This window comes from Alosa pseudoharengus, unplaced genomic scaffold (genome assembly GCF_046254945.1).
Source record: "Alosa pseudoharengus isolate Yale_2024_CS ecotype anadromous, Long Island Sound unplaced genomic scaffold, YU_APseudo_1.1 YU_APseudo_1.1_scf_24, whole genome shotgun sequence".
Classification (NCBI taxonomy): domain Eukaryota; kingdom Metazoa; phylum Chordata; class Actinopteri; order Clupeiformes; family Clupeidae; genus Alosa; species Alosa pseudoharengus.
Window position 1 is genome coordinate 26,788,435 of NW_027468689.1, and position 72,089 is coordinate 26,860,523.

Here is a 72,089-nt window from a genome sequence, read left to right on the forward strand (position 1 = left end):
ACAGTATTCTCTATATTGTATTTACTTGATTTATTTACTCAATTATCCTAATGGAAACTACTAAATTAAGCACTATTTTCCAGTTCTATTCACCAATTGAAATTTAAATGATTTATGGTGAAAGAAACTTACATGTAACCTCAGTCACACTGCACACCTTAATACATCATAAACGTATTTTGGAGATACAGCTTATCAGCTTGAGTGCATTTTCACAAATATCTGATTATTAAGCCTTACCTTTTCATCTGCCTGACATGTTGATGTCACTTCAATTTATTTGGCTTCTGCTTTGAAAAGAAAAACACTCGCATGGGTTAAGAAGCTCATTATTTTGTTGACGATGCCTTTTTTCACCACACTGCAGCCCTCCAGCTTTTCTCCTTCAATTAGTGGATTCGTTAAAGCTATTTTAATGGCCGCCATGTCTGTCATGAGTTTCAACCTCGCGAGTCGCTGGAAACTGAATACAAAGTGGAGTACTCCTCTTACGCTTCTTTATTTCGGCCATCGCTTATACCAAAGCGGCAGCGAAAGTGGTCACGGCCCAGCCACCGTTGACCAGATCAGCGAACACAAGTCCTGCAGCTGGCTCTTGATATTCAGAAAAGCATGTGTGAAGTTGGGGGGATGGTGTGTGTGTGTGTGTGGGGGGGGGGGGGTTGGGGCTTCAAAGCAGTAGCCTGAGTATCACTGGGGTGCTATTATGAGCCAATAAGGCTTGTTCTGAAATTGAAATTTTTTTTTTAAATCAAGAGCGCTCTAATGGTGAGTTTATTATTAGCAGAGTTCAGAGTCTGCTTTCTGTTGGAGTGTGTGTTTACGGGGCTGCCATTTGTTAATTCATGCAGGTCCTGTGATGATTCCCATTGCAAATGTTATCCCCTTTTTGCTCTGGCTACGCTTCTTACTGTTGAGGCTCATCTCTCTCTCTCTCTCTCTCTCTCTCTACTATCTCTCTCTCTCTTTCCCTCTCTCGCTTCCCCCTTCAGAACACAGCGGTTCTAAGCAGATTTCCGATGCAGGGGGAAAATTAAGCGCAAGCAGATTAGGTTGTGGAATATCACTGTGGCCCAGGCCCCTCTGTTCTCATTTGTTCCAAAGCACGCCCCCCATGAAGCCATTGAGAGGTAAATACTAGATGTGGTGGTGATGGGGGTATTTGGTGGTGGGGTGGGGGGTAGTTGAGGGAGAAAGACACCTGAGACAGTCCATTTCCCCTCAGCTACACAGACGTTCAGGAATGAGTCAAAATTCCTCTGAAAAAGACAGTGTAGGGGGGTGGGGTGGGTACGGGAGCTGGTGTCTTTGAGGCTGAGATATCCCACTGAGTTTTCTGACTTTGTTGTCACAAACAAGCTCAGTCGATGATAAAACAGCCATCTAAGAGCTCTGATGCTTTTGTTAGCACAAGACAGCCGAAAAACGTGAGAAGTTTATTATAACCATTCATTGGCATCTCGCCGTCTCCACCGAGATTCGGGGATTTTTTGGGGCGACTCTGACTCTTTGTCCAATTACGCTCTGTGCTTTCGTCTAAACAATTAAATAGACATGAAAAGACACCTCAAGAATGTTTTTTTCACTCTGTTTCACCAGGTAGGTCAGGAGTAGAAGCTTTTCCCACTGAACAATGCGCTTTCATAAAATATGCATATATTCAGTTTGGCATGTGAGTGTGGTATAAAGAGAAACCAGTTCACAAGTGCTACAAGCTGCCAACTCTCCCATCTTGCCATGCATGCATATGTAAACCCCAGTGTTGAAATATGATCTCAACAGAGACAGCTGAGCTGCCTTCTGCTAATTGTTTGACCCACGGCTGGAAGGCGGCGTCATTGTTGCGTTTGTCGCGCGTGTTTACCTCGCACACGGCCATTAGTCCCGCAATGCAACGTCTCACCCTTAACAACACAGGGCCCGTCAGGAGTAACCTCCAGTGTCAACTTGTCAGCGCTTGCAGTGAACCCTCAACTGCCGCTGGGTTGGCAAAGCTTCACTCACTCGTGCCTCTCAGTGCTGCTGTGTGTGCTGCTGGTTGGATTCCAGCAAGGCGTCTGAAATGGAATGCTGACCCACTTAGCTTTTGTTGTGTAGCAGGGAGAAGATGAGGGATCGGGGCTAAGGGTGGTGGTGGAGGGGGGGGGGGGTGGTGGTGGTGATGGGGGTGGCAGGGAAGAGGATGTGATGCCTCTGCACTGCGATGCCACCTCCCCACCCTGGTGTGAAACGATTTCACAAAAGTTTTCAAGACCCAACGGCGTCAAACGCATTGCACCAGTTTCTGCTTGTGCACATTCTCTTCTAATAGGTGGGTTTAGCTGAGATGGAAAGCATTTTGACATTTTTGGCATCCGTGTTGCTCTCTGTTATGTGTGTGTGTGTGTGTGTGTGTGTGTGTTTCTCGACCATCTCCTCCTGCCCTCTGAATGACTCCACTGTGGGAGCCGATTAACAATCTGCTGGCCACGCACGCTGGGACGTACGTGATCTTGCCCAACCCACTCCCCGCTGACCCTAACCATGTTGCTAAGATTAATTCAAGATAGCGGTCTATTCGATACTCCCTCGATAGCCACTATGTGAAAGCCACTCCAGGGCAGTGTGGCCAGACCAAGAGCAGGCCAGTGTGAAAGTGTTTCACATCCAATGAATCCAATTCATTTCCATTATACAAGAAAGATTGGGTGGAAATATGACACTGACATTAAGAAGGTGCAGCATGAATGAAAGTATTTTTGTCGGCGTGTCTGTGTGTGTGTGTGTGTGTGTGTGTATGGGTGAAAGTGGAGGGGGTGTGGGCACAGATTAAACTTTTGGAGGCTTTTCAATCTAGGTTAATCTCCCGTGCCACTCTTCGGCGCTTTGCATCTTTTATTTCTCTCGCTCCTCTGGCTTATTTGTGCGGAGGGAAGGGCTCTGATCCTTAAACGGTGAACACAACAGAGGCAGATTGAGAGAGGAAGAGGACGCAAAGGCCGTGGATTACAAAGCAAGACAGATGGCCAAGATAACAAGATGTGCTGACCATATCCCTCAGCAACTGACACACAAAGCAAGTGGAGTCAAAGAGCAGCAAAACTCTCATTATTAAATGATTATGCTCATTTCCATGGAAAAGGCGTAGGCGACTCCAAAAATGGCATAATTTCCACATTTTTATTTCACAATATGCTTGGCATAATTTTCTTTTCCACTGTCATTTCTACCTCTTTCTTCCTCTTTGTTATCTGTGCCCCCCCCTCTCTGCCTGGCTTTCTAGATTTACTTTCGTACTTTTAAAGAGTTGAAATGTAATCTTTGCATTATTAAGGGAAATTACAAGTCGTGTAATTGTATCATTGAATTAACTACTTCATTTCACACAAGGCATTTTCATCCTTTGTAAAATCACATTGCATTAGAAATGTTCAAGCATTGTGGATGATTATGGGTATGCACGATAACCTACATTGAATAATGATTTGAACTGACAAATTTATACACATATTCACATACACACACACATGCACGCACACACACACACACACACTGACACACACACACCCTGAAAAACGGATGTGCACAGTCTTGTAGGAAACAGGTCATAATGTGTGTGCTCTTTCCAGATCTTGGGGATTTCATTATTAGTGTGAAATGAGAGGGTTCATTCTCCATGGCTTTATTACCTTGATGATTTTTGATTTGGTTAACCCTTCGTTAAATCTAATCCCCCTCTGACTAGTTTGACAAAGAACACTGGCATTTTGCTCACGTCATTGCAGGTTGTAAGTATTGGGTTCCTATGCAATTACAGCCATTATGCAACTTCACAAAGGTGCTGTAATGCCAGACAGCTGGCCTCTGGCAGGTTGCACACAAAAACAAACTCCAGAACAATGTTCAGTAATGAGAAGCAGTGTCTGCCCCAATCTGTCCACCTGGGAGGATCCAAGCTACACTAAACTTTGACCTTTGAGGTCAAGAGGAAGTTACCAGCTACCTGAGAAATACCTGAGTTTTGAAGAGTCTCCCTTTATCACTCTGTTTTCTGCTCCTGTAGAAGTCTTTCCATCTGACTGAGCGCGCAGGCTGCCTTACAGGCAACAAGACAAAAGCTTGTCTCAGTGTTCCACTGACTCTTGGCTACATAACAGCAGCATTTGACTTGAAGCAGATGGACCTCGTGGGGGGAAACCCTCTCGTGGTCTTTCACTGCTTTCACTGGAGAACACGATCCTCACTGGTCGCATCAGTACGATGCTTTATTCCACTCCACTGGGCCTGTTGGTGGAAGGGAGTGATCCATTTATATTCATCCCATGCTGCGCACTAGTTTTGCGAGTTCTCCATGTGGCAGGGAGGGTGCGGGCTTAGGAAATGCAACTGATTTAAGCCAAGATTAATTTGGAGATCACCCTCCCACACACACACATACACACACACACTCCAGTCCCTAAGGCAAGGGGAGAAATAAAGCTGTGCTAGCCGTAAAATGGATTTCTGATTTGGGTGGCTTTGGTCTGATCTGTTGGCTTTGTGTCTAAACAATTTCGATGCCAGGCACACACTCAAAAAAATAATATTTGATTTTCTTTGTTGCTCTCTGAAATTAATCAGATGCAAACTGCCTTTTTTAATGGAGCTGTTGACACACATATTCATACTCACACAAAAACACACACACACAGACACCCACACAAACACACACACACACACACACACATTTAAACAGGTAGATATGCCTACATATACACACAGACACACACACGCACACACAGAGACACACAAACACTCATAAATACACACACATTAAGAAAATGAAATGACAAATCCATGCCTGGTTAGAAATGTCAATTTTCTCAGTAGCACTAAACGGTTCTTTGGCTGCCACAATTCACTCTGAGAAAAAAAAATAGGCCTTTGTTTTTCTAAAAAAATGGATGGAATCTATTCTATCAGAACACATCAAAACCCTCCATTCATTAAATTAATTGGCCGCAAAAAGATAGTGCCACTGTTGTGCGACTCCATGAATCGGCATACTTCAGGATGGGAATGAGATATGACTGGCTGGCCTTTTGTCACCGAAACAGAGGAGTGGGAGAGCTCTTATCACCTTCTGTGATCTGGAGCCTTTCCCTCCCTCTGTGTGTTTTTCGCTCTCTCGCTCTTTTTTTTCAGGAAGTTTCGAATTTGACTCAAGTCCGTGGGAGGGTTGACTCTATTGGCCTCTGTCTGGGTTTGACGGACGTAACTGTGGACAGGCGGTAGTGTGTGTGTGTGTGTGTGTGTAAGTGTGTGTGTGCACATGGGGGGGGGGGGGGTTGGGGTTACGGAGGGAGTGGGAGCCACACTGGGCATCTTCGTGTCTGCGTGCCTACTACCTTCTCATGCACAAAAGCCCCCAGTGTTGCAGCCGGAGGAGAGTGGGGAGTCCCGGCTCACTTTACCCCTGACAAACGGGGGACCATCAGCAGCCTCGTCCAGACTGTGCCTCTCTCTCTTCTTCTTCTCTCTCTCTCTTTCTCTCTCTCTCTCTCTCTCATACACACACACACTCTTTCTCTTTGGGCCAGACAATGTTGCTGTCAGATCAAAGGGCAGGAAAGGGTTGACACTCACATTCAAGTTCATGTGTTATGCCAAGAGATCGGTGGGAAGGGGGGTGGCGGAGGGAGGAATGAGAAAGAGAGAATGAGGGGGGGGGAGAAGGAATGAAAGGAAGGAAGAGAGCGAGAGTGACAGACAGAGAAAAGAGAGAGGGGAGCGAGAAAGTGAGGACAAATAGAGAGATGCAGAGAAAATGACACAAAGTGAACAAAAAAGCACCAGAGAGACACAAAGAAGTGTACAGAGAGAAGAGAGATAGATAGAGAGAGAGAGGCGAGAGAGATAGAGAGAAGAGAGAGAAGAGAGAGAGGAGTAAACTGGGAAAGGATGGAGACACATGAATACGAACAAACACATTTCACATACAGCGCATGTAAAGAGACACTTGTCCCTTTCTAGGACAGACAGGCATCCCTTGATGTGAGATAAGCCCAGCGGATCTGCCCCTCATGACCCCTTTCCTCTCTATCCTCCCACGTCTTTACACACACACACACTCTCCGTCCTTATTGGGGTTTTAAAGGAGTACCCTCCGCCTCACGCCCACCACCCCCATCAGCCTGTAGTGAAAAGGTATACTCTTCTTTCTGGGGGTATTGTCCAGTCAGACCTGGTCCCTCTCTTCTCTCTCCCGTACGGTGGGAGAACAAAAGGGATCAAATGTTTAACAGGCGCCGCTCGGGGACTTGGGGCGATCACATGACCATCGCTGCCGGGCAGTGATGAATGGGGCTTAAAACCACCAAACTGGCCAAGCATATGGCTCGCATCATCCAAAAAAAAAGAAGAAGAGGAAGGGACCACTGACTTAGTTTCCCAACCAGATTGTGTGCATGCAACCAAACACTTTGTTTCCCCCTCAGAAACACTGTCTAAACTCTATACCCCCACCATTGTTTATTAGGTATGGATTGCTTTAGCTAAATTTGGCCATGGAATGCTGTTCCTTAATGGGATTTCGTTAGAAACTACGAGGTAAACACTTACATCATCTGGCTGATAGAGTAAATCAAAGCGTCTTGTGTTTATACAGCGCAGAACAAGCAAATAAAGAACCAGGAGAATGAAGTACATCCTTCCTCTTGTTACATTGTAAGAGCCAGGCAGGGAAGAGCTATTAGCGTCGCAACATATGCCTAAGTCCTCCGACTGCAGGATCATTAAGAGGTTTTATTCCAGGAGGGGTGCAAAAGGTAACTGTAATTTAATACAGCCCACCTGGCCTGAATCTGCGCCAGTCTTCTATTACGCCTACAGTGCATGCAGTGTTTGATGTCTTTTCATGTACTTTACCATTCTAAAGACCCAGGATTTATTATCCCGACTCATTGTAGGGGCAACAACAGAGGAATCTTGCCAAGAGACGTATCCCTCTCGCACAAAAAATATGAACAAGCGAAACTGCTGTTTTGTTTTGCTTGCCCCCTTTTGTTCTTTGTTTGAAGCTTTTTGGGTGATTTTGGGTGCTGCAGACACGCACTCCACACACAAAAAGGAGGAGGCGGAGGAAGAAGCAGCAGGGAGCAATCTGTGTGGCAAATGAACCCGGGACAATCGGACAGGCACCCCGGAGCAATGCGCACTCATTCCAGCCGTGGCCTCAGTGATAGAGAGAGTAGGGGAAAGAAAGAGAGATACAGAGTACATAGAGAGAGAGAGAGAAAGAGAGAGAGAAAGAGTAACTGAGGGACTGTGAGGCTTGTGTACAGATGTTCTCCAGATCTCGGACAGCGGAAGCTGCAGGGGCCTGAGCCTCGACAGCTGGGCTGCACTCAGGAGGAGAGAAGATGAGAGAAGAGGAGAAGAGAGAGGGAAGAGGGAAGGCAAAGAGGTCTCTCTCCTTTATCATGAACTCACCCCCCACTCCCTGTTTCTTATCCTTCTCTCTTCTCCCCCTGTGTGTTCCCCCTCTTCTGTTCTCGTGACATGAATTTGGAGTAGTGAAACAGAAACCTGCTGATACCCCACAGTAGAAGATGGCATTACTAAAACATGTATCATTGCAAACAAGAGTGTTGTCACTTAGAAAGCACATTTTGGAGGCACAGGGGAGTGTGTGTGTGAGTGTGTGTGTAGGGGGGGTGCGTGTGTGTGTGTGTAGGTCTGGCATAGCAGCGAATATAATGGAGCACTCCGCCATCACATGAATCTCGTCAGGGGTGAAACTATTCCGTGTTCACCACGCAAGAGATTTTTCAGAGTCTTCTTATGTGCCCCCCCACCCCACCCACACACACACACACACACACACACCCCAACCATCACAATCATACCATCACACCCCCATAGCTGTGTTCAAAACAGCCTTTTTTCTTTTTTATTCTGTATCTTTTTTTGGTGTGATTTCCTCTGTGCTGTGGCACAAGATGCTGACGCAGGAGTAGCAGCACGGCGTCATAAGTCTGCCGCAGCCACGCTGCCGCCTTTTCTCCCCAATTAAGGTGGTCTTCACTCAGCCTGGGAGAGAGACTCGTTAAGCCTCCCCTGCCCCCGGCATATGCCAGCAGCTTGGAGCCAAACACCTCCAGCACACACACACACACACACACAAAAACACATAGATACACACATTCACACTCTCACTGTGCCTGTCTCTCTCTGCCATTTGAACCCACATGATCAGTGCTTCTAGCATTGCTTGCATACATGCGTGAAGACACAAGCGTTGGTGCTGGCGTTCCCAGCAAGGCTCCCAGACATGCACTCCGGATCAAATGGACGTTGAAAAGCCATCAGGAGCCTTTCGTCGTACTACAGAGAGCGATATCGTGCGTGGACAACTTGTGATCTCTTCGCCGAACTCTATCGTATGCAAATGTATTTTGGGATATAGCTTCCACAGATACGTGATGCGACGAGAGAGCATGCAGAGACATAAGAAATAAATTAAATAAAAATGAGAAAGAGCAGATCTCTTACTGTCAAACCTTTTCAGTTTTTTATGTCAATGACAGAAGGGGGACTGCTGAAATATGTGTATGTCTCCAAGTACCGAGCAAGATGGAAATGTTTAATCAATGATTCATGTGCAAATTATGTGCAGGGGGATTAATGGGTGTCCTATTTTATAGAAACAAAAAAAATCTAAGCTTGTTAGACAGAGAGAGAGAAAAAAGAGTGAGGGAAAGAGAGAGAGGGAGGAGTGTGTGTGTGTGTGTGTGTGAGAGAGAGGGGGGGTTAGTTTGTGCTGTCTTCGGGGTAAAATAATCTCTGCATGCTAAAGCTTTAATTCCAGCAGTGTGTCATGCAAATATTACCTGCAAATCTGAGGGCTGTTTTTCCCTCACATAATTGGTGCTCCACATACGAGTGTGCTTATGACTGCAGAGACCTTGTCAATTGTATTGCCGGTGTCACATAAAAGTATAAACAAGGCTTCAAAATGAAATTGAAGGGGAAAAATAATAAATAAAGCCACCTAAGAATTACATGAGGAAGACGCATAAATTACTATGCATGCTGCTCTCTACTCTTAAGTTGAAAGAGTAAGTTGAGAGGCTGAAGTATTGAATCACATTTTTTAAACAGAGAAATAGACGTGTGTGTGTGTGTGTGTGTTTGTGTGTGTATGTGTGTGTGTGTATGTGTGTGTGTGTGCTTGTGTGTGTGTGTGTGTGTGTGTGTTTGTGTGTCTGAGAGAGAGAAAGCAGTTTGTGGGTTTGTGTTATGCATGTGTGTTGTTGCCTCACAAGATACATTCATGAGAGACTCTCTTTTTTCCTCCTTCTTTGTACTTAGCCTGAAGGAAGTGCTGCTGCTAAATGCATTCAGACAGTTTGGAGTCCAACTAGCACAAAAACTGCTAACTTTGAGCTGAATCTGAATTGGCCAAACACAATGGAATTAAAAGTCTGTCAGGATGGCCAATTGCATCACTAAGTTTAGTATTCAACTTCAAATAAAGACATGAAACCATGAGCTTCCATTTAGGCTAGGAAGCACTTATCAGTGGGACTGTTAGGGACAGGAAATTACTAGGTCTGTACATGGTAGCTGTTAAGGGCATTTCAGAAATCGGTCATTATATACACACATACCAGGTCCAAAGCCCCTATGTCGCTTTATTTTCACTCTTTTCCCTTTGCCTTTCTTCGCCTGCAAGAATAATAATAAGAACAACAACAAAAAAACACCTGCTCAGCTCATCTCAGCTGTGAGTGTTCTCCCTTAAGTTCCGACGTATAAATAGTTTGGGATAATGAGGAGGGTGACATTTCCACCTCTGCAAGATTAAAGGGAGCTTTGTTGTCGTTGTGTATTGCCATGCCTGAATACGCTAATTATGTGCCATTTACCAGCGTTGCACACATTCAGGAGTGTTTGGTTGTGGTAACAATTTAGATGAAGGTGTTTATACCGTGGACTGGGCCGAGGCGAGTGGGGGTAAAATGCACTTTGTGGTGACACAGAGACTGTCTTAAACCTAATGGATTTTACTGGGTGTCAATGTGAAGCAATGGCAATGAAGTAAAGGCAATATAAAAATGGACAGCACCACTGCAGGATTGTACGAATACCTGGAAAATAGACATATATATCTATGTTATTTTTAATCCCCCAAAACATTTTGTATCCCAAGTTGGAGGAAACTAAAACGAAAAAAAAAATGTTTAGTAGAACTTCACTAAGTCTAAGATTACTTTTCAGGTGTGCAAGGTCTTTGGTTCTTTGATAGAGTTATTTCTGAACACCAATTGAATACAAAAGCATACTACTGATAAATGTATTCCAGTTGAACATGGATGAAAATGTTGAATATTTTCAGGAGGTTTGCATCACACTTTCCAAACATTTGCCATTTGGCCTTCACTCTGCATAGTCTATTACCTTGACAGCATTTTACCTGTTCTGCCAAAAAGAAACAAGCAACCTTGGCATCAGTTCAAGCATTTCAGAAATACATAATGTATCCCTCAACCATGGTGTTCTATATATTGCAAAGCCATAAGTGATAACTTGCGCTATGTTATATATTGGGTGGCCCTTCTGCATACATTCCAGAATTTGTATTTATTTGACATAGCCATGCCATCTGATCTATTGAATGTGATGCTTGAGCTTGTCCCATAAATAAATGATGTGGCACACAGTCTAGATGTGTACAAAGAGCTCATTTCATTTTGACCATTACATTGTGGTTGGCTGGTCGCTTGGCTTTCTGTTCAACCTGAAAGTGTGGCTGCCATGAGTCTATAACTAATCAACGGTAGTCATGGAGACTCTTGTGACTTTCAGTAGATGTTTCACCTTGACTGTACTGTAGCTTGAAAAGTCTGTTTCTATACTCTATTAAAATGTCAACCTTCCATCTCAAAGGTATATTTATGTACAGTAAAACCTATGTCAGTTTATTTACAGGCATTCTCAATTGCATCATTTTTATTTCTAGTATTTTTCACTAAATACTAAATAGTTTGATTTACAAACGGCAAAACAGATATTCATAGCTTTTGAAAGTTAGGTCAATTTGCTCAGTTTCCCGAGCTCATAAGCTCACAGTGTGTCATTTGCACAAAATAGCAGCAGAGTTAGGGGACCAGACATCGTAGTGGCAGTGACTAAGAACAAGACAAAAAAGAGCGTTGAAGAAAAAGGAAAGCGGCCACCCATGCAGAGTTCAGCAGAGTGCCGGAGGACCTATTCATGTTGTGAAGGACATCCATGTGTACGCTACACAATTTCAATACCTTTTCCATACTGATGGGAATGTTTACATTGCCTCAGAAGTCTGTAAGCATTCCATTCTCATCCTGTGATTTGGCTGCCAGTCTAGATACAAATCCGAACATTATTATGAGGGTAACAATCTTTCAGTCTAGATGCAAATTTGAACAGTGTTGTAATGGTAACAATCTTTCGAGTGTCTACACTGCCTGGAGCCTCCTACCTAACCAACAGCCAAGGGGATACACTCCTTATGAAGAGATATCATCTGGTTGTTTTCATGTCAATACAGGTTTGCATCTTGTGACAAGTGGACCAGTAAAACTACTTACTAAATGGTTAATAGTGTTATCAAATCATAGGTACATGTACATCTCTATTATCCATATCCATTACTGAATAAATATGTCTTCAAATTTATTAATATATGTTGTCTTTGCATAGTGACTGTGAGTGAAATCTACATACATGCATATTAATTAAAAGTAAAAACAGGGCCTAGGAATCAGTGTAGCCTGTGTGATACAGGGTGACCTGAATTGGTTATTGTTTACATCTCTGCCAAGCTGAGCCTTTGTCATCTTAAGCTTGTGTAAGTTTACAAGAGCCATTTTTAGTGCTGGAGATGGTATCTAGCAGGACAGAAAGAAGACTCTCTTACCCTTAGAACAGCACTGTTTGATTCTTTTGAATACATTTTGGTATTGTTTCCCTGTATTTCTGAAAGCATTTCAAGTGCAATAAAGGACTAACAGTCTAGTGCAGTCTGAGAATGTTGTATAGTAGTTTTAGACTGATATAAATTGAGCTATTCATTACAGAGCCTTCCACATTTATTGGCAACCCTTGTAAAGATGAGTAAAGGGAAGTCTCACGATGAAGACAATGACAATAAATTTAATCTTGAAGCACAATTATTCCAGAAAGTAAGGAATAATTGCCCTCCTTCATAAGGAAATAAATATTTTTAGGATGGAACCACATGAATTTTTTAATAATTAAAATTATCTGTAAAAGCTCACTTTTCCAATAAAAGAGCTATCAGTCTTCTCCTATAACACCTAATGAAGTTAAAGTACAAATACAAAGTAGGGGATTTGAAAGCATTGCTCAGCATCGTCCAGTTTCTCAGCATCATCCAGATGTCTAGGTCCTCTCTTGTGCATTCTTCTCTTAAGCTCACCCCACTGGTTTTCTATGGAGTTCAGATCAGGGAACTGAGGTAACCATGGCAGAAGCATGATTTCGTGCTCAGTAAACTATTTTGGTGTTGATCTGGACTCACTTTTAGTGTCTTGGTAGAAGCATTGATTTTGATTTTAAACGGAGTGTCTATTTACACCCCTGGTATGAATAGCTTTGGCCACACAGCTTAGCTATGCACCCTGTGACATAACAACAAAAAGACGTTGCTCACATGCACTAAAAACATGGCTGACATTTGTTTTTTCGTCACCAGAAAGTGAAGAATTCTGAAAGGTTTCGGCACTACTATCTGTTCAGATTAAGTTTTAGATTGAAAAGTTATATTTTAACTTTTTGTTATTTATAACACATACAACCGTCAGTTTGTTAGTTAACAGAAATTTCTTGAATATGACGTTCAGGCCTATAAACTATAAGTTTACCTGCAAATGACATTTGCTTGTGGAAGAAGATAGTGCAGTGGTTATAGACATGGATTGGCATGTGGGAGACCGGGGTTTGATTCCCGTGTGATGCATTTTGGCAGAGTGAGTGTGCATGTGTACCAATTTGGAGAGAAGGCGAGCAATTTGAACAAGAAATCGGTTCTCAAACGGAAGTAGTTAGTTAGTTAGTAATTAGTTAGTTCATGCACCAGGGTGTAAATAGCATATAGTACTATATACACCAGGGTACAAATAGCATCCACTTCTAACTATACATTGATGCAAACAGTATGAGACCTTGAGTGTCTATTACACAGCTGAGCAATTCACACCCTGTTAGGTAACAACAAAAAAACATGTTGCTTGTTTTTTTTTATTATTATTACATTGTGTGATCAATATGCCAGAATAAATGCACAGGGGTGCAAATAGCATACACTGATATTTGTACCAGACGGGGTATTAATAGAACACATTGCTGTGTGCACCGGGGCACAAATAGCATACATTGATATTTGTACCAGATGGGGTACTCATAGGACACATTGCTGTGTGTACCGGGGTACGAATAGCATACATTGATATTTTTACCAGACGGGGTACTAATAGGACACATTGCTGTGTACACCGGGGTACGAATAGAATTCACTTCTAATTGCACCAGGGTACGAATAGCATACACTGCTAATTGTACCAAGGGTGCAAATAGCCTTACCCGATTTTAAATGCCCAGGTACAGTATTTCATGGATTTCAAGCTCATAAGCTCAATAATAGTTTTAACACGTATGTCTTTGTTCAAATGTATTTTTCTCAGAATAAAATTGCTTTCCTTCAAGGTTGGATATGTCCTCATTGTTTTCATTGTGAAACAACAATAAACCACCATAAGATCATTTTTCTATCTTTTTTGAGACATATGAGTAATCTTTACCGGGAGTTCCAAAAAATGTGGAGGGCGCTGTCTTTGCTGTGGTCCTCTAAAATATATGAAAAACTGCATAGGGATGGATTCCAGTTTTGTAACCGCAAATTAAATATTTGCTTGGCTAGAGAGTTCTATCTATAAACAAAGTGGCAATAGATAATTACCAATGACAAAGCAGTTTTGATAGTTCAAGTCACATACTGATACAATTTTCATGTTAAAAAAAGTTGTGGTCTGGAATCAGACAAAAAAAAGAACTAACAATCATGCCTGAGGAACTGTCTAATTCACAGCAGGCTGGTTGACATTAGCCTGAGAAGCAACCTCCCTTTAACACATTGCCTCTGGTTTCTATCCCATGTGATTTACGGCATAGTGGTGAAATACAGGTTAGCACTGCTTATGTTGCCTGTGAATTGACACCATGACCTTGGTTTTCTCTGTATTGCGGCTCAGCATCTGAGCTTTTGAATCACGGCCTATTGAGAAGTCTGACAGTTGTCACAGGTGACCCACTGGCAATGCCAGCATTATAATGGCTGATGGCTGACTGAGAAAATGAAAAGCTAAAGAACATGGAAGGAATCAAGGCCTCGCTGCAATGCATCGCTGCTTTTTCCTTATCCTTTCTCTTGGTGTTACTTCAAGGGAGGGGGTTTTGTCTTAACTGTGAAATATGACATGTGATACATGTCGCTTATATATCTACTTTTGTGATAGTGTTTTGTGTTAACAGCTGGTTGCAGCTCCAGCTTATGTCTCAATAACAGGAGGATAGCCGCTCACTTTCTATACCCTTAATCACATTGGAGGTCACAAGCGGTAAATCGGGGGTTAGGTCATAAGCCTTCTGCAAATCACCACCATATGATGAAAAATTACTGCATTTAATATATGGACAGTGTCTAATCAAGCACAGCTAGAGATGGCAGAAATTGACTATTCAAACAAGGCCAAAACATATGGTAATGGCTGCTTCCACACACCCTCAATTAACAAATTGATCTTTATCTTGAAATGATCAAGTCAGTAGTTTTCTAGCTGGGGTAGACTGAATGGAAAACTGACTCCAGAAAGCCCGCTAGTAGTGTGGAGTATACATGTAAACAAGCATGTGCAGAATGGATTAGGATACGCTTGCTCTAGTTACATTTTTAATGGTGTTAATTATCGCAAGTTAATGTCATTTAACAAGTAAACAGAAACATGACAGCCAGTGGAAATAAACATTTCTCTATATTTGCTTGTGTGTCTATCTGTTCAACTAGGCTGATAAAATGAATATCTTCCAGACTTCCAGACAGCGGTAGATCAGAATAATTACGTTCTGATCTAGAGTGTTCTTCCCCTTATATCTAAAACAACTTAACATACTGTATTAACATATAGACAGCATGCATCTGGAATCACCAGGGCATCTCTCCTTTAGAGCAGGGGGTGTTGGCACATCTCATCAGAGGGCCTGTTCTACAACTGGCAATACTGTATTTCTCGCATGTAGACTTTTTAAATTATATAAGGCACGAGCAGATTATAATTTCTCCTTTGACAAAAATAGTTAGAGTTGATGTATTTTCCTGTGGTCCAGGAGAGGCCCGGGCCTGAGTTAGGCCCTCGGCAGGGTGACGAGAACCGAGACCAAATGGCAGCTGAAACCAGAGACTTTCTAATTCACTGTACAGTATGTAATGTAAAGCTGATTACAAAAGCTTTGTCAATATGAGACTGTTCCACTGGTTTGGTATGTAAATTGCTGGCCTTACATGTTCCACAAACAGAGAACTTCATGTGTTGGGCTGATGTTATTCCTGAAGCCAGGGATTTGGTATCGTTATTATTTCCACTGATTACTTCATTAGTTTTTGTTCATTCTGGTGTGATCCTTCCCACCAAGTCAACTGGGAAAACAGCATTTTAGATCCAACGATTCATATTGATCACATAAAATTCCCAAACAGCAAGACACGCACACATACACACACACACACACACACACACACACTTATTGGACACATACATTGAGGACTTATTACATTTGATTTCATTTCATTTTTTTCATCCTCTTTTTATAGCCTGCACCTCGTGGGTGTAGTTGTCACATGTAATATAGCCGGGAGAGGGAGAAAAAAAAGGGTCTTTCATGTGCATTTTCCAGAGGGATTGTGACAGGAACTGCAATGTACACACAGCGTATATTGCCAGAGCTTGTGCATAACACCCCACACCTTGGGCACATGAATCTGGGTCAGAAACGGTTCAAACCGTGCGTGAGTAAAACCGCGGTGTGGCAATCATCCCAAATAAGGAAAAACCTGCAACTTGAAACCATTTCTACTCGGGGAAGCTCGATTGGGCAAACAGTGAGTGAGGGATATCAACACCATATGTTTAAATGCACCCCCCCTTTCACTGCCTCGCTGAAGTCAGACTTCAAATGAATCAGTCTAAAAATAATAACAAAGCCGGGGAGAGGGCATTAGATCCCCATTAACTGAAGCTATATGTAAATGAGACTCTATTTTATTCTGCATCTTCTGTTGCTTTCAGGTTATTTTTGAAGAAAGTGACTTATTATGAGTCACTTATAAAGTGTTATGTCCCAGCTGAATATCCCTCCTCCAGTTGCTCAAGCCGTAATTAAACCACAGGACAATTAACAATTTTAAGTAAACAAGAGAGCAACTTGTGCTGGAAAACGGTGGGAGTGATCTAGACGTGATTACTTCTAACCACCCTGTACCTGATTTCCAGGTTTCCATATTAAACAATGAAGTGCAGTACAAAATGTGCAGTAAAAGGTAATAATAGCCATAGCAAATAAAGGTTCTGAAAACTGTGTATGTAGATTATATGCATTGCATATATTATATTGTCTTTCTGTTTGACTTACATGCACACACACCCGTGCACACATATGCATGCACAGCAAACCTCCCTCTCTCTCTTCCCCAAACCCACACACACACACACACACCGATAATGTATGAGAACCAGGGCTGTTTTCGGAAATACTCTGTGGTTCCTTGCCAAAGGTCTCTCACATATGTGGGCTGACTAAAACCACCATGTGTGTGTGTGTGTGTGTGTGTGTGTGTGTGTGTGAGGGAGAGAAAGAGCATAATCAGCTTTCTCTGGACTGCAGCATCTCATAGACAGAGGAGCTTAGACACGGGGCTTGAAAACCTTCAGGTGGCATTCTGCTGATTACTTTCAGGTGGTAAATATCAACCATATGAAAGCTGGAGCTGCAGCTTGAAGCAGAATCATAAGAAATATCAAGGGAGAGCAGTCTGCAGATATCTCAGCCTGTCTCTTATCATGCAGTTATGTTTTAAAGGTCTTAAGAAGTTAAAGGCCTCTCCAACTTTGAAGACTGAGAAATATAAAGTTTCAGATAAAGAACAAAAGAATAAGCACTGTGATGACTGATTCAGATTAGAAAGGTTTTTTTCTGTAAGAACTCTGGTGATAGCAGCTGAGGTCATCTTAATTTGCCAGGTGCATCTGAAACTTTAGGGAGATACAGAAAGATAATCACATTTAGAAAGTACTGTGATAATGGATGAGTTTGAAGGTGCTTGAAATTGCAAATATTTCCCTTCAGAACATTCAGTTCTGGGTCTGTGGGGCAACTGATCTATTGATATATGGTTACACATGGTATTCATCTGCAATTATAGTTATAAAGCACTAAAACTATACCATAAAAAAATAAGAGGGGTGTGTTACGATTTTGGGACGCCCTGCTAGCAGGGAGGAGATGTCAGTCATGTAGAAAACACGAACATAAATCCTGAGCCCCTAAAACAACCCTGTCAATAAGCATGGTGTGACCCTGCACTGTAACCATGCACTTTATTTTATAACACACCATTAACTGCACGGGGAAGGATTTTAAAATGTGATTGCAATGCTAAGCTGAAATGGCAACAATGGCGTCTGGATTCACAGAGAGAGGGCTTAAAACTCATCTTCAAGGGGACAACTGTGACCTCAAGACATCTAGAACAGATTTGGATTTATATAATAGCCGGCTATCTGGCCCTCCAGTACTTGCAAGAATCTTTATTCTCGCCTACATGTATGACATCAGTGACAGTTCTTTGTATAGGAGAAACAGGCAATGGCTTACGGCGCAAGTGGTCGAGGGGCACACAAAGTTTTAACAGAATAAATCCCCCTCCAACTGCAGAGTCATTCTGGGAGAGTGCAGTTTGTTTAAAAAGGACAATCCCCAGGCCTCAGTTTTTCTTGAGTGTGTGTGTTGCACTAAGGCATCAAGGCAATACTGCTGAATTACAGCTAAACTCTTAATCTCCATTAAAATTTCATGCAGACGGTCTCATGAGCTCTTGTTTTGATTCCTCCTATCAACACAATTGAGATGTTATTGTATGATACAGAGGATACATCACCCATCTGTTTGGCTACGGCTACAGAGAGTGTCCAGTTACCATTGCAGGTCTCTTGGACATGCATGATCCAGTACTGTGTTTTTTAAAGACTGGTCTAGACTGGTCTAGTGACTACTAGACACCTTTCAGGTTTGTTTTTTTCACTGAGTCTATTTTTTACGTAGGTCATGTATTCATAACAAATAATCTTCAGGCCACTAGGGATTGTCATGGCCACAATATCATTTATATAGAGAGGTCACAATAAAAGGTACCTGACATTGAAAAGTGCATGGAGGTGAATTAGAAAAAGACCTGCACTTAACAGGAAACAGATTGCTTCTGTCAGCCACATGGCATTGACCATAACATTATCTGTATATACAAATGTTAGTATATACAAATGTTAGAATAAAACAGAATGTCTGATTAAGGGGATCCTTGCAAAAGCATACTCTGGCACCAGCTCTCTTGCTAAGGCACAGTCAGGCCTGAAACCTAGTGGAGGTTGTACTGCAACTGACAACTGGATGGCAGGTCCTCCAAGGCACTTTTACACTGGCAATAACACAATTCCCAGATGGGAATTATATGGTGGCATCACTTAATACCCTGGATTATACCACCAGACTAAACTGCAGGTGTAATAATCAATTTAATGGTAACACTTTATAATACCTAAACACAATTCATCATTTATTAAGCCTTGGTTACTTATTAGTTAATGGTTTGTTCATCATTAGTAATTTCTTGTTCATACATCATTTATCATCAGTAAAGCATTTGTTCACACAGTTAGAAATGGTTTGTTCATAGGAATAAGCCTATCCAAAAAATATGTTTGTAAGTACATGATTTATACTTAATAAATAATGAAACAACCACTTATAAATGAAATCATTTTCCCATTATAAACCAGTTGCAAACTATTACAAAATGCTTTATTCATCATTTGTAAAGCATTGCTCCTATGTTAATTCTCATAAATAAAGTATTTTTACACACAGTTATAAATGGTTTGTTTATAATAAGCCTATATCTAAAATATGTAAATAAATTATTGTTAATACTTAATAAATTATGCAACAATGTTTTGTTGATGAAGTAATATTTCCATTATTTAACACATACACATGCACTAATGATTAGTTAGGGTGAGGATACATATTTTATAAACCACTTCCTAATACTATAAATCATGATTAACTCATGAGTTATAAGTGGTTAATTAATGATATTTTGCGAGCTTATCTAAAGTGAGAACTTTCTCTGCCTTGCAAGACATTTTCAAATGAGTTGTAAAGATTACATTCACACTCATTCATTTAGCAGACAAGCGACGTACACATGTCAATTAAATTGAAGGCCATTGACACAACAGTTAAAGCCAGGAATCGAACCCCCAACTTTTCAGGCTACTGCATGCTAGTCCAGCTCCTTATCCACTACACTACCTTGGCCCAGATAAGAACACCTACTGTACGACTATGCAAGAGTTTCTGTTGTCTTCTACAACACACTGTTAAGCATTTATTAAACATCTGTAAACTATTATTAAAAACTATATCTATATTATATTTTTGAATTGACTGTTTTAATACCACTGGGCAGAGGTAGTGTAGTGGATAAGGAGCTAGGTTAGCATGCAGTAACCATGAACAAACATGATTTACAGATGAGAATTAATGTAGGAATAATGCTTTACAAACAAAGAATACTATCTACTGTCTATCAACAACTTTTAAACTATCTACATTCAGCTTTTAAACAGTCTACTTTTAAGCTATCAACTTTTATTAAGCTATGCAACCACCATGTCTATCCTAGCATCACCGTAGTAACCATCTCTGTTTTATCTGTTTTAACTATACATGATATTTTACATCACAACTTTAGCATTTTCATGCACTGGTAATTCCTTGGAATTGCATTTCTAGTTTTATTTATCATTTTGGCATACATTGTGCGCATTGTCAGGAAAAGGCAAAGTCAAAGTGAAGTTTGCATTTTCATTTTCCAACTAACATTTTCATTTTCATTTTTGGCAGTAATATACCAGGATGTTAATGAAAATGAAATGACAAATAGACGTTTTCAATTCATTTTTATTTTTGTCACAAATGTATCGTGTTTATCAGGAAAATTAAATGCCAATGTATATATTTCATTTTATTTTAAAATTTGGCAGGATAATTGCACTGACACTTTGAAAATTAAATGGCAAAACGAGTTTTTCATTTTAATTTCACTGTTTTCATTTTAATTTTATTAATGGCAGGAAAAACCCCCCATATGTATTGTTCATAAATAATTTATCATTAGTAAAGCATTTGTTCACACAGTTAGAAATGGTTCATAGTAAATATATCTAAAAGATGTTAAATGCATTATTGTTAATACTTAATAAATGATACAATAATATGTTTTTGATGAAGTAATATTTCCATTATTTAACAGTAACTGTTGTTACATACACATGGACTAATGATTAGTTAGGGTGAGGATACATATTTAAAAAAAACACTTCTTAATACTATAATTCATGATTAACTCAGGAGTTACAAGTGGTTAGTTAATGCTATTTTGTGAGCTCATCTAAAGTGAGGATGTTTTATGCCTTGCAACACATTTACAAATGAGTTATAAAGTTTACATTTGCATTTATTAATTTAGCAGACACATTCACCCAAAGCGACTTACACATGTCAATGAAATTAAAGGGTAAGGCCACATTGGTGGACGCTGGGGTTTGAACACCCACATTTATGGGTTAAAAGTTGTTGATAGACAGCTAGTTTAATAGATAGTTTAATGATAGTTTAAAAGTAGACCGTTTAAAAGTTGAAGGTATGTAGTTTAAAAGTTGTTGACAGACTGGAAGTTGAATGAATGTTGATATTCAAATAGTTTAATGGCTGTGTATAGGTAGATATTTGACGATAACTGAAAGTTGGAATGGCTCTAATGTTTGCTAGCAGTTATGCTAAGATTTTTAACTATGCTAACCATGCTACTTAGCTAATGTTTTATAGCAGTGCTAGCAATGCTAACCTGCTAACCATGTTACTTAGCTAACGTTTTCTAGCAGTTTAATGAATGTTGATATTCAAATAGTTTAATGGCTGTGTATAGGTAGATATTTGACGATAACTGAAAGTTGGAACGGCTCTAATGTTTGCTAGCAGTTATGCTAAGATTTTTAATTCTGCTAACCATGCTACTTAGCTAATGTTTTATAGCAGTGCTAACATGCTAACCATGCTACTTAGCTAATTTAACTAACATTTTCTAGCAGTTTTGCTAAACATGCTAACTATGCTAACAAAGTTAGCATGCTAACTATGTTAACCATGTTACTTAGCTAACTTAGCTAATCATTTTTAGTAGTTATGCTAACTAGCATGTTAGCATGCTAACTATGTTAACCATGTTACTTAGCTAACCTAGCTAATCATTTTAACAGTTTTGCTAAAAATGCTAACTAGCATGTTAACATGTTAGCATGCTAACTATACTAACCATGTTACTTAGCTAACTTAGTTAATCATTTTTAGCAGTTTTGCTAAAAATGTTAACTAACATTTTTAACATGCTAGCATGCTAACTATGCTAACCATGTTACTTAGCTAACCTAGCTAATCATTTTTAGTAGTTATGCTAAAAATGCTAACTAGCATGCTAACATCCTAGCATGCTAACTATGCTAACCATGTGACTTAGCTAACCTAGCTAATCATTTTTAGCAGTTTTGTTAAAAATGTTAACAATGCTAACTTTGTTAACCATGCTAACTAGCTACAGTGGGTAGGAGTCATAGTTGATGAAAAGTGTTGACATAGTTGATGACAAGTTAAAAGTTGTTGATAGACAGCTAGTGAATGTATATAGTTTAAAAGTTGAATGTAGATAGTTTAAAAGTTGTTGATAGACAGCTAGTTTAATAGATAGATAGTTTAATGATAGTTTAAAAGTAGACCGTTTAAAAGTTGAATGTAAAAAGTTCAGTAGTTTAATGGGTTACATTGTTTAACAGTGGATTATTGTAGTGAGGACTTTTATTTTGAAACAGTTTTGGGCAGAGGAAACAGTTGAATAGGATGTGTAGTCTTAATTGACCCAGAATGTATGCTTAAAGCCTGAGGCTGCAAGTGGCCTGAATACCTGCCATAGGATTCTAATTGCTTAATGGCCATATTATGATGTCATAATAGGCAATGTTAAGTCTATGGGGAATTTTAAAAAGTTTTTCTTTAACAGTTTAAAAAGTATAAAAGTTTCAAAGTTGAAAAGACATAGCAACCCGATCTGTTTGAAGACCTACGTTACAACATTTGAATGAAGTTTCTAAGTTAAACTGTTCAAGAGAAATTGCGTCTAGAAAAAGTGGTTAGCGGAATAATAATAACTAGAAATGCAATTCCAAGGAATTACCAGTGCATGAAAATGCTAAAGTTGTGATGTAAAATATCATGTATAGTTAAAACAGATAATAAAGAGATGGTTACTACGGTGATGCTAGGATAGACATGGTGGTTGCATAGCTTAACCCTTAGAACCCTAAGCTGTTTTTAGGGCATTTTCACTACCTTTATTCATAAGGATTTATTCTGGTCATTGTAAGTGCCACACACATATAATATATATTGTTTTTTTCAGGAGAGTTTAGGCTATTCAGATCTGCCATCATTTCATGTATTAATACTAGCATTGATTTTATTTTGATTTTTAAAGAATTAAAATATAAAAAGTGTATTATAAAAATTCTTATATTTCGACATGTATCTCACCACAGCAAGCTCACAGCTCTACATGCATTTCACGTGTGTGTAGGGCAGACTGTCCTGAATCGGGCAATATAATTGCCATGTTGGAGGGATACTCTGGGGCTGAGCAATTTACAGAAATATTTGCTGTGTGATTTACGGAAATAAATGCCATTTTTTATTTAGTGATGAAAAATGACATTTCTGCGCTCCATATCTGTGACACGAACTGATCTGACCTGACTTGACCCGAGGTTGCGTGTTAGCCTGCGTGCCTAGTGTGTATGCAGTCATAATAATTCTCAACTCTTTACTGCATTGCCATGAACAAAGTTAAGGCAAAAAAGGTGTTTATTTGTTGAACAAATTGGGATGCAATGTGAGCCTTGAATTGGATGCCATGCAGGAATTTGCTAGGATCTCAAAACCGGAATATGAACATGCTTTGCCATAGAGAAACACATGATAGCATTGGATTATAAACATGCTTTGCCACAAGAACAGACAAAAACGTGGGGTAAGTCCAGCTATATGAAGTTATTATTTTGCTGTCACTTCGTCTGTTTTATAACCCAGAAGGATGTACTTGGTATCAAATGATAGCTCTGAGTCTCCTCTTTCATCTGACATGCGTGGCATATCTATGCGATCACGGGTCCGCGAGTAATTCAAACGAGAGTAATGAGTGTGCAGCGTTGGTTTGTGTACATGACGTTATTATTTTGCAGTCACTTCGTCTGGTTTTATAAGCCAGAAGGATCGATAAACATGCTACCAATGGATAGCCCTGTGCTCCCTCTTTCATCTGATATGCTTGCCATATCGATGCGATCACGGGTTCGCGAGTAATTCAAACTAGAGTAATGTGTGTGCAGGTGAATGCAGAGAAGTATAGACTGTAAATATGATGCAATTTGATTTAATTTCATGATTTTTTTTAATTTTCATACTTGATTGTACAGACAAGTGTGTAGTCTCGTTGGAAAGCCCCACTTCTGCTCTGTCGTGCAATAAAGGTTTCATCTCGCTGCAATGAACCGTTCCTGAGCAATGTAACAGAGAAGAAAGGGTGTGTTTTTTGACGCACTTTGCGTCAATCGGGTTCTAAGGGTTAATAAAAGTTGATAGTTTAAAAGTAGACTGTTTAAAAGTTGAATGTAGATAGTTTAAAAGTTGTTGATAGACAGTAGATAGTTTAAAAGTTGTTGATAGACAGCTAGTTTAATAGATAGTTTAATTATAGTTTAAAAGTAGACCGTTTAAAAGTTGAAGGTAAATAGTTTAAAAGTTGTTGACAGACTGGAAGTTGAATGAATGTTGATATTCAAATAGTTTAATGGCTGTGTATAGGTAGATATTTGACGATAACTGAAAGTTGGAATGGCTCTAATGTTTACTAGCAGTTATGCTAAGATTTTTAACTATGCTAACCATGCTACTTAGCTAATGTTTTATAGCAGTGCTAGCAATGCTAACCTGCTAACCATATTACTTAGCTAACGTTTTCTAGCAGTTTAATGAATGTTGATATTCAAATAGTTTAATGGCTGTGCATAGGTAGATATTTGACGATAACTGAAAGTTTGAACGGCTCTAATGTTTGCTAGCAGTTATGCTAAGATTTTTAATTCTGTTAACCATGCTACTTAGCTAATGTTTTATAGCAGTGCTAGCAATGCTAGCATGCTAACCATGCTACTTAGCTAACTTAACTAACATTTTCTAGCAGTTTTGCTAAACATGCTAACAATGTTAGCATGCTAACTATGTTAACCATGTTACTTAGCTAACTTAGCTAATAATTTTAGCAGTTATGCTAACTATGCTAACTAGCATGCTAGCATGCTAACTATGCTAACCATGTTACTTAGCTAACCTAGCTAATCATTTTAACAGTTTTGCTAAAAATGCTAACTAGCATGTTAACTATGCTAGCATGCTAACTACGCTAACCATGTTACTTAGCTAACCTAGCTAATAATTTTTAGCAATTTTGCTAAAAATGCTAATTAGCATGCTAACATGTTAGCATGCTAACTACGTTAACCATGTTACTTAGCTAACTTAGCTAATCATTTTTAGCAGTTTTGCTAAAAATGCTAACTAGCATGGTAACATGCTAGCATGCTAACCATGTGACTTAGCTAACTTAGCTAATCATTTTTAGTAATTTTGCTAACAATGCTAACTAGCATGCTAACATGCTAACTTGCTAGCATGCTAACTATGTTAACCATGCTAACTAACTACAGTGGGTAGGAGTCATAGTTGATGACAAGTAACAGTTACAATGGCTAAACAGTTAAAAAGTTCAGTAGTTTAAAGGGTTAAATTGTTTAACAGTGAAATATTGTAGTGAGGACCTTTATTTTGAAACAGTTTTTGGCAGAGGAAGCAGTTGAACAGGATGTGTAGTCTTAATAGGGCCAGTTTGTATGCTTAAAGCCTGAGACTGGCAGTTGAGATCCAGGTGGCCTGAACACCTGCCATAGGATTCTAATTGCTTAATGGCCGTATTATGTCATAATCGGCAATGTTAAGTCTATGGGGAATTTTAAAACGTTTTTCTAATAGTTTAAAAAGTATAAAAGTTTCAAAGTTGAAAAGACATAGCAACCCGATCTGTTTGAAGACCTACGTTACAAAGTTTGAATGAAGTTTCCAAGTTAAACTGTTCAAGAGAAATTGCGTCTAGAAAAAGTGGTAAGCGGAATAATAATAAGAAGCAGAAGAAGAAGTTGCCTAGGAAGAACAGTACAGTGCATTTTCATGCACTGTAATAAGAAGAAGTTGCCTAGGAAGAACAGTACAGAGCATTTTCATGCACTGTAATAAGAAACATAAGTTGTTGCCTAGGAAGAACAGTACAGTGCATTTCCATGCACTGTAATAAGAAGTTGTTGAAGTTGCCTAGGAAGAACAGTACAGTGCATTTTCATGCAATGTAATGAAAACTGACACCTGCTTGCGATTTTTTTTCCATTTCTCGATTTTCATTTTCATTTTCAAGTTCACAACATGCAAATGAGCTGCATTGTTAATGAGATGTATGTGGGTGGTGCTCTGGTGACGACAAATGCAAGTGACTAATTTTTTAATTGCTGGCGGCGAGAGGGAGGGAGGCAGTCGGCAGAGAGAGCCAGGACTCGCAACGAGACTACTGGGCGAGCTGCTAGTGCTACATTCTACAAACCAGCAACTTACTGCAAAACACGTTTTATTGTGTAATTCAACACATAAACTGTGGATTCAAACCAGTGCAGCAACTCGCAACAGCACCAACGTTTCCATAAGAACGCTGTTGTCACACTACTCGTTCGTCAGATAGGAACTAGCTAGCTGGCTAGCTAGCCAGCAAAGTTAACCACCCAGATGGCAATAGGCTGGCGGCGGCCCACCGGTTTCGCTGTCGCCGGCGGACCGCTGAGTTTTTGCACATCGGTTCTACCGCGGTCCGCTGGACTAACGAGCCTCAGATTTGACAACCTTTTCTTTATTCATTTATACGGCGGACTGCCGGTGGCCTAACGTTACCATCGCGGGTTGCTGACAAGTAGCCTATCTACCGGTGCTTGCTATCTGGGCAGTAGTAGCCTATGTTTGAGATGAGGATGTCGAGCTTGATCTAACCGGCATGTTTCTGGTTCACCTGTTGTTAATAAAGCAAAATCGCCCCTTTGTAGGCTATTTGGTTGTAATGGAGAATTCTTGCTGTTAAACTGATAGTCCATGATGATGAAACAACACACCATTCTACTTTTGAGGGCTAAATTAAATGAAATATGGCTCGTTTTCCGTTTGAACACATTGTCATCAATATTTAAAATGACCATTTTTTGTGAATGTGCATGGTTATTGTTTCAAAACCGGAAATCAAATGAACGAAAAAGTAGGCCTACACGAACCCAATTACAGTAACTAGCCTAGGCCTACATGAAAAATTCACTGTTGTTGCATGAAATGTAATTTGTGTTTAGCCTAAATCATCAGTTTCTATCATCTAATATGAAACAATATATATAATTCGCTACCCGGCTGTCGGCAGTAGGCCTAAAGCCAAAGCGTATGGGGAGTGACGTAGGCAAAGAAAACATGGCTGAGTTGGATGTGGGCGGGGCTTGATGTCAAGCAGGCGAGCTGTACTTGAAAAATTTGCATTTGTCGTCACCAGAGCACCACCCACATACATCTCATTAACAATGCAGCTCATTTGCATGTTGTGAACTTGAAAATGAAAATCGAGAAATGGAAAATAAATCGCAAGCAGGTGTCAGTTTTCATTTTATTTATCATTTTGGCATACATTGTGCGCATTGTCAGGAAAAGGCAAAGTCAAAGTGAAGTTTGCATTTTCATTTTCCAACTAACATTTTCATTTTCATTTTTGGCAGTAATATACCAGGATGGTAATGAAAATGAAATGACAAATAGACGTTTTCAATTTATTTTCATTTTTGTCACAAATGTATCGTGTTTATCAGGAAAATTAAAAGCCAAATGTATATATTTCATTTCATTTTTAAATTTGGCAGGATAATTGCACTGACACTTTGAAAATTAAATGGCAAAACGAGTTTTTCATTTTAATTTCACTGTTTTCATTTTAATTTTATTAATGGCAGGAAAAAACCCCCATAAATACATTACTGATGATGAACAAACCATTAACTAATAAGTAACAAAGGCTTAATAAATGATACATTTTGTGTAGTTATTATAAAGTGTTACCAATTTAATCTCTTTGTTAATGGGTTATAGAAGGATTTTGTTTTCCAAACAATGCACATAAGACATGGGTCGGTCTATAGTAAATTCAGTCAATTGACTACTTCTTAATCTCAAGTCTATTTTTAAATACCAGTGTTTACTCCAGACACCTTGAATGACACGAATGACCTTTCAGTCAATTTATTTCAATATGGGTTTGTTTATTTTCTTTAATGGCTTTCCCTTGTAGTAAGTCAAGCATTACATAGAGAGGGGATTAATTCCATTCAAAACTTAATAAACTTGATGAGTTTTTAAACCCTCAGAGAGCCCAATGCCATGCCAGTGTCCTACCTGTTCACCGCCTTTCAAAACGCATTATCAGATTGGCATTGAAGTTTGCCTCCTCCATATCGACTCTGACACTGTCAGCAGGAGATGAGCATTATTAATGAGAAAGGCCTGTTTTTTTTGTTTTTTTTTCTAGACCAGCATAATTTTTGAGAATAAATGTAGACTCTCCATTGCATGCATAATGCATTAATGACAAAAAATCACCCAAGGCATTCTTGCTCTCTCTGATTGGCTGGAGGCGGCTGGGTACGACGATTGAATATGCTCAGAGGATGAGGAAATGTAATCTGGCATGGGATTCGGATATGGCTCAGACCATTTCATATTCTCTCCAAATCCTTAATGATTCAAAAAGCTTGCTCGTATTAAAAAGTGGGTAGTGTGTGGTACTTCCACAGTTGGAAGTGTGGCACGGTTTAATTTAATGATTATGTATGGGTATGTATAGAAAATGGAGATTGCTCAAGTACATTCTTTTCTACCAAGTCATTCTATGTGTTTGATCAATCTTTTCATCTTTCCATGGTATATAACACAAGTTATGTGTTTTTTGTATTTATAAATATCTTTCACTGCTCAACAATAATAGCACCTCTTCTCTTGTGCACTCAACCTTGACTGTTATTACAAAACAGCCTATCATAGTTATTTTAAAAAGTGTTAGGTGTTGCTCAGACACCAAAGGATATGGCTCCATAGCCTCACTATCATAACTTTGGCAGTTGTAGTTAAACATCAGGGTAAGAGCTAAATATGGATTGTGCACCTTACTTCTAAAAGTCAGTATTTATTTGACCTGCTTTTCCGTAGATATAACTGAAGAAACTTCTTGCATAAGAGAAAGAGGAGCAGAAATTCCAAAGCTTGCTGTACGAAAAGAACTCTGACTAATTCCTTCATGTCACAGAACATTTGCCGCATTATCTGCAGTGAATGTTCACTGGCCTTGACATTTATTGCAATTAAAATCGTTTCATTTGCTTTGGGCCTCTCGTTTTAAAGATTAATCTCCTTTGACAAATCCTGCCGTTGTAGGTGCAAAGATGACACATTGAAGGCTCAGACTGGAGAAGTCCCAAGGAGACGGAGGAGACACAGTCACTTGTTACTCAAATAAACCTGTTGCTGTACTGAGGGATGGACTCTCTCATTCTAGCCTGGGTGACTTTCTAGGTATTCCTGACTAAGGCATTTTAATGCACTAGTGAATATTGATTTGATATTGAACATTAGTTTGAAGGTTCAGCATACGGATAGATTTTGACGTCTGAGGTGAAGTGAGGACACAAGGTTCTCTTGGTGTTAAATTGATTTGACACAATCCCCTAAAAATAACAGATGAAGGTAAAAGAAGATTGTGTGTCGAGACAGGAGGACTGTGAAAAATGGCAAAGTCCTTAATCAGTGAATGCCTCTGCCCAACATTAAGGAAATAACTTCATGATGAATAGGGGCCAGCAAATGCTCCATATGTCATCTCACTAGTCCATCTCTCCAGCTTGTCAGGTGGCCTGTTTACTTGTTTTCCCCTCTATTTTTCTCCCAGCCTTTGGATGCTTCGCTCAAAGCATCTTTTTTTTGCTGGGTATGGGTGCTTACAGTCAGCACTGTGTTTTCAAAGGGATGCTTCTGAGCCTGATCCAAATCTGGCTGAAGAGGATCCTCAAAAGGCTTTGAAGCTTCCCTAAGAGGACTAGGCAATTGGCCACAGCAAGCCACGCAGAACTGAACATCCAAATTTACCTGTCACCTCACTGTGTCCAACCCCACTGCCTCCTTGTGTAGGTGTCGACACAAACACTGTATAGCATCTGCCTTATAGGTGGATGATGAAACCATGTATCAAGTACTGGTGGAGTCCTACACAGTCTTTGTTTGCTTAGGACTCAAAGCCGTTGTTATATGCTTGTCCTTTGACTATGCCGTATGCACCTTATTGAGATAATAATACATTTTAACATGTCTGGAGTATCAATAATTTACCACATTTTTGTCATCTGTGGAATACCTCCTTTTTAAATATTAATTCTACTGGACACTTCCAAATTATCCCAGTTTTAACTCATGGGTACTGAATATTTCATATGGCACATTCAGCACTGCCAATACTCAGCCTTTTGTACTTCTGCTTCTCTCATACTTTCATTTGTGGAATGCTCTGTTATTTCTCCTTCATCTTCCCTTAGTTTCAAAGAGCATCCCATAGCTTTCGGTTACTCCCATTTTCGTTTGGTTTGTGTTTGTTTGTTTGTTTGATAGAGAGTCAAATGGTTATATTGACAACAGTTGATTTTGTAGCATTTAAGAGGAATGTTCAAGATACATCTTTACCAAAAGCAGAAAAAAGAAGAAATGCTTGATTGCTGCATCAACAACAATGCTTATCTGTAGTCAGAGTAACTGATCCATGAAGTGTTTGCGTGACTTGAAGTAGTCACTTCTTGAGATGTCATACCTTAGATCATACTGGCATGTCTCCTTACCTTAGAATGAAAGGCAGTAGAGTTCATATCAGATTTCAAACTCTCAGATCAAAAAGGCCACAAACCTAATGTCTTTGAAGAGGCTTTCCATTCGTATCATCTGAAATTCCCCAATCCCTGCCAGGCTTATCAAACCACAGAAGGCCTCTTGATGAAATTGAAAACCATCCCACCCCCTTTAAATTATACTTCTATGGGAGATATAGAAAACCACAGGTTCACGTGATTGCACAGCTGTACACATGGCTTTTCCTCAAAGTGATTTTAATGTGCATAGATATATGCCAGCAGTGCTGTTTGTCCATGGTCACTCTGACACCCGCAGATGACACACAAGCCTCCGGCCGCCACTAGCACCGGACTCCGGGAGCAACCTCCTCAGTCGCCTGTCCTCCCTCGGTGTGCAGCATTCTCGATAATTACATTGATAATAGGGCACATTTGTAACTATGGGGCGCAACCTGAGGACGCAAGATGCTCAGGCTGATGGACCTCAGAACTAGAAGAAAGGAAATGTAGCCTGACAAGGTCAACTCCTGCAGGAGGCTACATGCTGCCATAGTGAGAAAAAAGATAAGAGGAAATAAGGGAACACATAAGTGTGCATTGTTTTTCAGGGTGTGTGTGTTGGGTGGTAGGTCTCCAAAGGGTCACCGCACTGGTTGTGACAGTTTGTAATAAGAGTGCCTCAGGAATTTTCTTATTATTTATTATGTTCTGAAGCCCTGCTGTGTTGTTCACACAGTGAGGCAAACCAGAAAATGGTCAGTGCAATGCTTTGATGAAGTTGTTGCAGCATGTTTTAAAAAAGTTCCCTCGAATTCCACAGAACAGAATACAGGGATAAAGGGCCAAAAGCTGGCAGCTGACATTTCTCAACGTTTTAGATTTAATCCCAAAGAAGACATTCAGATGTGATGACAAGCTTCTAGACATGACATATTTAGCACATCTATGTTCTCAATAGCAATGATCAATATACAAACTCTTCACTTAACATCCATATGAAAAGATAAACGTACCCTATGCCGGCTTAATAAACTAAAATGTCATCCTTGTTGCAGGCCTGTAAGTTGCTTGTGTTCCTTGTGACCAAAAACAATATGGCGGCTTCACTCAAAAGAGCAAAATAAAACATTGCATGCCACTTACCTGCAGGTTCGGATAAGCCGTTGTCGTTTTCTGTGAACCAAGCAGCTGTGTTGCTTCACGCCAACTCTTTAACAATGGCAGTCAGGCTATAGATAGAGTTCTATGCACCTTGTCCAAATGCAGTGTTGTTTCAGCCCCTCGGTTTGCACAGTTCGAATGCACAGAGTTATTCAAGCAGCTCCGTTTGCAAAGTCCAAGTGCACTATCAACTTTGCTACTACTGTGACTAAGAACACATGAGCTAAAATGGCAACCAGGCATGAATTCGCCACTTGACTGAAACTCAGGAATTACACCGTCACTGACAACTTAGTTATCTATTCGATAACTCTAGTCAGTTATACTCCACTCCAGTGTTCTAGAAATGAAGGTAGAACCGTGTAAACTTATTTTTCTGCAGCGAGCTCAGACTAGCCGTCTGCTCACTTCCATCTGCTCTCTTCTTCTCCCTCCTTCCATTGCAAGTGCAACAGGTTGTGGTTCAAAGGTCAACAAAAACATCACAAGCAATAAACTTACAGAAAATTAATAATTTAAATACAGGACATAGTACAGCATAATGCATACAAAACATTTTTATACATTTGTTAATATATTTATATTATTTTAATGTAAAGAAAATTAAAGAAAACATAGCACAGGGCCACATATAAGATGTTCCTGAACATGTTTGCATTGTGTAAAGAGTGAATTTGTTTGTACTACAAACCAAATAACCTGCATCACCTTTATCCTAATGAACTGTCCAAGAAAATACATACATAATTTGAATTAGCCGGATATGAGGAGAGATACAGAATAAGTTCATCCACAATAGGAATGATCTCTACGGAGCCCCGGATATGTCATGGGGGAAAAAAATTATAAGTTGTGGCCACGAAATAGCAATTCGTTCCCACAAAATAATAAGTTGTGGCCACAAAATAGCAATTCGTTCCCACAAAGTACTAATTTGTGGCCACGAAATATTAATTCGTTCCCACGAAATAGTAATTCGTTCCCACGAAATAGGTAATTTGTGGGCACGAAATAGGTAATTTGTGGCCACGAAATATTAATTCATTCCCACGAAATAGTAATTTGTGGCCACGAAATAGGTAGGCCTATAGGCTGTGCACTGGACAGCTGGATGAGCAAATCAAGCGCAACTCCTCAAACAGGAACAGTCGCTGCTCACACAATGGACAGGGATAGTATGGTAGAGTGCTATTTTAGGCTGGGAATGAAATACAAAGACATTTTGAAAAGCCTGGCATTGGAGGGATTCATTATTAGTGAGAGGCATCTCCAACTATTAAGAGCCAGGTCGCTGCACCGGCGTAGGTACGACTTGAACGTGTCTCTCTCGTTTGCGTTTTTTTATAAGGCGGCCGTCAACATTTCCATTAAAACATGCATCAGATAGCTGGAGGTGAATCTTCATTCCCCCCCCCCTCCTCACTCTCACTTTTTCCCCATCCTCATCTCATCTCACGCCTTTTACCCACACACCCATTACTGTTCCATTTATTTGTTATTATTTGCATACGCCGCGTGCTGATGAAATCATACTGTATATCGGGCACTTTTATCTTTTGTAAAACGTCGCGTCGCAAAGGTGCGCTGACCCGAGGACCTGTGCCGAGATAGATGGACGGTCAGGAGCAACGCCGAGGCTGATGGAGAACCGGGACAAATGAAACACTTTTTAATGAAACGTAATTTACAAAGACATTGTAAAACACTGAAAGTTAATATTTTGTTACTAGCAACCTACATCTGTCCTCTGTCAAATACAGCTGCATTTACAGCTCTGAACAAAACCGTTCAGAGCTGCAGAGAAGTCGAACGTGCATTATGTTTCATTCGTCCATCCTGGCTGGGACAAATGAAACAGCATGGGGGACGAATGAAACATACAGCTTAAATTATGTAAACTTCCCACCACTTCAATATTTGACAACATACCATGAATGGTACTTCAAGTATGTGTTATTTTAGATAGATTGCTGCTGGGCTATATGTCTTGGTTCATGTCTGTTAACAACTCATTGCCGTCATGGTGATGCGCGTATTTCGCAGTTGTGGAAATAGCATGCACTATGCCATTAATATAGCTAGAATAATGCATGTTTCGAATTATATAATGTTTCTATAGTACAAAATGTTATTTCACTCTGTTTTTATGTGGTTAAAGCCACCACACATCCAAATAAGTGCCCTTCATGACCCAGGCCGTCAGTCTCCATAGGTTAACATGGCAAAACTCGACCCCCTACCTGATAGCCCCAAATATATTTGCATCTTTCTAAAACTGCTTTTCCATGTCTCACCTGAATAAAATATAGTATAAACACAGATACGTGTGCATTGACTTAGAATAAATGGGGTTTACTGCCTGGTCGGGACAAATAGGTGTTTCAGTCGTCCCCCCATAGACATTATAGGCTGTTTTGCATCCATTACAAACAAACATGCAATGTGAACGTCTGGGACACCCAGCTGTCCAGTGCACGTTAGACTACATATTTCGTGGCCACAAATTACTATTTCGTGGGAACGAATTAGTATTTCGTGGGAACGAATTAGTATTTCGTGGCCACAAATTACCTATTTCGTGGCCACAAATTACCTATTTCGTGGGAACGAATTACTATTTCGTGGGAACTAATTAATATTTCGTGGCCACAAATTAGTACTTTGTGGGAACAAATTGCTATTTTGTGGCCACAACTTATTATTTTGTGGGAACGAATTGCTATTTCGTGGCCACAACTTATTATTTTTTTCCCCCATGACATATCCGGGGCTCCGTAGATCTCAGTGCAGTATGCCTCTGCCAAGAGATATCATTTATTACAGGAAATGTATTCACTGACCCATGGTGCTATGACATGGAAATATGCCGAATTGATGCAGCTCCGTGTCCACATCTATCTGTCATTAAATTTTCATGTCTGTATGTGTTAAAGATATCCTGTCACTCTCTGCCTTAAATATTGACATGCATGCATACAAACATACTTCCACATCTACACTACACACACAAACAAACAAGCAAACACACATGTATACTCATGAGAAATGGGCTTGATACACTCCCTACACACACACACAAACAAACAAATACAGATGCCTTATATGGGTACATGGGCTCCTGAGATCAAAGGATGTGTGTTTTTGTGTGTGTGTCTGTAGAGATGCGTTTGTGTGTGACAGAGTGCATGTGATAATGTGTTTGTGGGGGCAGAGGGAGGCATGTTTGTCCAAATTAAAAGCATAACATTGACAGCATCCACTTTTAATTTTCAGACTGTGCAACAGGCTTCAACCCTCCCAAATCCAAGCAGCGCGGTGTATGTGCTTACAAAAAAGAAAAAAAGAAAACTAAGCCCATTAAAGAGAGGAACCAGGAGGCTTTCTGATTCCTCTTTAAAGATGCACCAACAAAGGGCTGATGTAGTGGCTTTTGGCTCGTGTGATTGTAGACCACACATGCAGAGACGGACAGCTCATTTAATCAATTATATTCCAGCTCATCCACGAGACAGCCTACTGCTTTGGCAAAAAAGAGAGAGAGGGCTTGTCACTCAAGTAGCAAAGTCGCTTACGCAAGTTGTGGCACCAGGGGAGACGGCAAAGCGAGGGGATGTGTTGCGCTCGCTCTCGCCGCTCTTGCCTACATTCCCTAGCCTTGCCTGCTCGCCTGCTTAAGGACAACACAAAGGGAAGCATTAGGCTCTGGATATTCAGGAGGAGCCTCGGCTCTGAGGCTGCTTCTCACGATCAGCCCACGCAGTCCACATCTCTTTCACCCTCTCCCCCTCTCTCTTTTTTTCACTCTCTCCCTTTCTCTCTCTCTCCTCTCTCATGCATGCATCTCCCTTCGACGTGAGCGATGCGAGGAGCCAATGAGTTAGCCCTGGCGGAGGGTGCATGACTCAGTTCCTTAGCCCTTTCACTCACTAATGGGAGCCCCCGACTGAAAACGCTATGAGTCATCCGCACCCGAGTTCATCATAGAGCTGCACACTGATAGACTTATGTAGAAGCCCAGTGTTTTTTTCTCTCACTTGAACTAGATTGACCTGGTGCAGATGAACCTACACCTCATCTAACTTTGTATCTAATTGTCCTTGATTAAGGTTAACACCGTCATTACAAAGCCATATTTTAAACCAAAAGGTAATAATTTGTGATGTGATGTTAAAATTATGTTATGTGGACCTATGCTCCTATTATGTTTTTTTTTTATTCTAGCCTACAATTCATGTACATGCAATTAAAGCCATTAGGTAATTTCCATGTAGTAAATTGGAAATTGCCGTGCTTAGTTAGTTATTAAATATTGTACATTTGCTATTTAGAGGCTCGTTGCAGACATGTTTTTGCTCATGATAAGTTTGATCTTCCTCCAAGTTCCAACTGGGACCTCATTGAAATGAAAATGTGTCTGAGTGTGTTGAAAACCCAGGATGTGATCACAGTGTGGGTATGCTGAATGAAATGTAATTGTGTTCAACAATAGCTCCTCTAATCCCTGATGATTTGATTAATTTAGAATGTGGAGGGAAAAATCCTGAATACATTTAGAAGAAGATGCTGTTTCTTATACTATTCTGCCCCCAGAAGATTCTTTTTTGAGCTTGTAGGAAGGATGCTACCAGTGCGGATTTAAAGCATAATACTTCTAAGTAATTTCCAGATGGAAAGTGACAGGGGTATTGTCAATGATGCAAGGTAGTGATTCATATGGATATCAGTGGTGTGTTAAAAAATCTTGTTTATTGGGAAAACAAAACCCTATTCTATACACAGTTTCAGAGACATGTGTGACATGACAAAAGGAGGTCAGATTGAGGTATTCTCACTTTAAATAGCACTGGCCTCACAAAATGTCCCCCCTGCAAGAGGAGTTTATTACTTTTCAGTCGTTGTCTGATGTGTCCAATTGTGTTTCCGCCCACTGAAATATTCTGGAGGAAAATGGGAAAAGTCTGCCTCAGTCACTTATTTTGTCAACTTTGTTTACTCTAGAGGAAGTGTGTCACTGTCAGTGTAATGAAAATTTCAGTGGGCATTGAGTGTGAATGGATGGGGCTTATTTCAAATTAGATGCATATATTCCTTGAGGCCCCTGAAGGATTTTGACCCTGAATAAAATAACTTATACTTTCATGTTCAGAATTCCAAAGAAACCGTTAAGGTCATTGGGTATCAAAAGTAATAAAAGTTTGAAAAAGAGATATCTGTCTTTGAGACTTCTTGAGGTCAGTTTGAATCGGTGAAAAGTGAAAAGAAAATAGTAATTTGGCCCAGGCTTACCAGCACATAGAGATAACAGACAGTTGGTATGACTGACAAGGATTTGTCCAATCACTTCACTCCATGCATCCTTAGAATAAAGAACATATTCGAAACACTCAATTTTTTTCATTGTCCATTTGATATGTGGTTTCATGTCATGCAAATTACATAATTGAGGGACAGAACATTTTGCATGGTCAAGGCACAATCAAAATCATATAGGGAGAATGATTTGATTCCACTGCATTACACAGCTTGAGGGGACTCTGTCTGCTGTCATCAGGCACTGCTGCACACAATATGGGGAAAGACAGCTGAATTTAGATGTTGGGAGAGAGCTCAGCAATGTGACTGTGAGAGGAAGCCTATTAAGATCAGTAACTGCAGACATTCAGACTCATCCCAAAAACACAGAAGCAATAGTACAGTTGTAACCTTTCCCGTAGAGTAGCTACATCAATCTTTTCCCTTTCAAAATGGAACTTAAGTCAATTTATGCTTGTTGCTTTCATGAATTCTTATCAGACAAGTCTAGTGTGAAGACCTTGTCATTACTAAGTATGTAAATGACCTCATATATGCCTATTAGTGACTGTCTTTGAGGAACTCTTGGCTTTAATTTAATGATGCTGGACAACCCATGTTCATGTTGTAGAAGCTTCCACATTAGTTTAGGGGATGTATCAGTCTCCTTGCGTAGATCTGATGTAACTTAATCATCCAGATGGAAAAGCCGAAGTTGTGCTTGCCTGATAGTGCCATGTAACTGCTGCTTTCACTGGCTTTCATTTTTTGTGTATGTGTGTGTGTGTGTGTGTGTGTGTGTGTGTGTGTGTACATGTGACATGTTTTCCCTGTTCTTATGACAGTGCTATGTTTGGAACAATCACCTGCATACTGATTCTTGGTGTGCCATGTTTTTGTGATTCTTTTTCATAAGCAAAGTTGAGTTAGCAACTAAAATGATTTACTGTAAGTGTCTAAGATTCCTCACCATCTGCTCAACTCCAAGAGTTCACATGTATCAACCCAGCATCATACTTACACTGTTTTCTTTCCCGAGGAATGAAATACTCAAACCCTCCAGAAAGCCACAAAAAGCCGAGCTCAAATGAAATGCAAATGTAGAACTTGCTTTTATTTATTTTGTCATTTCTTTCAGCATGTTATATGTTATCACTTTCATGCTCTGCATAAGGGTAGGTCCTGCCAGCTGGGTGCCATATTTACAACTAGCATTCCCAACATAATTTCATCTGTCTGTGGGATTTGACTTAATAGCTTCAATATGGCCCCACTGGTGCCATCAGTTGTCATTCATTTGCCAGTTTAGATGACAATGATGAAAACATGGTGTGACAGGGTGCAGGGAAAGCTTTCAAATAGTTAAATATAGCTCAGAAGGACCTATTTGGCTCTGGAAGAGTAAACAATAAGCCTGGATGAGTTCTCTATGACCTACTCAGAGAGAGTTCACAACACAAATTTTCACATTTGCCATTAGGATTATTTTCCTCTCCTATCCATGGTCTTGACAATAAATGCAGAGTTATGCTATGAACAACAGATACAAACATAATGCAGATCAAGCTGAGAAATCTCTGATCTCATTTAGTTTCTGGCCAGGAGTGAAATGGTATTTACAGGGTTCTTGATGTGGTCTTTGCAAACCAGCTGTCTGGAGCCAACACAAGGTCTTCATTCTCCCTCTTTTATGTGTCACCACATTTATACACATGGCTTTTGGGCTAACGAAGAATGCCATTCATTCATTTGAACTAAACAGGAAGCACTTTCCTTTAGACTGCCCTGAAACCACGGTTTTTTTGTCCTACTTCCTAGATTAAGCAAATCTCTTCAGAAACTGAATAATACATTCTCATGAATGTTGAATCTCACTCTATGTAGTGTATGCATCCTGGTATCCCTTGTCCAAGGATTGGGTTCCTCAACCATAACTTAATGTGCCAAGGGCTTACTATCACTAATGCAATGAAATGGTTTAGTCACATCAATTATGTATTCAATACAAGCGTGTTTTGTTCTGAAGATGAGAAAGAAAAGATTGAACACTACACTCAAGTGGTGCTACTGAACTTTGTATATATCCCCCCAAAGGCAACACCTTTTCATGACATATAAAGACATTTTTTCAATGTTATGCCAATCCTCTTATTTATTTATTGACAACTGGATCAGTAGATACTTCTGGCCAAAAAAAACAGGAAGTTCAGTTGCATCCAGAAATCTAGGGTTCATACCAGTAGGGGTTAAGTCATTGAGAGACCTCAGACCCATACAGACCAGCCTCAGACGAGTCCAGGAAGTGACATCAATTCCGGAAATAAGTACATAATTTACTTTACTCTTTATGGAGAATACAACAGGAAAAAACGTGTTTTCTTTTACAGTTCATGGAAAAAAGGTAGAAGCTTTTTATTATTATTTGTAATTCACATTTATTTATTAAATAATCGATCGCGACTGACTGTCCACGTGATTTGCCAGAGTCAGCTGGGAGGAGCTTGTGACTCACGCATAGGAATTCACGGCATATATTGCGTGATTGCGAGATTTATGGCTATCGTTTAGATGTCCTTCCTATTCATTAACATGAACATGATGACTGACTAAATAAATGACTATGATGTTTAATAAACCATTGTAGACATACATTTAATAAGTTATCATTATATCACATCAATTAAGTGTTTTCTGTAGGCTAGGCTACTGTGTGACATGCTTTACACTACAGCATAAAAATACAACAATAGGCTATCAACACGTTTGCAGTATCACTGTTTCAGAAATCACATACAAGAAGGCATCCTCTTGATTGTTTGTACATTTTTGCACATTCCAACATAAGGAAGCAGCATGAGGAAACTTGTGTTTTTTCTGCCTTATTTTCTAACTACTTTTACGAGTCTGCAGTATCACTGAGTACAGCTGTTACAAGAGGATGCACTTCCTGCGACGGTCATTCGTCTCTAAACGACTTAACTCCCTCTCTTTCATACTAAGGGTCTGTTCGAAACAGTAAAACTGCCTTTTAAAATATCTAACTGGGGAGCGAGGGAAGTGCGGTTCAAATAATCGCTTGCGCCATCGTCTGAAGCAGCTGTGAAAAGTAAACAAACATGGCAGATGACATTGGTAATGGCTGCTGAATCTGTTTAAAATGTAATTTGTGTGACCTTATTTTGCTTAGATGTGTAGATTTGAGATGAGAAATAAACAATTTACTATCTGGTTATGCCATTGTTGTAACCATTAATAGCGTCTGGTCTGATATATCTGCCGCCCGTAAAACTAATTTATACCGTTAGCCTGCTAGCTTACGTAAGCTAATTTAGTTTAACGTCCGGCCTTTGCTAACGTCATACCGTAGTGTTAACCAAAGATTCTAGAGTGTTACGCTCATTTTTAAAAGATGCATTTAATCCAAAGTCATGTCTGAGAGCTCTCTATGTAGGGAGGGAGGCAGCAGGCAGCTGTCTTCCGTTTCGAACAGACCCTAAGAGTCTTTCCTATTTAGCACACAATCATTAACAGTTGTTTTTTTTAATGATTATTTATTTGTATTTGTGCTTACAGAGCTGCACCATTAGGAAGCCCCCCTGACTGTGGTCAGCGCTTGAAGCAGTCTGGTTGGGGAATTGGTAATCGTTTGTGTCTGTCGAACTAAGTGCCCATGGCCTCACAGGCCCTTTTAAAGCGCCGGCTTAAAAACAGCAGCGACTTTCAAGAGGCATCTCTCTGCGCCACAGTATGAAAGCCTTTCATACACAATTCTCCCCTTAGTGGAGTCAGTCCCATGGTGGTCCTCGACAGCACAAGCACTTAGGTCCCCGCCATTGCCAATGTGTCACCTGGGAACAGATTTTTTTTTGGTGGTGGGAGGGCTGGAGTGATCTAAGTGGCTGATCCCTTAACAACATCACACCAGTCACAGCTTTAATGAGACCTCTCTTTCCCTCTGTGTGTGGCAAGGAGAAAGTATTTCACCGCAAAGGCTTTCTTCTTCATTAGTACGGGAATACAGGTGAATGTCTCAGTGTATCTTCATGAAATATTTCAGATGAGGTGACAGCAAGCTACCAAAACAGCATTCCAGCAGTGACACTCTCCCCAGAGGAAAGAGCATTTTAAAATAATATTTATTATATATTTATATATATTTATAATAATAATTATCCTTGACACAGTTGAGAACAAATTAACATCAATATATTATTTTGACCATTGTCTTATTTCTCAATTTCAACTCCTAAGAAATCTTCTTGTGGCACAGACCAACTTAAATTAAGATTTTGAAATTATCTTACTATCAGGGCAGGCTCTAGGCAGGGGTTTAGCCCACCCTAGCATTGTGTCTTGCCCACCCAAACAAAGTCAAGAAACATTTTTTTCTTTCAGTTGTGCATCTGCAGTGTGCAGCCTCAAACCCAGCTTGGATGTACATGAGTTGGTGTTGAGTGTAATGGTATGGTAGTGGTATGGTAACTGATTGTGGACTGCCTTTTGGGGGATATATACAGTACAAAGTTCAGTAGCATATTACTTGTGTGGGGTTCAATCTTTTCTTTTCTTTCTGTCAAGTGGACAGTGTTTGAGAGCAACAGTTTTTCTCTGCAGTCAACAGATCAACTATGCTAACCTGCCTACATCTCATAGCCTAAATACAGCATCAGATGCTCTCAAAAAGTCACAACTGAACTTGTCAAGCGGTACAAAGTGGAGAGAAGTCTCTGACATTGTCAATGCATGCCAAGATTGAGCAATGTTTTAGGGCAACCACATAACCGGTTCCATGTGTTCTGATTGAATGACCATATTATCAAAAAAACTGATCATTAAAGTTCCCAAAATTTGAGGTTGGTATGAGAGGGTGTGTATTGTGTGTTTGTATATATACTTGTATATCTTGGTATCTTGCACTGTATCATCTTCCTGAATCTCAATGTTATGACAACAAGTCTGGGCAAATTACAGCAAAGTCAGCATCAGTCAGAGGCATTCATTGTTTCGCACTTTTATGATCACCAAACGTAGGCTATTGGTTTTACAAAATAATATTTGGCAGTATCTTTAAACTACAAAAATACTCACCTTTAAAGTATTTTGATAAAAATATGAAGCCATTTTCTTCAACAAAATAAAATTCAATTGACAAAATCCTGTACTATTCTGACCGCACTGCACCCGAAAGCCATTTAGTTTAATTTCATGAAACAGCTTTTCCTCTATAAATGTATTATCAACCCTCACTCTCTCTTTGTCTGTCTGTCTTTTAAGGCTTCCACTGTATTACGCACTGAGGGAGTTATGGATGTCATCTTAGTCTGCACAATTTGGAACTTTGGAAGTTTCAGCATTTAGTTATCTAATTCTAATACATTAAAGATGGAAATTCAGACATCTTCAGCATCAATGGTATTGGCGTTATAAAAATGATAAATGCTTCATATATGGTTTCAGAATGCAAGAGCAGTAGCAACCATCTGCTGAAGAGCACTTTTAATAATGCACTTACCTAATAAGTGCACTGACATAATCATCATTTAATTATTACACACAATAAAATACAATGCAATACAATACAAAGTGTACTCAGCCATTGGGAGGCACATCCAGAGCCACCAAAAATACTGCTCTATTTTTACACTGTGTTGGTCTTTCTAGAAAAAAAGTTAAATACTAGCCTTATTTTTACATGATGGATAGAGTGAATCTTTGGTGACTTAAATGTGGAGAAGGTGAAAAAGACTGAAAAAGCACTCTAGCTTAAACATTCACACCATGGGACTGTGTTGTCTTTCTTTCCTGGGGCAAACCAAAGACCTTGCTCTCTGGAACTATGAATGTCAGTGTAAATCACCTTATTAAGGTGAGTTTTGTTTAAATGCTTACATGAGAATGTCATCCAACACAGTGATTAATCACTTTGTTTGGAGTGCACTGTGCACCTGTGTTACACAAAACAAAATATGATGAGCTATTAGGTAATACAGATGAGGAGAATCATGTTTCATAACAGCAGGCCTACTGAATGGAAAAACAAAGTTGTTTACTCTCTTGCCAATCTATTGTCATGCCAGGTAAATACCTTTTGCCATGCTTGACTTTCAGTCATGTACCCATAACTTTTCCATTGACAGTGATTTGCACCCTACCTGTACTTCCATTGTAATTATATCCTTGACTTCCACTATATTTGCTCCCGAGTAAATATTTCCAATTGTGTCAGATAGGTCGCATACCAAAAGTATGTTTGTATTTGTGCCACTGAAAAAAAGGTCAGCAAACATTTTCACGTGTAAACAGACAAAATAATAAGTGTACTGAGGAGGCTGTTGTTTGTCTGACTTCAGAAATCGACACACACCTTTCCTGAGAGAGGGTGTGGGGGTGTCAGATAATGTCCTCTTAGGAGGTGAATAACAATGGTGCTAGACAGCTCAGAACATTCTAGAAGACGTGAAGCACACCTCTTTGCCAACAGAAAATGGCAGTTTGCTCCAGGCATTGTCGTACTTTGAGTTAATTTTGTTTGTGGTATTTGATTATTTGCATATAAGCTGGCATACCAGAAACATTGAAGCATATCTTGAATGTTGGCAACATGGACAGGTTTGGACATGTTCCATTTAACTGCTACTGATGTGATTGGTTTATACTGTGGCGAGAGACTCTGAGGTCAAACTAATGAATGATACATGCATATCTCCAAAACAGGTTGAAGTTGTTTTGGACATGCAAGAGATGCAACCTGCAAGACAGAGTAGGAACAAACAAACTCAAGTTTACTTTGGGAAAATGTTAAAATTACAGATTGAGTGGATGCTTGTGTTACTATGACCACCAATTTAAGGTAACATCATTTCCCCCCTGCCATCAGAGTTAGGCAATCCAATTTCACCAATGGAACTGCCTGGAGTGAAATTCAATTTATCTGCCTATCTCCACTGTTCACAGGAGATGCCACGACTGATGTTAATTAGCCACATGCAATGGTAAATTAGATAAACGTGCACATGGAGAGTGCCTGAATCTTGTGCAGGATGAACACTCAGTGCAGAGTAAAAAAGTAATTACTCTAACTATGTGGGATTGTTGGATAATTACAGTTACTCAATAAAGCAGGGTTTAATTGAGGCAATAGAGATATATATGATTACACTGTGTAACTGGACACATACAGATAGATAGACAGATGGATTTTCACATTTTGATCCTTGAAGACTGATCCGTGAGAGATCAGATCACTGGTAGAAAGTGCGTTCTGAGCAGTTAAAAAAGAATAAAGAAACAGCACACATCACACACACTTTGCTCTACTCTCAACCAGTCCCTCCTGGCTATCAATCATTCTGACAGGGACAGTCCCAAACAGAGATCCTGCAGTTGCTCCTCCATGGTACCAGCAATACTGAGATCTTCTATCCAGTTCCCAGGGAGTACAATTACTGATCAAACACAGTCCCGATCTAATGTAAATGATTTCACACAGAAGCACCTAATGAATTATAAAATATAGACTACACGGAATTTTCAGATAAAACTACAGTATATCAAGAAAGATAGATAGATAGATAGATAGATAGATAGATAGATAGATGCTGTTGATACAGTATAGAGATTGGCAGATTCATTTCCTTAACTATTCCATTTTGACACTGATGAGATCAAATTATTTCCTGTGGTATAAAATATCAGTTCCATAAAGTTGTATTCATTCAGAATGTATATATTTATATGAATATATGGTTATATACATATTGGGAAGTTGTTTTAAATAATTGAGCTGACACATATTAAACCCATTCCATTTTATTTCTGTAGAAAATATGCATGCATGACTTGATTTCAGAAACGCAGCTCTTTGAGGGTTTTCCCACTCCAGTCCGACATTCATAAGCCAGAATTCAATGGTATTTGAGGCGCTTTTGATACACTTTCTTGCAAACCAGATTTCATAGTGGACGGACTATTATGTTCTTTTTTTGGTCATAATTGGAAAAACCTATTATGTGTGTTAAAATACCAAATAGCATATTTTGCGTATAAAAAAGAGCTACTGTCCCAAAATAAAGGACTGTCACATGCATACCTTTTAGGAGTAGGGGATATAGGGATAGGTAGGGGCTGGCTATCTGTATGCCAAGTCACATAAACTTTATTCATATAGAAACAGGAGGTGACCCAAACTGCTTGGGGCAAAATAGATACAGAAGATACTAGAACAAAGGAACAAAGATTCATGGTTATGGTTACGCTTTTGTCCAAAGCAACATACTAATACAAATGCAAAACAATATAATACTTCAATTTAACAGGGAACAGATTAAAATGTTGGTCAGACTCAAATGAGGAGAATAGCAATAATAAACAACAATGTCAATTCAATCAATAGCCTAATGAAATAAACAATGGAAATGAGGGAAAAAAGTAATAATAAACAATAATGTCCATTCAATCAATATTATAAAAGCAATAACATGGTAGGACTACATTAAGGAGAATATCAATAATAAACAACAACGTCAAATTAATCAACAGCCTAATGGAAACTAGATGTACCGCAGAGCGGTACAAAATATGACCACCGCCCAGTCCAGCACATTTTTTCCAGAAAAATAAGTCACGCTTGTCAACTTGTGTTCATTTCCTACTTTGTTCCTTTTTTGTGTGTTTGTAATTGAGTGTGTGCAGTGTGGTTGTTTTTGTGTATATGTGTTTTGTGTGTGAGTGTGTGTGCATGTGTTTGTGTATGTAGGTGTGTTTGTATTTGTGGGTGCATGTGTGTGTGTATGTGTGTTTATGTGTTTGTGTGCGTGTGTGTGCATGTATGTGTGTGTGCATGTGTAGTGTGTGTGTGTGTATGTGTGTGTGTGTGTGTGCGCGCATGTGTGTGTGTCTTTATGTATGTGTACATAAATAAAGCAAATCAGGGAACCACCTACTCTTTGCGATCAGTGCCATGGGATCTTTAACAACCATGGTGAGTCAGGACCTCAACTTAACATTCATGCAAAGGAAAACATCTCCTGCAGTACAGTGTCCCTGTCACTGCAATAGGACATTGGGATTGATATTTGTTTGGTGGCTTTTGGCCACAGGGAAGAGTGCCACCTACTGGCCAGCCACCAACACCGCTTCCAGCAGGAACCTACTCTTCCAAGAAGGTTTCTTATCCAAGTATTAACTAAGCCTGCTTAGCTTCAGTAATTCAGCAAAGTCAGGGTATCTGCTGGTCTGGCTGCTGGCTAAAAACAAAAGGTGAAAGGCATATATGATTCTAACTGTCTCACTGAATTGCATTATGCACACTCAATTCTCACTGGTATCTGCTAGACAACAAGTACCAAAACATGATTAGTTCATAGATTTCACATGTAAAATACATTTTATACAACCCCACCCCCATCTTGCCTGTTCATAATTCTGAGAAATTCTTGAATTGTGTGCATGTGTGCGTGTACCTGTTTATGTTTGTGCATGTGCTTGTGGGTGTGTGTGTTCCTGTGTGTGTGCATGTGCATGCATGCGTACATATGTCTACTGTTTGTGTATGTGTCATATGTATGATTACTGTGAATGTATGTGTGTGTGAATATCTGTTTATGCACATGTGTGCAAAAAATTGATCATCCTAGGCCATACATGGGCAACATACGGCCCGCGGGCCACATCCGGCCCGTGGGCTTTCCCTGACCGGCCCGCGTAAGGTCCGTGAAAGAACAATAGTCAAGAGCCTAGCATAGAGATAATGCATGCAAATCAATATCGTTGTTTTTATTTTGAAAGCGACTGCTATTTGTACGCCCATACATTTGTGCGTGGATGCGGCGACGTAAACACCCTCACTGATGTGCTGGTGAATAGAAAAATGCTTCTGCGTCGACACAATGCAGTTGCCTTTACGTCGGCGTAAACCTTTCAAAGTTTTGTGTCTCTTATGTCTGCGTCGCTCACCACCGCAAAGGTTGTTAGAACGAACTCCTACTGCTGCTCGTTGGCGATACGAAGTGTTCATTACAAAACGTTACTGGCAGATAGACAGTTTACAATCGGATAACCCCGTAATTGTAACCAAAATATGTCTGAGTTTATTTGCAAAGCTTATGTTAGCGAACTAGTATGATGCTACTACCCACAGGTTGCTTGAAGCAGCCGGCTCAACACACAGAGCGAGTTCACCAATCACAGTTATGTGCATAAAGTTAAAGCAAAAACATAGCCTACATTTTTTAAATAGTTTTCTTTGTGCATGTTGATGAACTAATGACAGCCTACTCTTGTCTGCTCCACATTTTCGTAGTCTAATTCTGCATAGAGTTAATTTAATGATGGTAATGATTTAATGATGAAATATTGCTGAGTGTTGATGAAATGGTGGCACGGCCTATCGGTTGTACTGACTCCTTCACATTTTCATGACCTAGCCTAATTATATAGATATTGTAGTACTTTTTTATATCAGTCTTTGAAAACTGAAAAAAATGTCAATGTCAAAAAATCATTTTGAGGAATGAGGATTAAATACTGGACATAGATTAAATAGGCCTATTGCTGTTTTTCCTTTGTCTCCCTCACATTTTCATCTGTTCTTACGACTAGTAAACAAAACCATATGATTTACTTAATGTTATACAAGAACAGAATAGAATTGAACAGAATTGAGTTCAGACTTGAGTTCGGTATTTTGAGTCCGGCCCTCCTCAACAGTCCCAGTTTGTCATGTGGCCCCTTGGGGAAATTAGTTGCCCACCCCTGTCCTAGGCCCTACGGTTCTCAAGATATTCACAGAAAACTCTGTTGGTGTATGGTCACTAAATGTACACATAAATTAATTTCTTGTATGGCCCTCCATGAACGAAAGTCCACGAAACTTGGCATGCATTTGGAGGGTGTCATAATGATCGTACACTTTCAATTTCGTGCAGTTTTGACCATGTTAGGTCACAGATACCTGCGATTAGGGCTGAAACGATTAATCGAGTTACTCGAATAACTCGATTACAAAAATTACTTGAGGCAAAAACCCTGCCTTGAAGCCTCGTTAAATTCCTATGACGCACACTATACACGCAGGGATCTGATTGTTCCACACGGACCGTTGTTCAGGAAGCCCACCACTAATGAATCGTGATACATTCTGAATTTAGCTGGCGCGATGGCGGAGTCAAGATGTCCATATGGCACTGTCTTAAGTTTTTAAGTAAAGTTTTGGGATCATTACATACTCAAAAAGGAAAAGAACAAGCATCTGAACTGAAAGCATCCACTCCATGCTGTTTCACCAAGCATCAATAAAGTAGGCTATCTATCAATCTATCTATGTAGCCTATAGCCTACATTGATGTTGGCTGATTTTAATCACATACTGTATTTGTAGCGATGTCGTGATATAATGTTTAGCTTTAATGTTTTTAAGTAGTAAACTTATTCACGTTCAATTGCAAGACAGTATGCCTAAAAAAGAACCCCTTCATATACACACATGCATGCACCCTCATCTTCCCTCACGCACCACACGCGTGCACACACACACACACACACACACACACACACACACACAGGTTGCTAGGTTACCATAGCAAATAGACTCACCCCAGAAATTATTTTTTAGTAGCCTAATGGTAAAATTATTTGTCAGTAGTCTAATGGCAAATGATGCAAGTGTAGAAATCTACATAAAACAAATATTTACTTTGATGTCAGGTTTAGATTACAGCATGAAATTTGTTGTGCATATTAATACATTAAATTGCTTTCCCTCTTCTCCCTCCCAGCACTTCACAACATAGTATGGACTGCTTTGTTCGCCCAGCTAAGTCATGCACAAGAGGCTGCAATTTTACAGAGAGCATTTTGAACATTATTTAATTGTTGGCACTGGCACTTATAAACACTAAATGGGTAAATTGCAATAAATGGGCTTAGTTTTGGAGCCAAATGTTGGAGTTAGAATAAATACCTTTGTGCCAATTTCTTGATCATTTTACAGCCATGTCATTTTCGTTATGCATTATTTGTTTTGGTTGTTTAAAAATGCAAAAAAAATGTATCCGATTAATCGATCGATAAAGTGCTAGATTAATCGATTACAAAAAAAATCGATAGCTGCAGCCCTACCTGCGATTACAACACCTCATTTTTACTTTTTTGTTTTTAACTAGGTGGCGCTATACATGAAATGAGTGGTTATGGAATGGGTTGACATGGCCCCTTAAGATCAACATACAAAAAAAAGGTGGTCCTCCTAAACCCTACGGTTCTCGAGATATTCACAGAAAACTGTGTCTGCCCTACCCTCCTTTCGGGGGGTCCAGTCCAGTGGGGGGGCTACAGATCAAAATAAAAAATGGTGGTTCCATGCTATCCATGTGGGGCTACATGCCCACCAAGTTTCGTGTACCCCGATCTTTCAGTGTCCCGGGAATCCTTGACAGAAAATTGGCCATGCGAAAAAGAAAAAAAAGAAAAAAAAAATCTGACTAAACGCTTCGCTGTGCGGCGGTCATAATAAAACCATATTATACAAACCATAACGCATAAGAAGCGCTTAATGAACTAAGTGCATGTTGAACAGATACACCTTAAAACCATATAGAACATACACCTTTAAACAACATTGGTAGGCTACATCTGAAGCAATAAGTTAGCTTATAGCTATAGTCCTGTAAAACTACAGTCCCATCTTTTTTTTAATCAGTCCTCTGAACTCATTCATAGTAGAATAGCTTACATTAATAAATAAATAAATCATAAAAGTAGAACTAAAATAAGCAAACGGCTCTTTTAGTATAAGGTGTGTACAGAGGATGTCCCATCCTTCCTGACTGATATGAGAAAACACAAATGAAGTAGTCAAGGCATAGTAATCAAAAAAGTGTTTTGTTTAATAGGGAGGCATTGTGAATGGACATACATAATTTCAGTGTTTTTTTTTTCTTGCTCTGTTGTCCTTAGGTGGTGAACCTCAGAGGCAGCATGTGGTAAGGTATCATTTTAGCCATACTGTTCATTAAGAAAGAATTTTGTTATTGAAATACCTTTCCTTGCCTAGCTCATAGCTCACATAAATGCCTCAGCAATTACTGGTTTCCATGCAATGTATGTGTGTGTGTGTGTGTGCGCGACTAGTATGTGACAAGTATGTGATGTGTTGTTATTGTAATGCTGAACAACATTCCACCAGGTGTTTATGTCTGGGTGGGGGGGGGGTGCAAGTATGCACAAACATGCATGCTTAAGTGTGACATACATATATGCATACATGTATACATACAGTACATCAACACAGCACTTGGGAGCCATTTGGACTTCTCAATCCCAATCAAGTGACCCTCAACGCACATACGGCATGCATAGACAGACACAACAGGGAATTCATATGGCACAGTCTTATTGTACGCGTTCCTCGCTCATTGTATTCAGCAGTACAATCCGTAACAAATTCACTGGGTATTCCTGTGAAATATGCATGCAGCACACTGGGAAACAGCATAGTCACATCAAAAATTGATAGTGTCATGACAGTCTCATCCCTCTCCTAAGGTTGTCCTGCTCTCGGCATAATGATGCTTTCTTATAAAAAGCAGAAGATGAGCCAAGACAATTGCTTTCATTCTTTCTTTATCTTTTTCTCTCTCACTTTCTTTCATTATTCTGGTCTTTCTTTCTTTCTTTCTTTCTTTTTTGTGTTGTTCATTGGACTCCGTCATCTAATATGCTGACAGCACTTAAACAACTTTTGATGGACGGCGCGATCGTCTTGCCTTCGGCCTCTGCGAACAGAATTCACCACCAAAGTTTAAATATTTCCTTTGGTTTGCTGCGAGCGCATCCGTCATTGTCAGGGCCCGCACTGGCCATTGACACTCTCATGACTGTTCAAAGCTTGGGCTACATTGATCGCTCGAGGCGAGTCATCCACAGCGGACCCCAGTCAATGCAGTCAAAGGCAAAAAGATAAAAAGTACGGAGAATAGGTGATTGTATAACTCCCGCTGTGCAATCAGTTATCTGGTCTCAGGGCCTTGCCATCCGCTGGAGAGCTGCCAGAATATCTGGGCCACCAAGATTATTAGCCCAAACGTTTGGCCTTATTCAAGAGCCTTGTGTGCCATCTCTAAATAACAGACTATTTTAGTGACCTCACACGGAGGCCTCTGAAAGCAATTCTCACATATGCAGGAACAAGGGTAGAGGGCACATGGATTGGGAATATGAAAAGGCTGCCTCTTGAACATGGTCACAACTTGCTTGATTAATCACAGAACAAAGCGCAGCTCTACCTATGTACATTGCAGTTGTGATGGTGAGTATTCAACTAGTAAGCCTGGTATTGCCATCTTAGAACGTATCTGAATGAGATATAACCTGTTTGCTATTTATAGCCTCTAATAATTTGACATGTTGCCATTGTGTGGTTTGAGGTTTTAATATCTTAAGATGTAATTATCTATTTATGATTCAGTTATTAACTAGCTCATCCATTATTTAAATATGCACTGCTTATGAATTCCCATTTGCTCTACAGTACTCTCTGAATGCACGGCACCTACTGTATGAATTGCCATTTGCTGTTGCTTTAACGGTATGCCTATGCATTACTCTGAAGTATATGGAGATGATTCGGTTTTGCAAAAGCTCAACAACCACTGAAATTGCATCCCTCCCTTCCAAGGTCATGCAGCATGTTCATTGGCTAAGATTGTTGAGGGCTCAGTCCAGGCCACTATGTTCTACTCCCATTTACAGACAGGACTGCACACACACCAGTTTTTTTAGTGCAAACAGTGAACAGACAATGGACTGTGGGGAACAATTAACTGAATTTATCAAAAAGTTTATGGAATTAGAATCACTAACTCTGCCTTTAAACCAGATATTACTGTACGCAACAATACTCATATATTACCAACACAGTTAAAGTAAACAGACCGGCGTTCCATAGTTGATACTGTACCCTGATAGTGATACCCTGTCCTGACTCAGTGTCTCCTCAGTGACGATGGCTTTTAGAGGGCCTGGCTGTCACTAGGCGAGTGATTCACGGTCAGCTCTGTTCTGTCTCCGTCATTAATGTGATTGCATCCAGTTAAAAGGAAATTGGACAGGTCTGATGGGGATGATTTGCTGTAAGCAGCTTCACAGCCTCAGGGAAAGCTTTTAAAGTTTTTTGCAGAGCCTGTAGAACTTAATGATCTGATAGTGACTTACTTTTTGGGTTTGGGTGAGCTTAACCACCTTCAATAACTTGATGTTTGGATGCTCTGGCTAATGTCCATTGTCCTGGCTAATGCTCATACATAACAAGTTAGAGATGTATTTTTTTTCCACGGAAATCTCTCTCCCACAAGCTAAGTGGCTTAGCTCACATAACTGGTCAACTGACTAATGAGATGAGCCAGCAGTTGTGTTGATGAGGAAATAGCATGCTAGGTGGAATCATGCCAGAACCCTGTCAGAGGTACAACACTACAAAGCTGAAGTAAAATGGACATGCTGTTGCCAAGAACACATACCAAAGGACACTGCATCCTTAGCTTGTTTTACACTTCCAGACTACAAAGCCTGAATCAGTATCATGATACCATCTTATGTCTGGGGGTTATATTCAGTGTTGGGAGTAATGCGTTACAAAGTAACGTGTTACTGTAATTCCACTACTTTTAGTGGTAACGAGCATGTAACGAAGTATTTTTGTAAATCCAGTAACGCAATTACAATTACTGAAATTTCAAAGAGTTCGTTACTTGCATTACTCTGTTGATCTTGAATGAACGACTGCAGACAAGATGCACATTTGCTGCTTTGTCTCAGCTGTGTTTCCAGCAATTGTGTTTCATGTTTAGATTGCAGATGCATTCTTTACAGTTAATAGGAGCCTCCTCACATTCCTCCTTATTTCAGATTTATGCTAAAACACACAAGAGTGCATTACGCTACTATTTAAATGGGCATCTTAAAAGCCTTTTCCCTTTCGTTTCCATCTCGTAAGCTCCACTACAGTAAAAGCGCATTTGTTGTTTATCTCCGCTCTTTTTCGCCTATTGCGCAAAAGCCTCGTTATATCAATTTCTCATTCTTACAACATAGCCACGCCACAACACCAATAGGCTACGGTAGCCTATATATAGCCTTGGCACAAGCAAGCACACGTTTAACTCGAGAGGAAAATGCAGATTTCACTTACCAGATAAAGAAACCTCCAAATAGCCTACCGTACGTAACAGCGACTTGAGTTATTTGCACAGTAGGCTATGTTTACATCGGAATTGACGTCCATGGTGTTATGGATTCATTTGTCTGCGACGGAACATGCAACTTCTCTCTGGAACACCTTATCAGCTGAAGAGTAACCTTCTGCATAGTGCGCGACAATCCCAAACTCTCGGATGCATTAGAACTTACTTCGGTAGGTCAGCACTTGTGCAGCGCAGGCTTTTCCCAAACTGGTGGTGCTTAAAATGCTATATAATACAACTGCGTTCAAAGCAGGATGAGGATAACCTAAGGTTATGTGTGAGCAGACAATAACTGCTTTGAAAATAGGCCATTTAACATTGTTTCACATTACATCCCATTGAACGAATTCCATGTAGCCTACAGAAGGATTGCAATAATAATGATAATAATAACTTATTACTATATTGCAGAAGGCAAGTAGTAGGCAAGCAGTAGGCAGTGTACTGTACATATCTATCAAACCACCTAGATGGTGAGGGTGGTGCAAAACAAGGTCAGGGAGGCCTTCATGCATTGTAGAATGTTTTGTGGTTGGAAAAAGTTTGAGAACTCATGCACAAGGCTATTGATTTGAAGGCCCGTTGAAACTACAATAAGTAGGTCCAAAAATTAGGTTTTTTTTGTGTGTGTGACTGTTCAGTACTGTTCATATTGACATTTTAAAAGCAGACTTAAAAGTAACTCAAAAGTTACTTTCTCTAGTAACTAATTACTTTTGATATACAGTAATTGGTAATGTAGCGCCCTCAATTCAATGTGAGTGATTTAAAAAGAAAGATAACAGGTATGTGGTGTTTGTTCAAGAGTTTGGGTTGTATTTAGTTGTTCAGTACATCAGCCGCGCCAGTAGATGGCAGCAGAGCACTGTGGAATCAGTCTGTATTCACGAGAATCTCAGCTGGGAAGTAGAGTAACTGCGTCCTTTGTTGAAGCAAGCGTGAATGTTCGTTGTCATCCTACTGAGTGTATTTTGTATGTTTCTACAGGTGAGCTGGTGTTAAAAACAAACTCATATAACCTTATTAGCGTAAGTGACATGTAATGATACATAAATGAGATTGTATCCGTTTCATATGTTTAATTTAGAAGTGAGATATGTGCTGTTTGCCATGCTAGCTGTCTAGCTTGTTTTGTGTCATGAATAGCCCGCGTATGGTTTCCCTCCATTACATGTATGACGCATTGGCTATGAGTTTTCGATGTAAGGGAAGTAGAGTAACTGCGTCCTTTGTTGAAGCAAGCGTGAATGTTCGTTGTCATCCTACTGAGTGTATTTTGTATGTTTCTACAGAAACAAAGATTCATTAAATATGTGGCATCAAGACCATTGAGCCTTTGAGTCTTTGAGTCCGCTACATATTTTGGCGAGCCAGTGTGCCAGGAGAAACTGTGTGAACGCCGTCGACGTCCAGCTTCAAAACAAGAGACGAACCTAGAAGGAGAAATAGAGAGAAAGATGGAGGAGTTACAGGATGAAGTGAGTCAAGCATTGCCTACACTTGGGAAGACAGACCTTATGTCGGTGTGTCAGCAACTAAAGTGCAAGGAGCCAGCAACAGGAGGATTCCAGAGTCTGTCAAGGCGTAACCTCATTAGGCTAGCAGAGAACACTTTAGAGAACACTGAACAGGAGGAAGACCCTGAGTTGTTTCTGCAATATCTTAAAGATCTCCTGTCCTTCATTGAGCCTCTTAAAACTAAGGTTGGAGTAGATCCAGTTCCCTCACCTAAAGAAAATGCTGAGCTTGAACTATTAAAACAGAAATATGCTCAACTTCAAAAAGAACAGGCTGAGGCACTTCGACTGTTAGAGGAGGAGATTGGTGCAGCAGGAGACAGAGTAAAGGCCATTACCACTCGTGAGGAAAAAACATCAAATAAAGTTCCTGAGGTGACCCTGAGAAGGGAGTTCCGGATCTCTGGACAGATTGGGGAGGCAGGACAGAGGGACAAATGAACCAGGTAGAGACAGGACAAAGAAAAGGTCATTCTGAGGTAGAAATGATCGAAGCTGTCATTCGAGCCGTCAGTCCAGGTCTACCTCTCAGAGATTTGTTGGAAGTTAAGAGAGGTCTCACACTTCCCACCTTAAAGACCATATTACGTGGTAGACTCATCCTCTGATCTCCTGCATAGGCTAATGACACTGTCACAGGACCCAAAAGAGTCAGCACAGAATTTCCTTTTTCGAGCCATCGAGCTTAGAGAGAAACTGTACAAGCTGGGTGAGGAGGATGAAGGGGAAAAGTTGAGCTCAGATCTGATCCAGAGACGGTTCCTACGGTCATTGGAGACTGGACTGATTAGTGATGCAGTGAAGTTTCAACTCAAGCCCTACCTATGTGATCATCAGGTAACAGATGATGTACTGATAGAGCGTGTCAATGAGGCTGCTAATTTAGAACAGGAAAGGCAGCAAAAGTTGAAAAAGACAGTACTGCCCCGACCCACCAGAATAAGCGATGTTCAAGTTGAGCTGCCATCAACTCTTCCTCAGTCTGTGTTGAGTGGCAAGGCAGAGGCACAACATGCTGCCGTTGACATGGTGGGTAAAGTAGAGGTCTTCAACAAGAAATGTCAGGCACGTTGCACAGGCCAAGACACAGGCTCAAGTAAGCAAATAGAGGACCTCAGAGCTGAAATAATGGAGATGAAAAAGGTGGTTCTAGAGACAGTGGGGGCAAGTAGACAACAGTTATCACCAGCTACATCCATGAACACCTTCCGTAACAGGCCATCTGGATGCAGAGCCTGTCAAGAGTCACAGATGGGTGAATCATGTAACCACTGCTTCAGATGCGGTCAGGAGGGACACCTCTCCCGAGGCTGCAGACAGAAGAGAGAACAGGGAAACGGGAGGGGGCTACAAGGTCGGGACCGCCAGTAGCCCCACATCAACGGTCCCCATGCAGTAATGCCACCAAGCCGACAACTCCGAGAGACAACCAGCCTACTGACAGAACTTACCGTGATCACCCTACCCATGTTTTATCCTCTAGAGCAATCTCCACAGTGGAAAGCAGTCCTGTAAGCTATCTCCCCCCTCAGCGCAAGGCCAAGCTGTTAAATCTGATCGGTGAGAGATGTCTGATACAATGCCTATTAGATGATGTGGCTGTGGAGGCACTTTGGGACACCGGTGCACAAGCCAGTCTCATCAATGAGGAATGGAGAAAGACTCACCTAGCCCATAGTGCAGTGCGCCCCATTGAAGAGTTGTTAGGTCCAGGTACTTTGATTGGCCTTGCGGCAAACCAAACAGAAATACCCTTTTTAGGCTGGATAGAGGTGGAATTCAAGTTAGCTCAAAGTCTAAATTCATCAGAACCACTATTAGCCCCCATGTTAGTCTCAAGTGACCCAAATGTTGCCGAACAGCCCATAATTGGGTTCAATGTCATTCAAGCCATAATAAGTGGGAGGGAGGGAAGACAGTCAATGCCACAAGTGATCCAAAGACTATGTCAGGCTTTCTCTGTCACTTGTAGGACAGCAAAGTTAATGATGAAGCTTATGAAGGATGATTCAGATTGTGAAATCGGAACAGTTCAATCTGGAAAGAAGATAATTCGTCTGGCAGCAGAAAAGGTGACCACTGTGCATGTAAGAGCTTGTACTGGAATACAGTTCAAAGGCCAAAGCCTGTTGTTTGTCCCCTGTGACCTCCTTGACCTACCTGAGGGCGTAACTGCAAAAGAAGGTTTGGTTACAGTGACAGGAAAGTCCATGTATGTGCCTGTTCCAATGATGAACACTAACAAATATGACATCACATTGAATCCACGCACAGTCCTTGGTCACCTGCAAACAATAAAAACAGCATACGCCGTCAAGTCAAACATGTCAAGTCCTCCCCAACCAGAGAATGAATTTAGGCCTCCAATCAACACAAATGGAACCACAGACAAGGGAATGAAAGGCAAACCAAGCCAGTGGGATCCACCGGTTAACCTGGACCACCTAGACAAGTCTCAACAAGAGAGGGTAAGACAGTTACTGCCAGAAGAGTGTCATGCTTTTGCATTTGATGATGATGACATTGGCTTTATCCCATCCTTGAAGTTACACATCACACTTCATGACACCACTCCTGTTAATAAAACATACATGTCTGTGCCTAAACCGCTACATCAAGAAGTAAAAGAATACATTCAAGATCTGCTAAACCGTGGCTGGATTACCCAGTCAAGATCACCATATGCCTCGCCAATTGTTTGTGTCAGAAAGAAAGATGGCAGTCTGAGGCTATGTTGTGATTATAGAGAGTTAAATAGAAAATCAGTCCCTGATAGTCATCCAATTCCCAGAATACAAGACATGCTGGACACTCTTAGTGGTAGCTCTTGGTTCTCGGTCCTAGACCAGGGTAAGGCCTACCATCAAGGCTCCCTAGATGAGCAAAGCCAGCCCTTGACAGCCTTTATAACACCTTGGGGTTTATATCATTGGATCCGTATCCCATTTGGGCTTAGCTCAGCTCCAGCTGAGTTCCAAAGAAATATGGAAGAGTGTCTGATTGGCCTCAGAGATGTTATGTGTCAGCCGTACCTGGACGATAACCTTGTACACAGCTCCAGTTTTGAAGGACACCTCCAGTGCATCCGAACAGTGTTACAGCGATATCAGAAACATGGTGTCAAATTGAGTCCACGCAAGTGTGAAGTGTTTAAAAGGAAGGTGCGCTTTCTGGGACGTATGGTCTCGGGTGATGGATATACTATGGACCCTGCTGAAATAGCCCCGGTACTCGCCTTAAAAGAAAAGACCCCTGCAACTGTGGGAGATTTGAGAAAATTGCTTGGATTCCTCTCCTACTACAGAGCATACATACCCAACTTTTCCAGATTGGCCAAACCTCTGTATGAACTGCTGTCATCCTCTACTGTCAAGCTGGCGTCTGTCGGTAAAGCAAAAGACAAGAGAGGAGTGAACACAAAAAGCAAAGGTAACCTGTCACCAAACTGTCCCATCACCTGGACACCAAGCCATCAAGATAGACTGAACTCTCTCATTGACAAGTTAACTGTCCCACCTATCTTAGGCTACCCAGATCTCACTGAGCCCTTTACACTTCACTGTGATGCATCACAAGAAGGGCTGGGAGCAGTCCTATATCAAAGGCAGAAGGGGATAATGGTTGTTATAGGATATGGTTCACGAACACTGACACCACCTGAAAATAATTATCATATGCATTCAGGTAAATTAGAATTCTTAGCACTCAAATGGGCAGTCTGTGAGAGGTTTCGGGACTATTTATATCATGCACCACATTTCACCATCTATACAGACAATAATCCTTTGACCTACGTCCTCTCTACCGCTAAACTGAATGCCACGGGCCACCGCTGGGTTGCTCAGCTTGCAGACTTTAATTTCTCCATAAAGTACCGCCCAGGCAAGAATAATGGTGACGCCGATGGCCTCTCTAGAATGCCGTTAGACATAAACAGTTTCATGCAGCAGTGTACAGAAGAGATCAGTCAAGAAGCCATTAGTGCATCTGTTGATGGAGTGTCAGTGCAGAAAGAGATGCATCCCACCTGGGCCAGTACGGTTGATATCAAAGTCTTAAGTTTACTGGCCGATACACCCTTGACAGACTGTGAGCCTTTAACAACTAGACACATTTTGGAGAGTCAAGAAAGAGATCCTGCTATCGGGCCAGTCATGAGATTTAAGAGAATTAACCAGCCCCCACCAGCCAGATCACTGAGCTCAGAGCATCCAGATGTTAGGGCACTTCTTCGTCAGTGGAATAAACTGTATCTCAGCCCAGAGGGTGTGCTTTACAGAAGATCGGGAAATAGAACTCAGCTGATCCTCCCCAAAGAGTATTATCAGACTGTCTTCTTAGAGCTACATAAGGAAATGGGACATCCAGGCGTGGATAGAACATTAGACCTGATTAGGGAGAGATTTTATTGGCCCAAGATGCAAGGGGATGTTGAACACTTTGTCATGCATGCCTGTGAGTGCCTGAAAAGAAAACGACCACAAAAACAAACCAGAGCACCACTTGTGTCAATTGTGACAACACGCCCATTTGAATTAGTTTCAATGGACTTTCTGCATTTAGAAACATGTAAACACGGCTATGAATACATACTAGTGGTTATGGACCACTACACACGGTTTGCGCAGGCTTATGCCACGAAAAATAAGTCAGCTAAAACTGTTGTGGAAAAGGTCTTCAATGACTTTGCCCTTTGCTTTGGGTTTCCAGAGAAAATACACCATGATATGGGGAGAGAATTTGAAAATCGGTTGATGGCTCAGCTTGAGAGATGTTGTGGGGTGCGAGGCTCTCATACAACCTGTTACCACCCACAAGGAAACGGACAGGTAGAACGCTTCAATAGAACCCTATTGTCCATGCTCCGTACTTTGACTGACACAGAAAAAGCTGACTGGAAGAACTCGCTAGAGAAAATGGTGCATGCGTATAACTGCACACGCAGTGAGGCTACAGGATTTTCCCCATATTACTTGCTCTTTGGTCGCTCTCCAAGATTGCCAATTGATATCCTGTTCAATATGCCATCAACGGAGAAGCAAGAGAGTTACTCAGAATATGTGCAGAACTGGCAGGCCAGAATGCATCAGGCATACGAGATTGCGTCCAGAACAGCTACTAAAGAAGCCTCAAGAGGGAAGTTGTGCTATGATAGGAAAATCAATGGGACTGATCTGCAACAAGGTGGAAGGGTCCTAGTCCGAAATTTGTCTGAGCGAGGAGGCCCAGGAAAGCTTAGGTCCTACTGGGAGGACAAAGTTCATCGGGTAGTGACAAGGAGAGGTAGTGGCAGCCCTGTCTATGAAGTCACGCCGGAAGGAGGTGGAAGGACAAGGGTGCTCCACAGAAACTTGCTCCTCCCATGCGACAGCTTGCCACTCGATGGATCAGAGCCTGACAGACAGAATATGGGCAGACGACAACGGGCAGACTCCAGAAACATAAGAGCAGGTTCAATGAGGAAGATGAGCAGAAAGCAAAAAGAATCAGCTGAACACTCTGACAGTGAAAGTGATGAGGAGCGTGAGTATGTCTGTAGGTTTCCCCGCAACACACATCAGGCCGAAGAAAATAATGCTCTGAACCCATATGCACAGCCCTTTGTTCCTGATCAGGATAACGCAGTGGAACTGAGGGACCATGAGGCGGGTGACCCTGACCTGCCAGACCTGGAGGAACTGGACGTACAGGAGGAAGAGGTTCAAATTCCGGGTGAGACTGATCAACCAGAGTCAGCACAAGCATCAGATGATGAACCTGATCTGCAACCTGTGAGTACCTACCCACAGAGAGAACGACGTCGACCAAGGATACTCACCTATGATAAGCTAGGTAAACCATCTGTGGTGGAAGCAGGTATGAACAATCTGCAGATGAACTATAACCTTCCATCAGTTCACAGACTGTGGCGCCCTTGGACAGTGATGGACATTGAAGTACAAGGGTAACCAAAAACACACACACAAAAAAAAAGAAAAAAAAGAAAATGAGATGTGTAAACTGTTAATGAAAGAAAATGTCTGAATTACATAAGTGTTACATAGAATGGGTTTTGTTCATGTTAATATGTGGTAACTTAGAGTGAACTGAAAAAAATATAGGCCTACAGGCTGGTCCCATTGAAATAAGTGTAATCTATTCTTTGAAATAGGTAAACTGAAGGAGAAAGTAGCAAGTAAACTATAGGTATTGTGTGTGACTGTATAGGGGGTCTTGTTACAGTGAGTGTTGACGGAAACAGGGTTATTATTTGAACATAAAAGGGGAAAATGTGTTATGCCAATTATACCAGTATTTTATGAATGCTTTAATTATAAGTTAACAAAGAATACTTTGGGGAAAGTGTAAGAAATATACTGTTGGATAACAAAAGTTAAATGTGGATAAAAGGGTAATTACTTAGTAAGTAACGAAATGTTAAAAACATTTTAATTTGAGGGGGAGAGTGTAGCGCCCTCAATTCAATGTGAGTGATTTAAAAAGAAAGATAACAGGTATGTGGTGTTTGTTCAAGAGTTTGGGTTGTATTTAGTTGTTCAGTACATCAGCCGCGCCAGTAGGTGGCAGCAGAGCACTGTGGAATCAGTCTGTATTCACGAGAATCTCAGCTGGGAAGTAGAGTAACTGCGTCCTTTGTTGAAGCAAGCGTGAATGTTCGTTGTCATCCTACTGAGTGTATTTTGTATGTTTCTACAGGTGAGCTGGTGTTAAAAACAAACTCATATAACCTTATTAGCGTAAGTGACATGTAATGATACAGAAATGAGATTGTATCCGTTTCATATGTTTAATTTAGAAGTGAGATATGTGCTGTTTGCCATGCTAGCTGTCTAGCTTGTTTTGTGTCATGAATAGCCCGCGTATGGTTTCCCTCCATTACATGTATTAGTGACGCATTGGCTATGAGTTTTCGATGTAAGGGAAGTATAGTAACTGCGTCCTTTGTTGAAGCAAGCGTGAATGTTCGTTGTCATCCTACTGAGTGTATTTTGTATGTTTCTACAGAAACAAAGATTCATTATATATGTGGCATCAAGACCATTGAGCCTTTGAGTCTTTGAGTCCGCTACAGTAACGTAATTGAATTACTTTTGAAAGAAGTAACTAGTAACTGTAACTAATTACTAATTTTCAGTAACTTGCCCAACACTGGTTATATTACACAGCCTCAATATGAATAAGTATCTTATCTTATGTGTTATTCTCATTCCTGCTCAGCTTCTGTGGACGGCATACGCTGTAATGCAGGTAGGTAAAGGATGCATTACCATAGCAACACAAAGACACAGATGGAATGTCCTTTGTTCTGTGTCTGACCATTGAGTTGGTAAAGCAGGTTAACAACTTTATACGTTTCACTCATTTGGATTAGCCTGGTCTATCCCCCATTGTTATTTCCTCGTAAACTGCTTGTTTTCCTCACCACTTCACTGAGATTTCTTTAAATTGCATAGGTTAACTACCTGTGACTGCTGCACAAATGTGTTATAAAACTCCACATTTAACTGCTCAGCATTGGCTGATCAGGTGACTGATATTGGTCATCAGAATAATATGAAAACATATATGCATACATGGTACTGCATAGAAAGGCACCATCATTGTATGTTCATGTCATCTTGAATTGAATTCAGTGACTGTTGGGGGAAATACATGAAAGTCACTTTTTGGAAAAATGATCTGAGCTTCACTTCTTCACTTTGCACTGGGAATCTATATATTTGATGGTAGACAGACACACACACACAAACACATACAAAAACCTCTAATCCTTAAAACGAAAAGTTGAAGTTGCCTTTTGTTTCGGCGTGCTGGCATCCATTTCACGCAACGTTATACAGCTGATTCCCTGATTCTTATGGGAATCCACACACAGGAGCCCAATCTCATGCTGGCTCCAGCCTTGCCTCTCAATTGACTTGGAACATCTGTCAATGGAATACTGGCTTGGTTGTGCTCCATTAGAGGAGAAACTGTGCATTCTAGTGCCTGTTTGAGGTGGCCACATGGACCGGTTCCTGGTTTTTCACCGGCTTATCTGTGGAGCTGACAACCCACACTGTTTACCACTGAGGATGTGTGCGTGTCTGAGGGATACAGAGAGAAACCGAGAGAGCGAGGAGGTGGGGAGAGAGACAATGAAAGTGTAAGAGAGAGTGTATGTGTGTGTGTAGGGGTGAGAGAAAGTCTGTGTGTGTGTGTGTGTGTATGTGTCAGAGTGAGAGACTGCTTGTGTGTGCTTTTTTCTCCCCTCCTACAGTGGCTGAAGAAGATAGCAAAAGCAGTTTAACAAAGGTGCCCCCCCAGCTCCTCTCTCCCATGGTGACCCGTAAATGTTTAGGTGCTTAATCCCACAGGGTACAGAGAGATCTCCCCCTGGGATTCAGAACTAGCATTATAAAATTAATCCCCCCCACCCCCCCACACATACACCCCACACACACACAAAAAGTGTCCATCTTCCTTTTGTCATGTTGAATGCTAGACAGTATCCACAGCACTCAAGGTGTCAGTGCTGCCATGCCACCGGGCTGATGGGAAGTCTGAAAGAAGAGAGATTTTGTCATCTTTAAGCTTTTAATACCCTTCCGTGTTTTTTCCCCCTCTCAAGTTTGCCTATTCCATATGCAGACGCTCATTCTAGCTCTCCTAAGCACACAGTGCATCCACGTAATTTCAGTTTCGATACAGTTTCGGGATTAAAGAAACGGTTATTCACTTCTGGCATCCCAAATAAATTCCATCAGCATGTGAATGACAGTGATTACGCAGGCATCTAGTGCTCCACTTCTGCACACACACACACACACACACACCTCATGGCTTGGATATGGGAAAGGCCTCCTGAGTGCGTGCAGAAATGAGTGCAAATGCATGGCCAAAGGAAATAGGTTGTGCTCTACAGTACCTACCGCATGCAAAAGAGACGAAAGATGTGTTAAGACAAATATAGTCACACATAAAACCAGAGTGAGACAGACAGAGAGAGAGAGAGAGTGCAGAGAGAAAGAGAGCGAGAGAGAGAGAGAGAAATGACCCTACACCAAAATAAAAGGCCACACATGAACACTCACACCCTGCCACACATGCATGCTCACACACACACATACACACACACACAGTCAAAGAGGGTCATGTGTTTTAGACCCTCTGGGGCAGGAAAGACAGAAGAGGAGTTTGCCGTCTCATCCTGTGAGTCATGCGAGTCCAGGCCTGGCCCTGCTGGGGTGGGGTGGGTTAGCCTGGACTGGGGACGGACGGTCAGCCAGGGGGAAAAAGGAAACAACACCAAAAAAAACAATGTGACGCACACATGGAAGTGAAACAGCTGAGCGATGATACGACTCAGGGTCCACACTGATGGACACTTAGACCGATCACAGAGCCATGTCAATCTTCCGTTCTGTTTGTCATCGGTTACAGTTCCACGTGCGGAGCCTTCTGTTCAAATGTCCTCTCTTGCTCGCTGTTTTTTTTCTCTTATCTTTGGCTTCTGTGTGTGTGCATGTGTGTCTCTGTGTGTGGAGGTGTACAGTGTTACGTCATTACAGAAACCTTTAAAGGACCTGAATAATATTTTTTTTGCAGTCATTGCTGTCAATGATTCATGGTAATCTATGGGTGTCATCAGAAACCTACTTAAAACAATTGTTCTGTTTTAGTCAAGAAAAGATACCGCAATGGACACATCATTAAAAATTATCCATATACATTCTTCTCTCTCTCCCTCTTTAAGCTTGTGAGAAGCGTTGGGATTCACTTTTGGCCATTTCCCTTGCACAGATTTCTCCATCCATTTTTCCCCCTTACCCAATTAAACTATGAAGTGCACCACACATCCTTTAGGAAAAAGGGCCTGATGTTGCTTTTTCAGCTAATGCAGGGGCTTTTCTCATCCTCTATCGCCAGGGCGACTTTGGGAAGATTAAGAACAAGAATGCTTAGGAAAAGATACCACTGTCTTAGCCATTATCCGTCAGGATGATGTTTCAGTTTGCAACCCTGTGTGCTTTGAAGTGCTGCATTTGTGGCTTTCCTGAATATAAATGAAGCAGAAGAAGTTGTCCACGGATGAGGATTATTATGTTCAAATAGACTCTAATTGTGGGTGCATTTAAAACTCGCTGTTGTTGTGATTGCTCCAATTGTTCGATTCAAGTATGTCAGCGTAATTTGTAGTTTTAGAAATGTTTTGCAGTGTAATTATATTTTAAGCATATCATTTTCACTTGCAATTTGAATAATTTATCATCAGAGACTGTATAAATTGACTGCCCCATTCCACTTTTCCACATACTCTCTCTGTCTGGGAATAGAGGAAGCTGATAATTTTCATCCCATACTAATGCAGTTTGGCTCATAGCATATGCAAATGACGTGCAATTCTCTTCAGATGTCCGCTATGTGCCTTTTCGTGTCATTCAATTTCATAAAAAGGATTGTCTAGTTGTTGTAGAGCCTGTGGCTTCAGGCTTTGAAAAATGATTTGTGCCTGCCACCTCCTGTTTGTAAAGCATCACTACATCCTGCAAATGAAGATCATTTAAAGCAATATCGATAGACACAGAATGATATAATAATGAAAAAAAAACATTTGTTATGTGTTAAATATGTTTACTATAGTATATAAATGTAGCATACTGCAGTTAAATAAATGTGCAACATTACAAAAGGCAGGGGAAAAGTTCTGTCATGGTAGGTAAGATTGTTAGGCCGTTCCACTTTTGATTTATTGTTGCATTACTATATTGCATTACTTGCCAACTTTTCTTTTAATTTAGAACAATGGGTTACTGCATGCTGCTTTTCATCAAAAACAGATGTGTTTTCCTGACAGCACTTCAATTTTCAAACTCCCAATTTCCTCCATCTTCAAAATGATATCAGCACAACACAATACATGAATTTGTAATTGTTTTTCTTTTAACCATTATTCAGGGCAGTGCATAGTTATACAAAAAGTTATATAAACATGTATGGCTACAGTACAGCAAAACTTCAAGGGAATCCTCACTAAATTGTGGCAGACGTGGCCTACTGGTTAGCACTTCGGACTTGTAGTCGGAGGGTTGCCAGTTCGTAACTCCGATCAGTAGGCACGGCTGAAGTGCCCTTGAGCAAGGCACCTAACCCCTCACTGCTCCCCGAGCGCCACTGTTGTTGCAGGCAGCTCACTGCGCCGGGATTAGTGTGTGCTGAGTGTGTTTCACTAATTCACGGATTGGGATAAAGTCAGAGACCAAATTTCCCTCACGGGATCAAAAGAGTATATATACTTATACTATACTAAATTCATTGAAATAATATTTAAGATCAAAAGTGAATTCTCTATTCCCCTTATCCCCTGTGATTTATATTCTGGTGGAGTGCTTGGCTATGAAGTCAAATATTAGCCCATCTCACTACAGACAGGCAGACTCCTGTGAGGGATAAGAGTTGGGTCATGCACAGTAAATACTTGCACTATTGCATAGAAATGCCCTTGAGTCACTGACTACTTTACCTGTCACCAGACACAAAATGATACCCTTACCTTCCTGTGGTAGTTCTGCATATTTTCTCCACCAGTGGAGCAGAAAGCTGGGTCGTAGTGAGAATACACAATGTTGTTTGACAGAGACCGATAATCCTTTAGGCTTTGGTCAGCATGGTTTTGAATATGGGTTGCTCTCACCCTATTTAAGTGTGACCTCTTAAAAGTAGCAGTCTGGGAGGTATATACTTTTTGCACTGTCCACAATTGGCATTGCATTGCATTCGGTCTACCAACACATCACAATTCTGAATTGAATGTGAACATCAAATTTGGGTATTTCACTCTGAGAACCCTGGCAGAGTATAATTACAGCACATCCTTTTTAATGTCAATGCCAAAGGTAGTGAGAGAGAGAATAAAGATAAAAAAAACTTCCTCTTACACAAAATAAACATATGCAATGTCTGTAAACCTTTTTTGAATATTGGCCTACTATACATAGAAATGGGAGTGAATAAAGGAGGTTTGGCGACATCTAGAGGTTCCATATACTCAGTCACACTGTAAGAGCAACTATATATATGAAGAGTTCAGATGCAAAACCCTCCAAATCCGTCTGACCACTTTTCTTTTAAATTAGCATTTTTTTTTCTCCTATACGTTTTTTGCCTAAATCGATATTTCAGACCAGGAAGAGAGTGGTACTTATGGGTTTTGTGAAATTATTTGATTAATGTATGTGTGGAGAGCATTCACTCACCATTGTTACCTCATTTTGACAGAGGCATTTAGAGGCTTTTGCATATGATCTCTTTATATTAGGGATGTCCGATATTGGCTTTTTTGCCGATATCCGATATGCCGATATTGTCCAACTCTCAAATTTCGATTCCGATATCAGCCGATACCGATGTCGATATGTGGGTTATTTTTCCTCAAAACTAATTTAGGTAACATCACATATCTCCTGTTTAATTAACACAACATGCTTAATGTTATTGTGATGCCCCACTGGATGCATTCTTGAATGCAACAAGGCTTTCCAAATGTTAACATTGTCTGTGCAAAATAAGAAAAATACTTCAACTTAATTTAGGGAAAAAGTGCCATGTTTATTTTTTTTTTTTTAATTGTCTCAAACAACAGTTTGGATTACACTCTCCCTGAGATAATCTTGACAATGCCCACAACAAATAGGGCAAATTTGACTTCTTCACAAATGATAAAACATTGTACCTGAACAACTATGTGCAACATAGCAGAATGTAAAGCCAACTAAAATAACAGGCATAGTGTATGACAGGCTACCCTTTTTCTGTGTTAAATGAGCCTGCATTTGTAGGATGCTTCATGAACTGTTTCTTTAACTAAAACTCAATCACCTTAATTGAATGAATGCACAAATATGAGTCAATTACACTGTGGCAAGCAACTATACTGCACAATTTTGAAAACATTTGTTTGAGCTACAAAAAATACTTCAGGCTTGAGGTGAAGTACATAACGGGCCATACCCACAATCAGGCTTGGAATTTCACCATTTTAGGGGCAAGGCCACTTGGCCTTCAGTTGGGCATATTTGGTGGGGGGCACAAAGGCCACATGTCAGGGCACCAAGGCCAAAGTTAACTATACAGTAGTAGGCTATAAAAATGATCAAAGTTGTATTCACTGCAGTAGACCTGCATCACTGTATACAAAAACATAAAACATGACATATTACATATAACTGTAAATCATCTGATCATCTAATATTTTCAGATATCTAGGCTATATTTAACATTTATTTTATATTTGGCCTGTTATGAAATCATGTATTGAACAATTTAAGCACAGCTCAGCTTTAAGAAACTCAAATAGCCTAGATGCATGCTTAGCATTTTGTGATCATTAAGGCTACTTTCACAAACTCTTACAGTCAGCTGTCCTCTGATTTACCGATATCTAGGCGACATTTGTAATATTTGTTTTGTATTTGGCCCGTTATGAAATAATGTGGAACAATTTAAACACAGTGTAAAACTTAAATCCCAAATTTGGAGACATCCATGTATGTTGAAATTTACTGCAAATTCAAAACGGGATTAGTCTGGAACGGCTAACTGTACAGGGGACTGATTTACACCTTTCTGTTCGGTAAGGTCTGTTGTTTATTCTGATATATGGTTTGTCATATGTTAAACGAAGGGTTCTGAAGTATTCCACCGAGATGAATGGGTAGGGAGATGGACGCAAAACCTTCAGTAGAATTTATGATTGAATGATATTATTTACTTTTCTCGCGAACCGTTCACCACAGCAATTAGCGGCTAACATCGTTTAAAAGCTGAGAAAAAGCTCTTTCATGTGATACTTGCGATGTCTGTGTGATGAGTAGGCTACTTCGCGAGTAGTTCAACTGAGAAGAATGGGTTAATTTGGACGCACTTTCTTGCGCTGTCACTTTCTCCACTGCGTAATTTGGCCATAGGCTAAATATATATCGCTATTAGTAGGACGCAAAGCAGAATATTTAAAGAAGGGGGCACCAAGGCCACCGTGGCCTGTAAACCTCTGATTTTCAAAGGGGCGTCACGGCCAACTCAAGGGGCTACGACGGCCATGGCCAATTCCAAACCACACACATAATGTTGAAACAGAGCGAGCAAGTTTGTTACTGCAGCCATCCACGCTTGTTTGTATGCTTCAAGACGCAGCTTGATGAGGTCATCATCTGTGCGCCGGTAAACGCTTCAGGAACGCAAGCATTATTTTATCGGTTTTAAGGCAAAAAAATCTGATAACGATATTAACAGATATTACATTTTTATGCTAATATCGGGCCGATAATATCGGTGGGCCGATATTATCGGACATCTCTACTTTATATGGTTTATTTTCACGATGTATGCTACATGCAATGCATGAGCCTGAACCTGAGGAATATTTTCTTAAAGTGTAACTACAGAGTAAAAAACAACATAGGGTCTATTTACGGTAGTTAATGCTTTGGTGGCGTTTTGAGCAAGACCGTTTATTTGCATTATCACTGAATGGGCTTACAGTGATGCTAACCGGGCAAGGTGCCACATCGCTATTTTATACCACTTACAATGCTCAACATAGCCTTTACACTTTTTTGGTAGTGTACAGAGAGGTTATAACAAGACCTGTATTTGTAGGAAGAAAATGTCATGGTTTCCTGGGCCGGTATCGTCAAATCAGTGGACGTGTTCAACCTTGCAGCACTGCGCAGAATCGATCGAACGCGCCCGCTGATTTGATGATACCAGACCAGGAAGCCATGGAAGCCATGGAGAAATAAGTCTACAGAAAATTGGGAGGGTCCTTGATGTTTGATGGGCAGCCAGTAGCTTCAAAACAGTTTAGGCTGTATGAAACTCGCACAAAGCTTTGCATCAGCACTTTACTGCTGCTTCTGTGGAAGGCACAAGAGATGAAAATGAGAAGGCTATGTACAGGAGGCTGATGGCCAAAATGGAGACACAATAATTCCTGTGTGATTTAGGCTTAATGTATGACACGTAAGAGGAAATTGTACACCTTTCCTTGAACTTGCAAGGAAGAGCAATGACTCACAAAAGCAGACAAACTTATGAGAAGAACCATTCACATTTCATCCATGATGACCTCTCCAGGTGATAAAAGACAAGAAACTCTTACTGCTGCAGAGACAAGAGTTTAATGACATTCCCTTAACTAGTCCGAGGGTAAGAGAGATAGACTTATCAGTGTTCTTTCAGTCACTCGTGAGAATCTGGAGGACAGGCTGTTCAGCACTGGCTCAAGCAGACACCCTGGCGTATCAGCTGAGAACACCACTCAGTATACAGATTTTATTGATCACTTTAAAGTTCTCAATCCAGAAAACTGGCCTGTTCCCTTACATGAGCAGTATGGGGAAGCTTGCATAAACAGGGTTACATGCAGCTATTCCGACATGCCGCTACTTAGACATTGGCGTCTAATTGTCGAAGTGGCTGCATGAACATTGATTTTCAAGCGTCTCACTATTGCAACATTTTTTTTTTCCATTGTCGGAGTAGCGACACTTGACCTTTTCTTTCAAACATCCTGCCATTCAGACACAAGGTCATTAACAGTGGCGTAGCCAGGAGTGAACTTTAGCGAAGTATAGGCCTAGGGTGGGCCTTTATTTTTTTTATTCCAATATGGGCAGCATAGGCCTACAGTAATCGTCCCAACTTTAAACAACACACGAACACACAAACAAAATTCAATCAATTTGCAACGACCACGGCTGAAGAGTATAATATTACTATTCATTAGGCCTACTGTCAGGGCACACAGACTCAGGAAACAAGGTTAGGCTCAATCAAGTCGTTTTAATTTGAAAACAGCAACCAAGGGAGGAGAATTAAAACTAGGTCTTGAAGTGAAGTTAACGCTCAGAAGATCTTGACTTGACAAACAAGGCAGTCCTACATAAAGGCTCCAAACTTGCAAGAGGATATCGTCCAACAGAAAAAGTCCAATAGAAAATGTCCAACATAAAAGTTCTACAACCTGGGACGTAGCAGGAAATTCCAGAAAAGAGGAGCGGGGCTTGGAAACAAGGTGCAGTCCGTGCGCTGGAGTAAGTGTCTCCGTTGAAGAGGCCAGACAGAGAGAGCAGAGTGACAGGGGTTTAAATAGGCAGTAGGAGATTGGCTACAGGTGCTGGGGAGTGGCCAACGGGAGATTGGATGATTGGGTAATCAGTAGACAGGGGAATTAGATTGGGAGATCGTTGGAGCAGAGTGACGAGGAGAAGAGACTGGTGGAGAACCTGGTGGTGTCGTGACATTACCCCCCCCCCTTCAGGAGCCGCATCCAGGGACGAGGTGACACGGCGTCGCGGTCGGCCACGGCCGCGAGGGGCTGGTCGACAGGGATGGGTGCGATGGAACTCGGTTCGTTCGGTTTGTCCATTTGTTGGGGGTGATAGCCTGACGTCAAACTCACGCTTACACCCATCAGGTGGAGAAAGGCTCGCCAGAAGCGGGAAATGAACTGGGGTCCTCTGTCCGACACCACATCTTCAGGCTCGCCAGAAGCGGGAAATGAACTGGGGTCCTCTGTCCGACACCACATCTTCAGGGATGCCATAATTTCTGAACACGTGAGTGAATAGGGCCTCTGCTGTCTCAGCTGCCGTAGGAAGACTCTTGAGTGGAATGAGTTTGCAGGCTTTGGAGAATCTGTCGACCACCACAAGGATGCAGGTCTTTGGACGGTGGGAGGTCTGTGACAAAGTCGATTCCAAGGTGCGACCAAGGCCGCTGTGGCACAGGTAGAGGAATCAATTTCCCCACAGGGAGGTGACGAGGAGTTTTTGCCATTGCGCAGTCTTGGCATCCCGCAACAAACCTGCGGATGTCCCGAGTCATGCCAGGCCACCAATAGCGATCTCTGAGAAGTGTAAGGGTGGCGTCGGGGTGCAGTGCGCAGAGGTGAGGAGTTGAATTCTGAGCTGACGAGGAACGTAGGCACGAGCAGCTGTGGTATTCGGTGGAGCCGGGTCGGACTCCCTGGCGGCGGCCATCTGCTCATCCAGGGACCACAGGATGGGACTCAAGATGGACTCATTTGGCAGGAGGGGTTCAGGTTGCTCACTGGACTCCTCTGGATGGTGAATTCTTGATAGGGCATCTGCCCTAGTATTACGTGATCCAGGTCTGTAGCTGATAGTGAAATCGAAGCGAGTGAAAAAGAGGGCCCATCTGGCTTGTCGGGGGTTGAGTCGCTTTGCTTCTTTAAGGTATTGGAGATTCTTGTGGTCAGTAAGGACTGAAAATGGGTGTTTCGATCCCTCAAGCCAGTGTCTCCACTCCTCCAGGGCTAGCTTGATGGCAAGTAATTCACGATTACCGATGTCATA